Source organism: Panicum virgatum, chromosome 3K, assembly GCF_016808335.1.
Source record: "Panicum virgatum strain AP13 chromosome 3K, P.virgatum_v5, whole genome shotgun sequence".
NCBI lineage: Eukaryota > Viridiplantae > Streptophyta > Magnoliopsida > Poales > Poaceae > Panicum > Panicum virgatum.
The window spans coordinates 42,689,012-42,761,100 of NC_053138.1; the positions used below are offsets into that span (position 1 = coordinate 42,689,012).

General features: G+C 44.6%; 2 protein-coding genes, 1 long non-coding RNA gene and 2 pseudogenes across 4 annotated transcripts in view; 1 reads left to right on the forward strand and 4 right to left on the reverse strand.

Annotated features, from left to right (window-relative positions):
* Positions 1–19,251: 19,251 nt before the first annotated feature.
* Positions 19,252–32,293, reverse strand: LOC120701470 (annotated as a pseudogene).
* Positions 32,294–54,488: 22,195 nt separating this feature from the next.
* LOC120699224 (protein S-acyltransferase 18-like) lies at positions 54,489–57,402 on the reverse strand. Of its 2 annotated transcripts, none has more exons than XM_039983137.1 (9): positions 57,244–57,402; positions 57,032–57,145; positions 56,563–56,925; positions 56,184–56,252; positions 56,008–56,079; positions 55,775–55,903; positions 55,607–55,687; positions 55,303–55,461; positions 54,489–55,220 (listed from the first exon to the last, which is right to left on the reverse strand). In XM_039983137.1, the coding sequence occupies exons 1-9, from the start codon at positions 57,337–57,339 to the stop codon at positions 54,741–54,743; spliced, it is 1,563 nt and encodes a 520-aa protein (XP_039839071.1). In that variant the 5' UTR covers positions 57,340–57,402; the 3' UTR covers positions 54,489–54,740. The 2 variants fall into 2 exon arrangements, with proteins under 2 accessions (XP_039839071.1, XP_039839072.1); XM_039983138.1 differs by having other exon boundaries at positions 54,583–55,217; positions 57,244–57,373.
* Positions 57,403–58,958: 1,556 nt separating this feature from the next.
* On the forward strand, positions 58,959–63,094 carry LOC120699225. Its single transcript, XR_005685321.1, has 6 exons — positions 58,959–59,407; positions 59,917–60,020; positions 60,125–60,203; positions 60,962–61,051; positions 61,634–62,034; positions 62,841–63,094. It is a non-coding gene; the product is annotated as an uncharacterized LOC120699225 (long non-coding RNA).
* Positions 63,095–68,744: 5,650 nt separating this feature from the next.
* Positions 68,745–69,666, reverse strand: LOC120699227 (annotated as a pseudogene).
* Positions 69,667–70,780: 1,114 nt separating this feature from the next.
* Positions 70,781–72,089, reverse strand: part of LOC120699226 (isoflavone reductase homolog) — a 2,420-nt gene continuing 1,111 nt past the window's right edge. Inside the window, exons 3-4 of the mRNA XM_039983140.1 lie at positions 71,569–71,772; positions 70,781–71,128 (exon numbers count right to left, since the gene is read on the reverse strand). Of these exons, the coding sequence (XP_039839074.1) occupies positions 70,965–71,128; positions 71,569–71,772 (368 nt within the window). The 3' untranslated portion in view covers positions 70,781–70,964. The remainder of the gene's footprint in view (positions 71,129–71,568; positions 71,773–72,089) is intronic.

Here is a 72,089-nt window from a genome sequence, read left to right on the forward strand (position 1 = left end):
CCGCCGATAAATGACTTCCTACGGGATGACATGCTTCTCAAAGTAACAGCTTCGCACCCCTGGTATGTGAATATTGTGAACTTCCTGGTTTCGGGGTATATACCCCCAGGGGAGAGCAAAAAGAAGCTAGTTCAAGAGAGCAGACGCCACCTATGGGATGCACCATATTTGTACCGAGTTTGTGCAGATGGGTTACTCAAACGTTGTGTACCTACGGCAGAAGGACAAAAGATCATAGAAAAGTGCCATGCAGCACCATATGGAGGTCACTATGGTGTATTTTGCACCCAAGTGAAAATCTGGCAGAGCGGTTTCTATTGGCCATTTTATGTATGAAGATACAAAGAACTTCATCCGAAGATGCCCAAACTGCCAGAGGCATGGAGGGATCATAGCTCGCAATGCAATGCCCCTGAACTATAATCTTAAAGTCGAACTTTTTGACATTTGGGGCATTGACTACATGGGACCTTTTGTAAGATCCCAAGGATGCAAGTATATCTTGGTCGCCATAGAGTACGTCTCCAAATGGGTCGAAGCCATGCCATGCAGAGCCGCAGATGCCAAGCATGCCGGTAAGATGTTCCATGAGATTATCTTTCCAAGGTTTGGCACACCACGAATGGTAATCAGTGACGGAGGGTCACACATCATTAACTCAGCCTTTCAGAACTTTCTCAAGGAGCTAGGGACAAGGCACAACATCGCGACTCCGTATCACCCTCAGACCAGCGGTCAAACAGAAACATCCAACAAACAAATCAAGAACATTCTGTAGAAGACCGTGAATGAGATGGGGAGGGGATGGAAGCTGAGATTACCGGATGCACTTTGGGCATACCGTATGGCATACAGGACACCTATTGGAATGTCATCCTATCAGCTTGTCTTCGGGAAAACTTGCCACTTACCCATAGAGCTGGAGCATAGAGCACACTGGGCTATCCGGAAATAGAATATGGATCTTAAACTAGCTGGAGAGTACCGAAGGCATCAGATCTCGGAACTGGAGGAATGGAGAGACAAAGCTTATCATAGTGCCTCGATATACAAGGAAAGAACAAAGAGATGGCACGATAAGCGGTTGAAGCCTAAGAACTTCAACCCCGGAGACAAGGTATTGCTTTTCAATTCCATGGTCAAGTTGTTTGGTCATGGGAAGCTACGAAGCAAATGGCAAGGACCGTTCCACGTCATCGACACATCACCTCATGGAACCATCACGATATAAGATGACGATGGTAACGCCTATAAGGTAAATGGTCAATGACTTAAGCTTTTCCTAGACCATAATAAAGCTCTCGATGAATAGATAGACGTGATTAACTTAGTTGATCACGCTCTTATATCTAAATAAGAGCCTTATAGGCCAAAAGGGCAGGTGGGCCCATTACACCTCTCTTGCATCTAACCCCACCTGCTGACCAGCACAAGCTGGGGCCCACTGGGGCCTAGCCCTGGTCGGCCGAACCTGGGTCAGCCCCAATGTGGCCCAACTTCGGTGCGCGGCCTCCATGACCCATCTAGAGCCCAAATCAATGAGGGGTGACGGTGTTTGCGAAGAGAAGAAGGAGTTCTCGTACCTCTCCTCCTCTCTTAAGAAAACCTAAACCCTCCACCTTGTTTTCATCTATTCCTCAAAACCTCCACTACTGCCCACCAGCATCCCAAGAACCATCTGCCATGGCCAACAAGGAGATAGTTGTTGGTATTTCTTAACATTCAAAGAATAATCCGCAAGCGTACGGAGATACCGTTGTAGCACTTCACCAGTGAGTATTCAAGGGTATCGTATTTCCACGGGGAACGGAGGTACTAACCTTCTAACTAGTTCGTCCAAGGACAAACAAGCGGTAGGTAGGCGAGGATAGAGAGGATTCCTATGGCTTAGAGTTCTAGTAAGATAGGTTCTACCTCTACTTGCTTACTTCGGGCACCGGCTTACTCCTGGTCTGCCAAGAGTATCTGGCTATTAGCTCTACACCCAACCCTCACGTGGGGGGACTACAAGGGACGGACAGGGCTGTTACCACCTGCCGCCTACCCCGACAGACCGTGGAGAAGGTATGCAAACAACGATAACCTCTAGCCTAGACACCATGTCTACGCTACCGATTACTACTCTAGACCCGACTCCGTCCACGACTCGAGCCATCAGACTAGAGCACCCATCACGAGGACAGACAATGATCCCGCAAGCAAATAAAGAATAAAACTTACTTTACTGAAACACTAACTACCATAGGAGATCACAAACACTTACTTAAGAAAGAAGCATTCGTCGAGGTACAAGTTGGAAAAGAGCGCCGACAGGCCGGCGCCCCTCCGAACTCCCCCTCACTCTCTTCCTATTTTCTAAGTACTAGGCCTAAGACTTGGAGTGGAGCTCTTCCTCCACTCTTGTTGTGAGTTGAATTGGGGGCTCTCCTCCTCCTTATATAGCCCTCTAAGAGTGGAACATGGGGTGATATTTCGAGGTGGTACCACCCGGAGCTGGCGTAGGAAACACGGTGGGAAGTTGCAGGAGAAAGATGGGCCTCATTGGGCCCAGTAGAAGTTCGGGCGACCCAGGGGGTCGGCCAACCCCAAATGGCCCCCTCTCAGGCCCTCCTTCCTCTGGACAACTGATAGGTGGGCCCTGGTGTTGCTCCTTTGTGTTCCCCTGAAGTTATGTTGGTTTGGTATGTCATTTGGCCCTTGGATCCTTGTATCTTCCTTTGATTTGTCGGAAGTGTGTTTTCTCTTGGGCTTGAGCAGATTTGCTTCTGGATGTGGGCCCTCTAATTCCCATGTTCGTGTAGCATGCTTTGAAATGTACTTTTGTCTTCATTTGAGCATGGTTTCCCTCCTTATGCAGACACGGTCTCCTGAAATCAATGATTCACCAAAACTTATGGACATGATTAATATTAAACTCCTATCTCTAGTTTGTTGTTTGTTTTGGTATTGTTCTTTGCCAGAGTTGATGATCAGATATGACACATAAGGACCGTCAACAACAACCCCATACTTAGTCCTTTGTTCGTTCTCGAGTAAAGGTTGAAGGACTAAGGTGGATGCAACTCCTTTTTATGAAACCTGCATACAATTTATTCCAAGCTTCTTCCAAATTCTGTGAACTTTTGAGTGGCTACCATGCTTTCTTGGGTAATTGAAGAATAGAACAATGCAGAATTCAGGTTCCTACCTCTTCCTGCTTGGAAACTTGGGTTTATATTTTTGAAGTAAAAGAATAGACTTGCTCCCCAAATTATTCTCTCGAATCACTCTTTTTGTTTTGGATCCTCACCAAGGCAAAGTTGTTGCCTTCTTTTCACCTATCATCTAATCAGGCTTATGCGGAGCTCAGGGTAGGAGCAAAGAGGCATGTTTGCTTTGCTTATATTGTTAAGTCAAAAACAAGATCCAAGCATAAACGAGTCATACAATCTGATCAAGATGTGCAAGTGTGTGGATTTTTTTTTTGGTGAAGGGTGGATGAACTCCTTTGCATGATCCCTCTCTCTTCTTTGTTTTCCATGGATGTGGACTATCTTTGTCTATATTTTTTTCATTTTTTTTGACATGCCATGCGGGCATGTGGCATACCTTCTTTGGGTATGCATCTTTCTCTCTATTTTTTTATCATCATTTTTTTTACATGTCTTTTGAGCATGTGGCATACCTTCTTTGGGTATGCATCTTTTATTTCTTTTTTTCTTCTCTTTTTCTTCTTTTTTTTTACATAGTCCACATTCTTTATGGTCACTTTAGAGAGAAAGAGTCATGGTATGTCATGGAGTTTTATTTTGTGAGTGGATGACAATGTTTTGCTATCTTTCAGTGTAGAAGAATAGCACATTAGTGGATGTGTACGTGATCTTGATCATGAAAGTATGACAAGTCTCTATAAGGGTTATTGAATTTGACAGAACTCAAAGCAAAGTCAAACTGCATATGAAGGCTTGAGCATGAAAATCTAACATTGGCATTGGTAGGAATTTTCATTAATTTGAGGAGACAAGCTATTGTTGATTTTTTTTTGAAAAGAAATCTCAAGTACTTTGCAAGGAAGAGCATGGTTCCTTTCATCCAATCATATCACATTAGTCAATTGCTTAGATAGCATGGAGTCCCTATGAAGATATTTGTTCACAAGAACTAGAAAGAAAGCAAGGAATAAAGAGTATGCAAGTTTATTCATGGAAGCGCATGGAGTGCACGAGTGGTTTCGCTAGATTCATTGAGTTTAGTTATAGTGATAAAGATGCAATATGCTTAAACTCAAGAATCAGGGAGTTAGAGGCGTGTTGCACAAACTATCGTTTGTAGAGGAAGAAGAGGGAACTGTCTTGGTCTTCAGCGTGCTGGACCATCGATGGTGTACAACATGTTGGGAGAGAGATCTTGAACGAGTTTGCACTTGGTGATTTTGAGATATCTCCCCTACACTTATTCTTGTACCTGCTTTTATTCAAAAGAAAAACAATGGTGGAAACAAACAAGGACTCTACCAGTTTTGAACACTGGGGAGTCTAAACTTTATTGAATCAAAAAGAGAGTAGTGTTTTATTTTATTATTATTATTGTTTTTTGTATATAATTTTTTATTAAAGAGAGAGATTCATCTTTTTTTAACAAAGAGTTTTTTTTATTCATTGTTCACCAAAATTTCAGCAAAACTCAAACAAGACTGAGATAAAACTGCACGAACAAAACATAGGGGCATTTGGTAGAGTGCACAAAGTGCATTTTTTTTAAATGCGACTTATGTCCCCTTTGCACGTTGTGTAGATTTTATTATTCGAAGCGCACAGAGGGCCTTGCCTTATCTCCTGCATGAACTTGAGGACTTTACCCAACAAATTTGAAAAGTTTCCTGCAGGGGTTAGTCCACAAAAGATATGCATCCAAAGTTTATGGTAGTATTACTCCAAAGTTCATTAACCGAAATTCGACACCATGTCGAATTTGATTAAAGAAGGCTGTTTAACCTAAGCACCATGCTTAATTTAAAAAGCCTATGGAAGTATCTTGAAAATACTCCCAAACTAGAGCAACTGCACGTAAACAAAGGAAGCATGATTTTGCAAGCTCTATTCATCTGGAGACAAACATGAGTAAGGGATTGGTGAACCTTACCTTTGCTTACCCAAGTATACTTACTGCCAGCATATAGAATGGATGTCTGGGAATTGTTGCAGCCATGGCGTGTGATACTCATGCCTCGTGTGTGGGAATCATGTTTCTTGGAGGCATATTCTGTTGGCATAATGCTCTATGATTGGAGACGCAAGGCACGTCTCCCTTTTGGATGCAAGCATGTGTCAACCGGAGTGGAGCAGCAAAGGCCTGGAAAGGAAGAGGACCGTCCTCTTGATTGTATATGTGCATGAGCTGGTTGAGTGAAGTTGTGTGGAGCCAGGACCGAATGAAGTTCTATGTGAAGGTTGTCAGCTCGCTCTTCACTCTTTCCTTCTTCCTTTCTCTCTTTCTCTCTATTTTTTTTAATCTCTCTTTTTTTCTTTCTTTTTTTATTTTTTTTATCTCTCCCCTCTTTTTTTCCCTTTTTTTGACTTCGCATTTTTTTTTTCAAGCAAGCTAGGGCTGACACCTTCTTGAAATAAGGATAGTCTTTTGGATGGCCGGAACTTGCAGTGTGATGCTAAGCGATTTCCCCCACACTTGGACTTTTGTGTGAAAATTAAGTGTGCAATCGGGTCTCCTTTTGAGTGTGTTCCAACTCCAAAGAGCATTAAAGTGTTCAGCTGATGCAGTTCTCATGTTCTGGGGCATCGTATGTCCCCTGTTCTTCTTAATCGTCACCTGAAATGGTTAGGACCAAGAATACCCGAAGGTGCATACTATCCTTAAAAACATGTTCTTGCTTTTATTGTTTAGGAGAAAGATTTTCTTTTTTTTTAAGATTATCCGAGATATCTCCTGGTAGTGCTTTGTTTATGGTTGCAAGCTCGACCATGGGGGTTCATCCTACAACTATCAATGGTGATGTAGTTCCCAGCTTCACCACCATTTATTGATTTATCGTTGTTCGAGCTGCAAGGTTAGTGCACAAATACAACTACGAGCCCTACAAAGATATTATGATAAGCAAAACCAACTACAACCATGATAAAGGGTGTCTATGATTGGAAACCCTACGAAGATCATAAGACTCGTAGCGACTTGGTGCAAAGGACAAAAGATCTCGGAGATGTCAAGGACGAGCATGACTTTTGTGAAGAAACTTTATGCTCATGGAGTGAGTAGCTTGATCTCCGGATAGAGAAACTCAGGAATGTTCATGGCCCCATAGTGAAAGAGGATGTGTAACTCTGTGGGCCAAATGAACAATTCCGAGTTCGGGCATGAGGGAAATTAGTTTCTTTCAACTCATCCCCTCCTTAGGTTGAAAGCCTCACATTTCATCAAAGATGAATGTGGTGGCAAAGCAATCCATCCTAAGCTTCCAATAGAAGTTCATGAAGCATGAACATAACTACTATTGGGCATCAATCAAAATCAAGGAATAAGATGTGAACTTTGATTCACTTGATTTGATTGGCGTTGATCGATAATCGAGGATATGAATGTGAATTATTTCACTCGATTCGATCGGTAAGGCATGAGGGTGAATCTTGTAGCCGGACGAGGAGCTAAGTCTAGAAAGGATGGCTCTAACGACTCACCCCGAAGGGGCAGAAGGTGTGTACGAGGATTACCTTCTAAGGGTAGAGGGGGTAGAGGTAGAGATAAGAAAAGCAAAAAGATACGAGGCTTGAATGGGTAGCAGGGGTGAAGGTAGAGCTCAAGAAAAGGAAAATAGATTTTTTTTGTTTTTGAAAATATACGAGGGCCAACTAGGTTTGAAGTTAGAACAACAACCGTTTCCCGGCAACGGCACCAGAAATGCTTGTTGGTATTTCTTAACGTTCAAGAATAATCCGCAAGCGTACGGAGATACCGTTGTAGTACTTCACCCGTGAGTATTCAAGGGTATCATATTTCCACGGGGAACGGAGGTACTAGGCTTCTAACTAGTTCGTCCAAGGACAAACAAGAGGTAGGTAGGCAAGGATAGAGAGTATTCCTATGGCTTAGAGTTTTAGTAAGATAGGTTCTACCTCTACTTGCTTACTTCGGGCACCGGCATACTCCTGGTCTGCCAAGAGTATCCGGCTATTAGCTCTACACCCAACCCTCTCGTGGGGGACTACAAGGGACAGACAAGGCTGTCACCACCTGCCGTCTACCCCGACAGACCGTGGAGAATGTATGCAAACAACGGTAACCTCTAGCCTAAACACCACGTCTACGCTACCGATTACTACTCTAGACCCGACTCCGTCCACGACTCGAGCCATCAGACTAGAGCACCCGTCATGAGGACAGACGATGATCCCGCAAGTAAATAAAAAATAAAACTTACTTTACTGAAACACTAACTACCATAGAAGATCACAAACACTTACTTAAGAAAGAAGCATCCATCGAGGTACAAGTTGGACCGAACTCCCCTTCACTCTCTTCCTATTTTCTAAGTACTAGGCCTAAGCCTTGGAGTGGAGCTCTTCCTGCTCTCTTGTTGTGTGTTGAATTGTGGGCTCTCCTCCTCCTTATATAGCCCTCTAAGAGTGGAACATTGGGTGATCTCTCGAGGTGGTACCACTCGGAGCCGGCATAGGAAACACGGTGGGAAGTTGCAGGAGAAAGATGGGCCTCATTGGGCCCAGTAGGGGTTCGGGCGACCTAGGGGGTCGGCAGACCCCAAATGGGCCCCTCTCAGGCCCTCCTTCCTCTGGACAACTGATAGGTGGGCCCTTGTGTTGCTCCTCTGTGCTCCCCTGAAGTTATTTTGGTTTGGTATGTCATTTAGCCCTTGGATCCTTGTATCTGCATATGATTTGTCGGAAGTGTGGTTTCTCTTGGGCTTGAGCTGATTTGCTTCTGGATGTGGGCCCTCTAATTCCCATGCTCGTGTAGCATGCTCTGAAATGTACTTTTGGCTTCATTTGAGCATGGTTTCCCTCCTTATGTAGACACGATCTCCTGAAATCAATGATTCACCAAAACTTGTGGAAATGATTAGTATTAAACTCCTATCTCTAGTTTGGTGTTTGTTTTGGTATTGTTCTTTGCCAGAGTTGACAGTCAGATATGACACATAAGGACCGTCAACAATAGTCCCATACGTTGCGCCAGAATCCTGCCAGGATAATCCTCTCAACCCTATGGAGCAATACTTCACAGAAGCTCTGCAAGAAGAGATCTTCTCGGTGTCTACGACCTCGCCAGCAATGCCTCGAAGCACCCCCAGAAGGAGGGACCCGAGGGACGCCTGGGGTAGGTCGGCCGACCACCCTGGTCGGCCGACTTCCCCACGTGCTCGGTCGGCTCCCGGCTTCTCTGGTGGTTCTCCATCGCCGGGTGGAACACCTCTAGCGGAGGGACAGCGTCGCAAACCAAGGAACAGACCCTCAAAAGAGAAGCTAGAAGTCTTTGCAGTCAAGCTGTTTCAAGATGAGAATGCACCCGGGCCAAGGCTTAAGCCCGATGAGGAGTACGTGCATTCTTTGGTAACCAAAGAGGGACGAGTAATCAGTCACGACTACCAGCGCAATAAGATATCTCCTGACGAGCCACCACTTCAACCACGCCTCACAATCTTTGGAGTGAGACCACCAGCCAGGACAGAAGATCATCAGGACAAGACTGAGATGAGGACGCTTTTCAATGAGCTCACAAAAGCTCATATGGCCAATGTCAGACTAGACACATCTCAGCAAAGGTTGAGGACGGAAATCAGAGAGATGCAAGAAGACCTCAACCTTTATTTCAAGTTCCTTGATGAATGGATGGATCGCCTAGTAGAGGCACTAGGGATCCAAGACTTTGAGTAGGGATCTTAGATAAGACCCTTAGTTATCATTAGTTTAGTTTGGGCGCTATTCTTAGTCATTTCATTTAGGTTTAGTTCAGTTTAGTCGCGCCCTAGTGTTATTTTGATTCATTCAGGATTGTGAACTTTGGCTTCCTGATGTTAATGCCAGCAGAGCCCCGTTATCTTACATATTTTGTTTGTTCTGTCTATGATCGAAGAGCAGGTCGAAAACAAGTGTGGGGAGGAGACCCCATGATGCTACACATTCACGATCACATTCACACATCACGCGCACCTCCCCCTCTGACTTCTGAGTTTGCATTTCCTCACTTGTTTCCTCCCTTTAGCATTTCTAAACATGAGCACATCTTTTCAAATATTTGAATCTATTTAAGAATTTTGCTAACCGGAGTTCTTGATAGATGCCTTGCAAAAATGTTTTTCATGTTGCGCTTAAGTTTGTGAACCATATCTTATAGGATCCCATGATTCTTAGTTGTCGACTAACGTGATATGTCTGGTTTAAAGTTGTTCGTCTCTCTCATGTTGATCAGTTTGGGAATTTTATTTATAAAAACAAAACTGAGTTCATGGTCTTTCTCTTTACCCACTATCCTACCAGAGCCATATGCTATTTTCCACTTGAAAAAAAAATCCCATGATATGTCTCTTGGCTACATGTTGAGCTTGATCAAATTTTCAGACCCATTATGGTTTTATTTTGTTTACGCTCTTGATTAAATGTTTTATGTTCAGATGAACCTCATGCTCCTGAAATACTGTCTGACAATAGTATTCAAAAAAGAAAAGAAAAAGGAAAGATGGCATGCCAAAGAAGCATGATCCAAAAAAAAAGAGAAAAGATGGCATGTCAAAGAAGCATGACCCAGCAAATAAAGTCAGACATGAAAAGGAGCATGTATTTATTTGTGCACTAACCTAATCAGTTCATAAACATGAGTATCAACCTATGGATCCAATCTTTGACCTTGCAATAGATTTGAGTCAAGCAGATGCCATTCTACCCCATCCGTCAAAACTCCACATATACCATCAAAGCCGGTGAGGTAAAATAGGGGATAAGTTCTGGTGAGAAGCAATGAGCAATTCTGAGAGACCCATGGAAGAGAGTAAGACCATGAACATATTTTTCTATGAAAATTCTTTAAAAAATCCCCAAGTCTAGCAGCATGACAGGATGACACTTGAAGCCAAGATCATTCCGTTCTTCAACAACTCAAGGATATCATGGTAGACACATTCAAGTTCACAAGCAATAGCAAGGTATGGAATAATTTCTGTGTACGATATTCTATCAGGAAGTTGTCGTTTCACCTTAGTCCTGACCTTTACTCGGAATGAGCAAAGGGCCAAGTGTGGGGGATCTTGTTGACGGTCACTAACGACCAATTTTGACCGTCAATTCCTGCACAAAAAGGAACCAAAATGTGGAATAAATGCTAGGCTAGACTTATTTACTAACAAATTCCACAAATGATGTTCTAGAATGTGTGCAGGTGATTTTGAGCCAATTTTGTAGCATAATGGTTAGGAATGATCCAAGACATAACGTTCCAGTAAATCAGGACGCGACACGTGTCAAAACATGGATTAGAGGGCCCACCAGAGCAAGAAACCAACACAACAGAAGCCAATCCCCGTGCCATTGACAAGTGGGCCCAGGAAGTAACCCACAGACCAAAAGGGAAGGTCGGTGGGCCCACTGGGGGTTCGGCCGACCCACCTGGTCGGCCGAACAGCCCGTGGGCCCCACTGCCTTTAGGTTCCACGTGGAGGTTGCTGATTGGTTGTTGATGTCGGTTTGATGAGGCTTGGCTGCATCTCACCCCATGGCTCCCTCCTATAAATACAAAGGGGGGTAGAGAAATGGAACAAACACACAACACACCCTCTCAACTCACCTTTCTCCCTTGGAGCTTGAGGCCTTCATCCTAGATGCTTAGGTAGACTAGGAGGTGTAGAAGAAGAGGAGGAGAGAGAGGAGGAGTCGGGGAAGTGCCGGGTCTGTCGGCACTCTTCTCCGCTTGTACCTCGACGGATGCTTATTCGGTTGTAAGTATTCGAAAATTCCTTTGTTTATTTAGAATTAGAGTTTAGATCGCAAGTTATCATCTCTGTCTTATATTAGTTGATGTGTATGCTTAGCGATTAGCATTTGATCTTAGCTTAAGACCCCGGATAGAAAAGGTTAGTCTTGGCCAGGGCGATGGTTAGTAGGGAAAGGCGTAGACGTGGTGTCTAGAGTGGACTATACCACTCAGTTGTCCAATAGTCCCACGGTTTGTAGAGGTAGCCGGCAGGTGGTGACAGCCTTGTTTGAGCCCGAGTAATCCTCCACGTTCGGATATTGGATAGAGCACTATTACCGGAGCTATCGGCTTGTATAAGCCGGTGGAAACCGGTAGCTCGAAGTATAACGGCGATGTGATCTCTTCTTCTAGGCATAGATTCTAGATCTAGGAAGTCCTCTCTTCTATCTTCTCCACACCGGCGTGTGTGTCCTTGGATGAGCCTGAACCCGTAGATAGCGTACTCACATTCCTATGTGGATATGATACCCTGGAATACTCTTGGGTGAAAGCTACAGCGGTATCTGTGCGCTTGCGGATTTTATTCGTGACGTTGCAAAGTACCAACACTATGTGAGCTTCGCATCTAATCAAACAGGTTCATCCCATCTATGCTTAGTGCAAACCAAAAGACTCCTTGGGTCATCAGCAAATTTATATACTTCCAATCAATGAGGTGCCACTATGTTGAATCCACTGGTTGGTGTATATAATTATCTATCTTGCAGCCTTCCATGTGACAACACATGAGCTATGCATCCTTGCTTGATGCAAACAAATGCCTTAGGTGAGGAATTAATGGAAAATACCATGCCACCTTCTGAGGATCTCCATGCACCCTTCCCTTATCACCCCTGTCATTATTTCGTTTGTATCAAGGGGCTCCACACTCTGGGCATTCAGTGAAATTTGCATGGTCACCATGGAACAGGACGCAGTGAATCTTAAAGCATGGATTTTTTCAACTTCCATCTACAAGGGGCAAATAGTCTGCTTCGGCTCATAAGTGGTCATGGGTATCTCATTCCCCTCCGAAAGCATGTCCCTTACCAAATCTAACAATGCCTTGAAGCCGTGATCGGTCCATTGATGTGTGATCTTTAACTGTAGAAGCTTAAGTGATGTGAAGAGTTTTGTACACTTCTCCTAGCAGCCCGGATAATGTACCCATCCTTTTCAGTTTCTCAAACTCCCCAATAATGTACCCATCATAGGACATTGCATCATGCACCACCTCCTACATTTTGTCAGCTATGCTAGCATAATTGTCACCAATATAAACAATCTCATCCTCACTCATATCATGTCCTCTTGTCTGATTGTCACAGGCTTCATCATCCTAGTAGGTTGGACTGTCAGGGAGCCTTTTATCGCCATCTAGGCAAGCTATTTTCTGACTGGTAGATATTTCTTAACCCATAAGACCGCCCCGCAGGTCTCGTCATTAACACCCTCCTCTCCATGCTAGTTCCAACACAAGTAGTCACTCATGAATCTCTGGATGATCAGATAAGCGTGCGCATGCAACAAACTTGGGAACTTTCTCATGTTCTCACAATCAATGCAAGGACAACAAATGCAGACATGAGCCGATCCAACTTGTCTGCCTCTGTTGTGGCAATGAATGACTTTATACCACTTAAGTACTCTTCACTGGTACGGTTCTCGAGATACACCCACCTCTGGTTCGTCATCTGCATTGTTAAGCAAGAAAACTTTATCAATATCCAAGTAAAATGAACACAAGTCATGACAATATTGAAATACTTATAGCACCACTCAAACACATACAAGAACATAAAAATTAATGGGCCTAAAATTGTATTTGGACCTCAATTCACTACAAAAAAATTGTTGTAATCCATGATGATAAAATCACTACTACAAAAAAAAGATTTACCATGACCTTTTTGTAGCACCTCCGACATAGGCAGAATTTTCAACCGTCTTAGTTAGTGGTATCGATTAACCGAGGTGGCCGAAAAACGCCTCTCACAGTCAATTAACCTAGGCGGACACCATTACAATGACCATCTCGGTTAATATAGATTAACCGAGGTGGACACCCTATAAGGACCGCCTCGGAAAATATTGAAGCCCAGAAAGCCTGTTACCAGGTTCCATATATATACTTGTTAGGGTTTGGGACTTCATCTCAATCTCTTTTCTATCCCTGACCTCCCCTCCTTCCCCTCCTCTCTATCCCACCACTCCCCTCCCCACGTGCGGAAGGCGGCGTGGCTCCCCTCCCGTCTCTCCCTCCACTCCCCTCCCGCACGCGGACAGCTGCGTGGGTGTTGGCATTTCTTAAGTCGCTATCGGGTTTGCGAAGACCTCGGCAACGGCCTCAGAATTGCCTATTGGCAGTCCTTAGTGCAATCACTAGAAATGAGGGCGCCAACCCATCCTAGCAATTGCACCCAAGGGGTGCCACTCGCGTGGTATAATCTATATGATTACAGATGGGTCCGCAAGCGCACGGATATACCATTGTAGCATTTCACCCGGAGAGTAAGGGTATCATTATTTATTTGTTTCCCAAAGGATGGCAGTGGCAAAGGTATTGTACTTAACATTAACTATGACATTGTGCCTCAAGAAATAGGCAAAAACCTTAGCAGGGGTAAGTCCAGGTAAATAATAAGCAAGGGTAATGCGACACGGCACACAACCACACTCCAAGAGGAAGGAATAAAAGAGAGAAACGATGAAACAAAGGACTAATCTATCCTACGTTAAGTCAGCTGGAGCTTAGGCTAGGTTAGGTGTCCTAGTGCTTCTATCCAAAGCTGGGGTCATGTTAGGACATGGTTAGGACTACAAGTGCCAGGAAAATGGGATAGCGGGGAGAAGGTCCCGCACCGGAGTACATCCAGTCCCGTTACCTCTTTGCATGAACTCCTAGACCGAACCCGAACGTCGGGAAATATGCTAAACGCAACACAACTATTATGCCGGACGAACAGGGCTATCACCACCTGCCGTCTACCCCAGTCACACCGTGGAGCACGGTCATATCCGAAGGATCCCACATACCTGAGCACCACGCTCATGCATGAAGTCACTACCCTAGCGCCCCCGGGTCTCCCACCCTTCGGATGGACAAGTAAAACGCTAGAGCAAGCCCGTAAGCACAACGAACCTCTATCCGTACCCGGATCATCTAGCCTCACCAAGACCTTAGCATAACTCATGAACGAACTAAGCATGGATTGATAAACTATCAAGATAGTAAAGCAACCATGGCATATCTCTATATTATGAATAGAAGTCTGACAAGTCGGATACAAAGCCATACTGGGAGCTGAGGATTGCTCAACGACCCTAAGGACGACTTGCTCGCTAAAGAAGAACTAGCCTAGCTCCACTACCTAGCTAAGAGAGCAAGAGAGAGGATAGCCTTCTTGGAATGGTGGAATGAAGTGTGTGTGTGTGTTGAGGGGGGTGGACGAGATGCCTATTTATACTAGTGGAGGTCAGTTTCCCGCCAACACACATATGGAAGGTGATCAGGTGCCTTGGCAGCTACTCCTCCTCGAGATGCACCTGGATGGGAGGCAGGGCAGGTTCGGCCGACCCCCCCCCCCTGGCGCCCCTCGTCCTTATCCTCCTCTGGCAGGCTGACAGGTGCGCCCTTGTGACTTTCCTTATGTGCATTATGCGTGGCGTGCCCGTTTGCTCTGCCAGGTGGGCCCTCTTTGCAAGTGGGTGACGCCGGATGCGATCTTCTGTGTAGTTTTGTGGCGTCTGCTGCGTGTTTTCTTCTTATTCCGCTCTTGCTCATCTGAAATGTATAAAACTCGAATACAACTGTGGAGCAAGGTTAGTGATACAAATATGTGAGTAAGGCGTATAGTTTTCCTTTATTATGAGTCTAGTTGACGGTCATATTTGACACTTAAGGACCGTCAATAGCGGGCATGCTTGAGGCGGGCACATCAGCATAAGCACAGCCGAGGCGGCGGTGCGAGCACTGACCACGGCTCGGGTGCGGCCGAGGTGTGCATGACAGGCCTGGACGTCCTCACGGTGGAGGCGGGTCTGGATTCGGCGATCGGCGGTGTGGCCGAGGCCGAGCCAGCAGGGACGGCGACAACAAAATGGGAAAAGCGGGGCTGGGTCCGGTGAGCTGGCGAGCCGATCCAGCGACGGCCGGCCAGATCCCTGCGGTCAGTGTGACAATCCAGGTTTTAGGGGTCAAAAATAAAATTTTTGTGTTAATTTGAAAATTTAAACCATGATTTCCAGAGCAAGGGTATTTTTGTTATTTTGGAAAAATGCAAAGTCCTTTTTACAAAATAGTTTTGCAATAGGCAAAATTTCAAAATTTATGAGGGGTTAAAATGTATATTTTATTTTTCATTTTTTACACTCATAAAAAGATGTATTTATTCCCTTGCAATTTTTAAAAATAAGTTGTGTTCTTTTGCATTTAAAAGATTTAATAGATTTCAAAATATTTCAAAATCCTTTGATGTAGTGAAAATTTGCACAACATGAAAGTTGTAGATCTCAAAAAGTTACACAACTTTCATGTTGAACACTTTTTCATTTAAGTCATAGATCAACGGGAAATTTTAATTTTTAGTTTAGCCCCTAAAAATTTGGAAAATTACAAAAACCTCCCTGCCCATAGTTCCTTCTTCCTCCTCCGCTTGAAACAGGGGCATGCCGTCGTAGCTTCCTACCCCTAGGATGGCTGCGCCACCATGGAACGCCGCCTCACCGACTCCACACGTCGCCGAAGCCCCCAGCCACCACCTCTTTTCCTCCGCTGGCTCTTCCTCCCCACGCCACGCCGCCGCTCATGCCACGTCGTCGGCCCGCCCATGGAAAAGTGCCGCCGTCATCGAGTCTTGCCCCCAGCTTTGACGAGCCCATCCCCTGAGCCCTCCCTCTCACCTATCCTTCCTCGCTGGCTATAAATAGCCGGCCTCGCCCTTCTTCCCCGACATACACAACCGCCGCCCCTCCCCTCAAACTCCGGCGAGCACCTGCTCGTTGTGGAGCCGCTGCCTCTAGCTCCCAAGGTCCCCACCGAGCCCTTGAACTGCAACCTCTCTTCACCCTAAAGCTCATTTTTTTATTTGAAGATGTTTTGGTGTCCAAATTGTAGGTACAATGGATCACATGTAAGTGTTTGTGCAAACAAATTACGAAAGCATTTTGAATTTTAAAATTTACTCAATGATAAAGTTGTAGTTTTGAATTCTTAATCAAATTCTATGTTTAGCAACTTTTGGTTCTAACAAGTTTTGGTGTTCAAATTGTATATATAATGTTGCTCGTGTAGAAGGAATGGATGGAACAGATTGTGGTTTGATTTAATTAAAGCCGAGGGATTTTCTTAAAACAATCCTGAGAGAGGACCAGGATGTCAAGTTGATTTGAAACTTAAGGTTTTCGTTGCAAATTCTCTGATCCTGGATCGTTCCATTGCGGGTTGATTTGGGGAAAAGTTGAGAGTTTTTTGGCAAAAAAATCTAAAGAGAGGAGGCTGGACCACGGGTTAATTTCTCTAAAATTCTAGGGTTTTTTGCAAAGTGACTGGAAAACACACAGTCTAGACCGTCTGCCCGGTCGATCCGACGCCGGGAATTGCGGGCGACATGGCCTCACTCTCTAGCCTTCTTTTGGTGCAAGAATCGTAGTAAGAGCTATCCCAATGCAGAGAGTGATGCAGAGTTGTTCTTTTCACAATGTTTCAGTGCAGTCAGAAATTCAGAGTACACAGGCTGCAGATTGCAACATCCTATCCCATATGCGTTTACTCATTTCAGCGAACGTGGATTCATATCAACTGAACGAACCAGCAGTTTCCTCGGGTACTGACTGTCTCGATCCATATCCACCACTCTGCTCATATGAACTGAACGAACCAGCAGTTTCCTCATATCAGGTAGTGTCTGTCTCGATCCAAATCCACCACTTTACCGTTTATAACAAACAATCCTGCTTACAAGCAATGTATTAAATACAGGTGGATTAGTATTATAAATCTGATGCACTGGAGGTGGATATTTTGAAGGATAAATTGTGCAAGCTGCAGATTTTAATTTTCTAAAGGTTTGGTTTGTCCTACTACAAACTTATGAACAATATGAAACTACAAAATTTGAGGATATTATGCATCCAGGAAGCCCTTTTGTGTGCATAATGCTTGAATTTTAGATCTCTATGGGCTGGAAGCTAAATTAAACCCTTTAGGTTAAAACTAGCAAATTAATATGCTCGTGCATTGCTTTGTTACGGAAAGCCATATAAATATTTATATTACACTATATGCATTTTATAATAGCATAGCATGTGTCGGGCAAGGACTTCATCCTTTTTCTATTTTAACCGTGAAGTGCTTATTCTAAATGGTTTTGGATACTTAACATACAGTCACCTGAATTCCTATTATGACTCCGATTGATGGACCATCACTACCGGAAACGGCTAATATGTCGTGTGCCAAATAGTTTGCCGTGTGCTAAAAGACGGGCACACGGCAAACAGTCACTTTGTTGTGTGCCCAAAATAAAACACACGGCAAAGTTGCAACGCGACATTCAATGTCACCTACAACCCTGATGACCTGCCCTCGGCATATAGCAACCCGTCCGTCCACAGTCGTATCTAGGCGTACACAGATATGGGAAGACAAGTCCATGGGCCAGACTGGGATCCGAGGACCCAGCCCCTTGATGGAGAAGTCATTATGAGGGTGGGAAGAGGAAAGAAACATGGGCGCTACTACATTGGCGATGGCCTTGTAGACACGGCCAGCACTCCCACCCTCTCCCAGATTCGAGCGAGGAGCACGGCCAATAGCCCGGCCATACGCCCACGGCTGTCCGCGTCGCAGCTCCAAGTGCAGGAACTTCAGGTTATTTCTTATTTATTCATAGTTCTTTCGTTTTGTACATATATTTGCTTTGCATTGTAACATTGTCATGAACTATTGTAGCACCAAATGCAAGCGCAACAGGCGGCGTACGAGGCGGCACTGGCCGAAGAGAGGAGGATACGACAAGAGAATGAGCAGAAGCAGGCGCCCGAGATGGCCCAGATGTACAACTATATTCGAGGTCTTTCTGTCCAAATGGGTAATCCCATCCCAGCCATGCAATTCCATGTGTCTCCTGCTCCTACTACTCCTCCGGTGAGTATCTTGAAAACCCTTTAGTTTCTTTTGAAGTATTAGATACTTAGAGAACTTTAGACTTAGAGATTGTGACTTACATCGTTAACCAAGTTATATTCTTGGAAAAAGGCTGATTTCATTTTGGATCTAGTGTGTTACATGATCGACCCGTTTCCCTTTCGGATGAATTTGCTTGCTTGATCGTAGTGTGCTACTACCTCTCTACATCGTTGGATCTTTAAGCTCCTCTTATGAATTATAACTTGAGAATTTGCTTGTCTTAAATTTTTTGCAGAATCTATCGACGGCATCGAATACGCCAGAAATGTCGCCGGGCATCTTACCGACGATACCCCCACACCAGTTGTTCCCACCTCAGTTCGGCGTCCCACCACCGTTAGACGACCTACTGCAGCCACAAACTTGTTTATCTGTGCACTTATGGACTTGTAAACTTTTCATCAGACTTGTGGATTTGCATTGGACTTGTACTTTGTATTAAACTTGTGAATTAGCAGCTTTGTATTGCACTTATGATGTTTGTTGTCATATATAATGCCTTGCATGTTGTTTGTGATATATGTATTGATATATGTTGGAGTGTGGTCCTTTAAACCTAAAAAAACAAAAAAAAACAGGGTTCCTTCGGTCGCTTTGCCGTGTGCCGCGGCCATGGCACACGGCAAAGTAACCGTATGGGCCGGCCTGGAAGCATACTTTGCCGTGTGCCTGCCGCTCGGGCACACGGCGAAGCCTGAAGGTTTGCCGTGTGCCTGCCGCTCGGGCACACAGCGAAGCCTGAAGGTTTGCCGTGTGCCTGCCGCTCGGGCACACGGCGAATCCTATAGGTTTGCCGTGTGCCCACGGCGCAGGCACCCGGCGAAGAGCCGCCGACACCGTCAGCTGGCCGCGACGGCGTCTGCTCACTTTTTTCGCCGTGTGCCTATATATACACACGGTGAATAGGTTTGCCGTGTGCCCAACATTTGGCACACAGCGAACAAGGTCTTTGCCGTCCCCGTGGCTGCCGTCGGCCACCGTCGGCGAAGTCTTCGCCGTGTGCCTACGAGTCTTCGCCGTGTGCCTCGAGCACACGGCGAACTCGAGGTCTCCGGTAGTGCATGGAATCATTACTTATTTTGGAGATAAGGTATAGCCATCTATTTACCTTCTCATGTCAAGTAGATGCTATTTAGAAAAGCATATCCAGTGACCACACCACCTTCGTTTAGTGTAGCAGCCTTGGTTATCATCAAATAACCACACTGGTCATTTATTATGACCTGGTCTTTGTTCCTGGATCCAACAATCAAACTTTTAGTGGTTTTTTTTTGAGTATATGGAATACTAGAGCAGTTGACGACATATTACCGCAGATAGGCTCCAAATATCCCAAATTCAGAAACTGCATTTTCCTTAGCCCATGTTCCCTCGCGAACAAGATAGCAGGGTGATGCTGGAGGAAATATCCTTTGCATTAGGATGTATGCTGCAAGCTCACTGCCTCCATCATTCCATAGACGAACCAATGTTTCACGGAGATTATCACCATAAATATTGTTCCCTGCCAATGACTTCAAAATTACTCATTCACTGACCAATGTGGAAACTTTGACTCCTACACATTGTAGACAAAATGACATATATACCTCCACCCTCCCTTTGCGGTTTAAGGGCAAACAACTCTGGAGATTCAATTGCAGACATCATTATGCTGTCATTTTCCCAGCTCCACAGTCCCGCAAAGCATTGTCGAACTCTTTCGATATCACCTTTGTTGTCGAGGAACCTGGTAAGAGGTGCAGTTTTGATAGGGGAAAACATCATATGCGGAGTTAAATCTTAGACCGACATAAACATTAGTACACTACTACATATCCCGATAGCTGATGTCACAGAAATATAGAGGATTATGTCCCACCAAAGGCTCATTAGCTTCAATTTTCCATGTCTTAATTCATCGGCAAAAAGTGAACAGGTATGACTTTATCAGACCCAATCTGAGGAATGCTATGTCACAAAATCTAAGCTACCTTTCAAGAACGTTTTCCTTTGCCAGTTCCTGTTGAATTTTTTTTGTCCCAACAAGATGGTACGATATCGAAGGGCACTTTATTGCAGAAGAACGCTCAATTAAACTTCTTGCTCTCCATTCCTACATGCAAAGTACGTTTCGCATTATGACAAAAGCATTCAAGACATCCATTGGCCAACAAGTCAAATTCTATACTGTTTAATGGAATAGATATACTGAAACGTTTATACAGTTCATGGACAGAAATGATCAGAAAACATACTGCTTCTGAAGAGTAATCGTTCGGTGAGTAACCTGCTCTGAAGTAGACAAGGGCAACTGGCCACCCATTTCTATATGCAAAAATGTATTAACGTTCAATGTTAATTCAATTATCCAACCTTGCGTTCTATACAAATTGTCCCAAAATGAAATAGAACGTACACTATCAGTGTTCCATCAGAACGGAGCTCCCCTACTGCTTCTATTGCCGCCAGAGTTTTGCGGATAGTTCTCACCCCATACGTGAAACAGAGTTAAGACAGACATTTCGATTTAACTGCTTGGTAGAATAGATATAAATCATTAAACACTATTAATCTCCCTAAAATAATAAAGGTAGTTCCTCAAGATTTGTGCATGGTTTGCCAAATGAGAAGGATATCTTTCTTTCAGTGTAACTGTGATCCAATACTGATCATACATATACCTCTCTTCTTGTTGTACAACTACCAAAACTACTGCACTGGATGACAAAAGTTTCGTTAGTCAAGCCTTCAGAACTCGAGTGTTTTGAACAAGCTAGCCATCATGTCATGCATACACTACCTGGGATTGTTGTACTCAGCCCATGCTCTGGCTAACGCTTCAGCATGTTGGGTGATAGCTGTGTTTCCAACGATGCTTGATCCAAACCAAATTCCCTCTCATGCATTCTAATCAGGTTTCTGCACATTGCATCCAGAAGTTCATGTTATATATTTGTAACAGGCAGAAATAAAACAAACAATGTCCAATGAATATCCAAAAGGAAACTCGATGAAGCATGCTCGATATTGATTATTTTCATTCATGAATCAACCAAAAACTGTGGCATTTGTGCATATGAACCAAGAAATACGTATTCAGGCCTTCAGGGCAAGGAAGTTTCTTAGTAACTTTGACTTCTCATGTCACTTGTTGACCCGGTGCCGTATTCACAAGATTGTTGTGTATATTGTCTCAAAATGTATGATATGCAATCTGATAGGATTTCATATGCTATAATCTGACCTGTGAAGTTCAGATACACCGCAAGTAAGACCATTGGAAGATGTAGAAATTGTGTTGAGCTCCACTTGAAGAAGCATGTCAGTAGCTCGGTCCACCATATAGTCTGACCTGGTAAGGCCGAAACGAATTTCCTGAAAGGGATCCGTAATTAACCATTATTAAGTTACCAGGAATGTAGGAATATTATTTCTTCGTACTGATGAATAATTGAAAGGAGCTGTATGGTTACCTCTTTCTTATTCAGTTCCATCATCTCCAAGTGTATATTTAAAAGCTTTTTAGTGAACATATCAACCTGTTTCGTCCTGAAAGAGAAATATTGCAAGTGCTAAGTAATGAGAGTATATTAAACATTAGTTGCTAAGTTAAATGAACATTTCGTCCCAAGAGTAATCTGGTTAATGAAGTTTAGGGAATTTTGAGAATTTTCATGAAACTGAAATAGGCATGATAGGTTTTTTTGACTAATTAAGGATTATCAGTGTTCTCCTCGATCACAAAAATATAATGTTATATTTAACTGATAATTAAATACAGAAAAATACCGATGATTTTTACTTTTTCCAAAACTTGTGTCCAGCTTAGTGATTCTGGAAGTTTCAACCATGGCTGCCGAACTTTTTGATGCTGTTGGTAAATGCTTTACATGCCAGCTACTTAATTCTTGGATTAATTAATCCATGCCATTAGAAAATAACCTTGCCAAACTCTGTTGCAAGAACTCCCCATCCAAGCTAACACAATCAACAAGCTCATTGAACAGCGGAGCCAACTCAAGCGCCTGATCCCAATAAAATCTTGGAAATGACATTGGCAAAAGAGAAAATGGTGCATGTAGTAGACCTACCCCAGGTGCTTTTCCAGATCTCTGCAGCACACAGTTTACAGATTGTCAATTTGCCATTATCAAAATGATAAAATGATATCCAAACTTAAATTGTATAGTTGAAAAACACTATTTTGGGTGCCGAATTCCCTAGCGGTTATTGTTGAACACAGGGAAATGACACTTTTACCTTTCAAATATTTTTAAACAGATAGGGAAAAGATTTTCTTTTGTGGGTGGTCAGAAAACTGAAGAGCAAATTTACTATTCCCTGACGGTAGTCAAGAAACGAACAGAAATTGTCCAAGCGCCGAAACTAATCTTGTATATTTTGGCATGCTTCCTTTCGTGCGTGTTGTATACATATTTCTGCATATGGACTTACCTACACAATGGTAGTAGCTAGAATCAAACAGATAGGGTGCAAATTAAATATGTTGTTGTTTGTTCTTGTCATGATAAAATTGGGTAAGACATTGCATATCATTTTGGTTTGTGAACTTCAATGATGCCTTTACATCCAAATCTACGGTAGTCCTTATATATTTGCCTGGCATGTTATATGCATGCATGTGACGCCATTTTAAAAAGGACTGATGTCATATGAACTAAGCTGCACAATAGAGGACTGATTCATTATTAAATTAATGTGAGCCGCTATTTAGTTGCTTCAATCATCAATTTTTCTTAAATTCAACTATATATCAAAAATTTTGTTGAGGAAGCAATTACTTAGTTTGGGGATCGGAGGTGTCATATTAAATCAGTTTTCACATTAGTTTGGGGGAGCAAAAGTGTGTTTGAAAATACAACTTACCGAAGTAATATAAGTATCTAATAAACCCTTACCGAGATCACTTCGCTAAGTTCATTGTATGAAACGCATCATAATAAATGGAGTGCAAAATTGGCACTAAATAAGGAGATGCTCCGATCCCTTTGTTATTTTATTTGGCTACCTTCTTTTGGCTTATTCTCACGATCTCCACGATGGGACCGTAACCCCCTGCTTTGATATAGTTATAGTTTGATAGATACTTATAGAAACTATAAAACATCATTCCAATTATAGGCAAATCTAGTAATACAACTTTTACAAACTACTAGAAAACACGCAATTAGTCCATTCAAAAATACTGGTAGCAAGAAGACCCGATACTAATGCTATGCTACCGATATTTTTAGGATCGATGGAAGCCTACAAAGACCTTTATTAAATACCGGGTGGTAGCATCACCCGGTACTAATAAGGATCTTTAAGTAACAGTTGATGTTACCATCTTGTACTAATTTAAGGGTCTCCCATATTAATACTAGGTGGTAACACCATTTAGTATACTAACATAACCTTTTAGTACTGGTTGCTTACCACCGGACACTAAAGAGTTCTTTATGGGTTCCTTCTATAGGAAAGCATCACCCCCCTAACCATAATTGTTGTGTCGGTGAGATGGAAGGGGAGGTATGTGCAAGGAAAGAGGTCTTGTGTTTGAATCTCATCTGCTACGCACATGCATATTTCACATGACAAAAATTGCGTATTTCACATGCGCACGTGCAAGCCTCTTCCTAGGTTTAAAATATTTTTTTACATAAAATGCTTTAGTACCAGGTGGAAGCATCACCAGGTACTAAAAAGATTCATTTTATTACCGAGTCATCCACCCGATGCTAATGCCCCAGACTTCTAATCCCAGATGCTTTTTCACAGGTGCTGATCAAGGTTTTTTAGCAGTGATATTAGCAATTTTAATTAAATTTTTAATGATCAATGTTTAGAAAGTTTGATAGCTCAAATTAAAGTTTAGCATGCCAAATAAAGAAGAATGCAGTATGATTGTTTAAAGCTGACTAAACAAAGTATTATTAGATCAAATCAACCCATCTGTATTATTGTGGTCCCACTACCACCCTTCAACATATTCTCATGACATAGTGTAGGTACAATTCATAATTTTGTTTCAATTATAGCCACGTCACACAAAGTTTGTAAAATTAATTGTACTATATATATGCTTATCATGCTTCGCTGCAAGTGGATCATTTGTGACTTAATTAATCATATCGGTTGTTAGAGCGAGCCTAGTGTCAGTATCTTGCCTAACCACAGCTGGTATAATAAGGAGCAGGGAGAAGAAAGTAGGCCTTTGTAAGGTACAACGGGCCCAAGAGGAGTATAAAAATGTTTCCTTCGTCAGCACCAATTGTGCTCTGTTGGAGAGAGAAGATGAGAGATTGAGAACGAGAGATTTAATCATTTTTCATTCTTACCGCCCCACACCATAACGGCAATTAGGTTCCTATATGTGGGTTGCCTTAATATATTGTCTCTTATAACTCTACATAGGAATTTTGCAGATGTAGAGAAGAGAGAGCGAGGTGAGAGAACAAAGATCATTGTTTGAACGAGACAACAAACTTATAAGCCAAACTCTAGACTACCAGGCAACTTCACCACCATTTGTCGTTCCAATGCACTCATACTATACATACCTACATTAAGGGATTCTAAAGTACATACGAGATAAGTTACAAGATAATCAATTATACAGGTTGTCTGTTATGTCGTCCCAAGATTACGTGTCAGTGCACGAGATTATTTATTAGATGGCACCAATAATGTACTTCCTTGCCTCAAGATTACTGTCAGACACCCCCTCCGTCCTAAAATAAATGTAGTTTTAGCCTGCAATGTGACTACGCGGACAGGCTCCTATTTGCGGCCTGCATGCAAATCACAATTGGCAATGGAAAGAAGACAAGCTTCTGGAGCTCAAGATGGATAAATGGTCTCCAGCCAAAGGACGTAGCACCAAATCTCTTCAACTTATCTAAGTTCAAAAAGAGAACAGTGGCAGAAGCTTTAGCGGGAGAGGCGTGAATATATCAGGGATATACGATGGATTAACCACTACCCCCACATTTTGGAGTACGTTAGGCTCTGGGAGCACATGCAGAATGTCCGGTTAGCACCTGATCAAGAAGATCAAATTGGCTCGAAATTCACAGCTCCAGGAACTTATACAGCTGCATCGGCTTACAAAGTATAATTTTTAGGACGCACTAAGGCTGCGCATGCGGACGGACTCTAGACGACATGGGAACTGCCAAAATGCAACTTTTTCGTTTGGCTAATCACCCAAGCCGTGTCGGGATGTCGGATAAACTGTTCCGGAGGGGGGTGGCCGCACACGCCTTGGTGCCCCCTCTGCAGCGGAGCTAGGGAATCTGTTATTGGGATGCAGATACACAAGAAAGATTTGGCAACTTGCTGCGGAATGCGTCGCCTGTCTGGAACTTAATCCGAACGAATGGAGACCGAGTGATTGTGCACTCACCTGGTGGTTAAACACCGGCAGAACGCCAGGTGTGCCGAAAAAGGCCGTGTGGAGCCTCGCCCTGCTGATCATCTGGGAGGTCGCCAGAGTTGTCGATATAAAAGATATGTCACGAACCATGCTTATGCAAAAAATCAAAGCGAAGGCCAGCACTTGCATAACAGCAGGAGTAAAGAACCTGGCGTCATGGTTAACCAAACCGGTGGGAACCGGTCCGGTTTGACCGGTTACTGATCAAACCGGTCCGGCCCGGTTTCGGTTTGGGCCGGTATCAAACCGGCTCAAATTCAAAATTCAAATTTGAATTCAAAAAAATGAAAAAAATCCCAAAAAATTTCTAAAAATACTTTAAGGTGCGACGAAACTAATGGTGTCAAATTTTCTCAAAAATTCGTTCATTTAGTATAGTTTGCGGAATTTTGAAATTAAATCAAAAAAAAGAAAAAGAAAAAAACCGACGACCCATTAAGGCCCACGGCGCTTTGCATGCATAGATAGGGTTCTGGACAGAGGTCCCCCCCCCCTCGCGCGACCCCCAGAAGCCGTCCGCCCCCCACCCGCTCCCTGTCCGCCGCCCCCCAAGAGGCAACCGGCGCCTGCAGCCGGGAAGCCGCCCGCCGCTCCCGGCTAGCCGCCCGGTTAGTCGTACTAGCTGGCCAGGCCTCGGATCTGGTCGCTGACTGGCGCGCAGAGGCGGCTAGCCGGTAGCGCCGGTAAGCCGGTGCAACCGGGAGATAAGGTATGAAGTGGAATTTTTTTAATAGAATGATTGGTTAGGTGTATGATTTAGAATATTAGATGATTTGTTTTAGGATTTAGGTTAGAGTTAGGTGTATGGCTGATATGTTTTAGGTTTTAGGTAAGATTTAGGTGTAGGAATTAGGATTTAGGTAAGCTTTTGGTGTAGGATTTAGGATTTTATTTATGTGATTGATATGTTTTTGTTGTCCATGTATGCAGATAGACAATGGCAGGCAGAGATGTTGTATGGGAACACGGTGAAAATCTTTATCTCGGATGGCGATGCAACTATTGTCGTACACAGAAAGGAGGAGGTGGTGCGACTAGATTGAAACAACATTTGGCTGGGCGCGGGGCAGAGGTGGTCCATTGCAGGAATGTGCCACCTGATGTGCGGGACTTCTTTCAGCGTGACATTAATAGGGCAAAGAAGGCAACTGCTGACCGGGCTCGAGAGAGGTTGAGACGGGAGAAGTCTGTAGTGGAGGGAAACTATCCCAGTTATGAAGAAGATGAGGAGGCTCAGGTGCAGCGTGCCATGGATCTATCGAGAGTGGAAGCAGAGTTCCGACGGGGGGTGGAACAGAGAGGAGGTGCATACGAGCGTGGAGGGGGTAGTGGTTCGACGAGGGGGAATACTATGCAAAGGATGTTTCAAAGGGCCACTTCGCAGAGGGAGAGTCCTGTGGTGGATGGCTATATTTGGCAGCTGGTGGGAGAAGAGGAATGACGCAATCAAGGATTGATACAGGCTCGTGGACGCAGAAGCGTAAGAATTCAAAGGAAGCTATTGGTAAAGCTTGGTCAAAAATTTTCCATATTGCAGGAGTACCTGGGAGTTAGGCTGACGGTCCATACTTTGTCAGCGCGGTCAGGGAGACACAGAAGTGTGGTAAGTTTCCTATCATTGGAATGACACCTATGAGCTTACATTCTTGTATCTCATGATTTTCATATGGTTGCAGGTGAAGGTATCGCATCACCCACTGGACAGGATATTGATGGCAAGTACCTTGATCAGAACGAGCAAAACTTGAAGATGAGGTACATAAAGTTTCAGAAAGACTGGCCCTTATTTGGCATCACGTTGATGTGTGATTCATGGACTGGCCCGACGAGGATGAGTGTCATCAACTTTTTGATATATTGCAATATGGTCATGTGGTTCCATAAGTCTATTGATGCGAGTGGAAGAACTCAAGATGCTGCATATTTACTCAAGATAGCCCCTAAACATATTTCATTCACATTGAGTATGTTTTGACATGTTACTAAACAATCTGTTTTTGTTTGCAGGAGATTCGAAAGGTGGTGGAAGAGATTGGACCGGAGAATGTCGTGCACGTAGTCACCGACAACGGCTCGAACTACAAGAAAGCATGCAAGGAACTACTAAGTGGGGTGTATGAACACATAGCTTGGACACCTTGTCTAGCACACACCGTCAATTTGATGTTGAAGGATATAGCTCGAAGGCCTAAACATGGTGTTATGATCAAGCAGTGCAAGCGAATTTCAAATTGGTTACACAATCATGGTCAGTTGAATACAATGATGACGCAATCGGTGGTGAGTTGGTCAAGTAGAATGCCACTCGATTTGGAACCAACTACATGTTCCTAGAGAGCATCTATCGAAAACGTGACCGTTTCATGCAGTGGATGGCATCTACTGAGTTCCAACGTAGGAAATGGGTGAATACCGAAGATGGTAGATTTACTCATGCAAGTTTTGCAAGTATGGAGTGGTGGGATACATTGAAATATATCATCGACACGGTTCAACCAATATACCAGTTCCTCGCTTCGCTGATCAGGACAGGAAGCCGAACATGTGTGAAGTCGTGATGGCCTACCAGACTATGAAACAGGAGCTGCGGTCTTTTTTTGGAACAAATGTTTCCACACTGAAGAAGTATATTCAGGTGGTGGACGAGAGGTTGGGTGACGTGTTCATAGGCACGTATGTGGGTCCAGGTAAGCACACACGAGTCATCTATTTTTAAGCTCTATTGACCTTATGCTTATTTGAAGTGATTTATATTTTGCAGCTGCTGTCCTAAATCCGAGGTATGCATATACGATGGATCCAACTCAAGAAATGTTTCGTGGACTTAAGGATACATTTCAGCGCATGACGGATCTCCAAAGCGCCGTGCAGGCATTGCAGGAGTTTGACGTGTTTCGGCATAAGGTTGGCGAGTATGGCAGTGAAATGACAATGCGGATGGCGATGGATCTAAAGACATCCCCATGTAAGAGTTACTCTATACGACATTGTTGTTTTCTCTATTCGAATATATTGCTTACATACTCGGTTGCGCATGCAGCGTCCTAGTGGATGATGTTCGGATCAAGCACTCCAAAGCTGCAGTACCTTGCCATGAGGCTTATTTCACAATGTTGTTCGTCCAGTGGATGCGAGCGGAACTGGAGTACTTTTGCCTTGCTGCATACAAAGGTTCGCAATCGGTTGTCGCACAAGAAACTTAACAAGCTTGTCTATGTCAATTACAACCTTCGTCTCCGACTTGAGGAGGTCTCCGGCCCACCGATGCGTGAAAAAGGTGATTTCATTGACCAACTGGCCCATCTTTCTTTCTATGATGAGAATAATCCTGTGCGGGAATGGATGGAATATGGTAGATCTAACCAGGCACCAGTTCTGGACGAGGATGATGCTGACGGCGACATTCCTCTCCTGTCCCATCATGTCAGAGATCAAATAAATGTGTTAGATCTACGTGAGGCTACGGGGGATGATTCCATCAGTGATTGGGCACGTAAAAATGTGGGTGACACTCACCTAGAGAAGAGGAAGTTGCAGAAGGGGCCTACGAAGGGTGACCCGAAGCGTCGAAAAGGCAAAGGAACAGCAAAACCAGTGAGCAGCGACACCGAGACTGATGATGACGAAGGTGAGCGTAGTCCTCCGTATCAGGAGTCCAAGGATAGCACCTCGGCCGATGATAGTGACGGTACTGATGCTGATGCTGATGCTGGTGGTGGTGGTGGTGGTGGTGGTGGTGGTGCTGGTGGTGCTACTAGTGGTAGTGGTGGTGCTCGTGGTGTTCGTTTCATAGGTATACATTGCACATACAAATGCACATATATTTCTGACTATGAGTATTGACTACTAATTATGATATATGGTTGAATGCAGGGGAGACTCAGTTCACACATGCTACTTAGGACACCTACCATGGAGCACCGCAATCGCAGAGGAGAATAGGTGGACCGACGGACTATGACACTCCACAGTACTCTTCTTTCTCCTACAGCGATTACAGGCACTCTTTTCACTACCCCATTACTGACATCAGCATGCAGCCACCGACGAGATGGGTGTACGAATGGGAAGACCCACATTTTTACACTATATTAGTTCAGGAATGACAGACAACATCGGCGTGGACGGGCCAAACTTGGCAACACTACAAGACTGAGCTGCTTAGAGTGCGAGGTATCGCTTTGATGTCCACTGCCGAATACCAAACCGCGTCCCAAATGGGGGTTTTCCCATTCCTACGTTGAACTTTTATTTGATGTGTATAAGTGTATGACTCGGTATTTGTATGCACGCTTATTAATATTGTATTTGTATGCATGATTATAAATTGTTCCTTTGGTGTTGTCATTTACATTAATATGTGCATAGCTCATGTCGATTTTTTTTTATTTCACATCGGGGAACCACTTTTAATCGTCGGAAAATATCATTAAATCAACGGTAAACCGGCCAAACCGGCCGGTCTAACCGGCCGGTATACCGGTACGAACTGGTTGCACAGAGGTTTTTAAATTCAAATTTGACTTTAACCGGTTTGGACCGGTTTCCGGCCAAACGGGTCCGGTATACCGGAACCGGATCACGCCGGTTTGACCGGACCGGTCGGTAATGTAAACCCTGCCTAGCATATGTAACTACGAGTTGTAATTTATTGTTACCGGTTAGCTGGTTTGTACTCTTCTTCTATATCAATAAAATAGGCACAATCTCGTGCCCGTTCGTTCAAAAAAAGACAATACCAACTACCAAGAAATCATTGTATATGAAAACACATAGAGCTAATCAAATATTTATTAGTAGATATTAATTTTCTAGTTGCAATGTATATGCATTCATTGTATATGCATTCATTGAGGATCCGGAAAACTAAATAAATAATACGGTTTTCAATCACAATTGCTAAAAGTAACTGGAGGTAACAAAGTGATTTCTTCATATGAATAATGTGTCTGAAATTTTCTAAAACAGCACTTATTTTGAGATGGTGGGAGTATTTCTTATTATCTAGTTCCGCAATACTTATTACTAATTCCTATGGCTGCAACTAATGCTTTCTTTAGAACATTCTGGATGCCCTAAATGGCCTAACTAATAACTCGGGTATTAGCCACTATATACAATCGAGGTTAACACCTAATGTTGCATTAGGACTCTTCTTGTGGCTTTGCATAGCTTATGCTTTAACTTAGCTCCTTTTTACAGGAAAAAAGCTCAAGAGCCAGACGAGAAAATACCACAACAAACTCAGAAGGGCGCAACTCAAAAGCCGAAATCGATAGCGAGAAGAACATGCCACTTTGGTAGAGTTCTCAATAGTTTATTCCCCATCAGGTTTGGAGACGCTAGGTCTCCCCAAGAGTGCATTATTCCCCCACAGGCCACAGCTAAACTTTCTCTTTATGAATTAAGGAATAAAATTTAATTATTCTCGCTGCTGATGTGTCGCTCTTCGTGTCACCGTCGAATGTGTCACTCCTCATCTGTCTTTAGAAGCTATCCATTGCAACTTGCAACTACATTTATCTCCACTGACATGTGAAACAAAAACAGAAACGAGATCGAGCCGACCCCGTGGAGCGCGTGCAACTTTCTTTATACTATGTCTTCCCGGAGGCATATAATTATTAAGGGCCTCCACTGAAGCTCTATTTTTTTCCAACCAAATTCCAGACAAATTTGCATGGAAGCGCTGACTCACGTTACTAGTTTGATTAATCCTGGATTTGAGAAGGATTTGGAGCGTCCTTACTGACTTGAAAGGGAAATAAAGCAATCCTCAAATACCCTTCAATTGGGAAAAGGGGACAACCCGAAAAGTGGGGGGAGCAACCGAAATAAAAATCTCAGCCTAATTTATATCTATATCTATATTTCTATTACTAAAGCAAGTAAGGTTTCCACTCAAGTTTTTTGATTTGGTACGTTATTTGGTCCACCTATGATATTGACATGTGAGCCTTAGTCCATCTCGTATGTGAGTCGGACCAACCCCTCCGTCCACGAGTCGATAACGTAGATCCCTACAAATTTACACAGAGCACCAATACGTATCTGATACTTATACCAAATTTCTCCGTAGCAAAGCATGGGCATAATTGCCTAGTAAACCTAAAACATAATGTCAAATCTAACGGAACGCTAGCTAAACCATGTGAAAATTACGTTGCGTCTACATCTAGCATACACTCCACTTTTATATACTCTAGCTCATCAATCCATGGCTTCCTTGGGCTGGCATAACAGTGGCATGGCCAATAATATGTAAAGTTACGTGTCATAACAACGGAAGGGATCGGATCAACAAGCTAAGCTAGAAGCACCCATCATAGATTGTTAGGAACAGATTATACAAGGACGCAGAAGTGAATTTGGGATAAGCTGAAACAAAGCTCGTGGCGAGCCTAGCTCGGTTCGGAGTCTTGTGAATTTTATTAGCGAGTTTAGCTACTAATTAATATATCTACACCCTTTTCATCTCGATTACGGTGCGACTCGAGCCAGCCAAGCAAAGGCCGGCGGGTTATCATTTACGTACCAAAAGCTACTAATAAATTGGCACTTACTTTCTGTATTGGAAATATATAGTTTTTTTTCTGCCGATTTGGCTTTCCTCACTCATGACGTACCGGGTGGTTCTTGTCCCCGACGACGAGGCCGTGCTGCGAGCACCAGACCAGCGCCTCCTCGACAAGCTCGTCCACCATGGCCGGCGGCACGGCCAGCTGCTCCGACATCCGCCCGCGTCCCTCCCCCGGCACGGGCTCCGGTGCCGTGGTAGACCTGGCCACGGCGCACCTCGCCCAAGTTGTCTTGGTGGACGACTGCAGCCGCACTGTCGGCCACGGGTGCACGACGAGGAAGCGGCCTCCGTGGCTCGCTCCTTGCGGAATGTCCGTTGCTACTACGCTGCCGGGGAGCATGCGGCGGCCATTGCCGTTGGTGGTGAGCGGCTTTCGGGCTCGGGAGCCTGAGAGTGAAGGTCTACTGGGGGATGGCCGGGAATGAAACAGGTGCGGGACTGCGGAGACCAAGCAGGAGCGCGATGCGGCTACATATAAACGCGGGCAAGCGGTGTTATCGGGGCCGTCCGATCAGTGTGGGCAGTTATCGACCCCCTCGATCCTGGGACGACGACCGGACGGGTGTCATCGTCTGTGTTAGACATACCACAAACAGAGTGGTAACGGATCATGTCCCTAGTGATATCTTTATTATTCTATTTGACCTTTATAAATTTTTAGCTTAAAATTGTCACTACAAGAAAAGCGAACTTTCGTCCCTTTGGCTAATACCGGACACAATTTGGTCCAGTACTAAAGTTGTCAGTTTAATACCGGGTCCAAATTTGAAAGCCCTTGAATCCATTTTTGTACTGGACCAAACCACCGGCCGGTACTAAATGTTACTTTTTAGTATCAGTTGGTGTTTTGGCCAGGTACTAAATAGTCCTCCACGAGTTATTTCAAAAAAAAAACATCTCCTATCTAGTCACATATGATGCATAGGTCGAATGGTAAGGAAGTTACACGCTAGGCTAAAAGTCATGGGTTCGAATCCTCATAACTGTGCATGCGCATTTACATGTGAAAATTTTTGAGAGTTTGTAATATTTTTTTCATTTTTTTGGATGGCGGGTTTAGTACCGGTCACTGCGACAGGTACTAAACTGTCCTCCACTTAGTATCTGTTGACGCTCGCTACGGACTATTTTTCAGCATCAATTTGATCAAAATAAATGGATGAACTTGCATTTCTCACACTCATGACACTTTAGCAAAAATATTCATCTATAAATGTTGGCTTCCTCTCTCTTTTATCATCCCTTATTCTCTTCTTCTTCTCTTTTTTCAGACCTGGCTACCCCCTTTCTTTTTTTTCTTCTCTCTTCTTTTTCTTGGTCATGCTTCTTTGGCATGCCATCTTTTCTCTTTTGGAGCTACCATAGTCTAATAGTACTTTTATTTCAGGGATGTTACCGAGAGAGTTTTGCCATCATAGCAAGGATCATTTATTTGGTGGATGGTGGTGGTGCTAATTCCCAGTGTAGGAATGTCGCAAGTGGATGTGGATGTGTACGTGTACGTAATCTTCATCGAGAAAGCATGAAAAGTTTCTCACTAGAGTCACAAAAATTGACAAAACTTAACAGAATGACAAGCAGTATATGTATAAGGTTTCTTATGGTGTATGACTTATGGCTTTGGTAGGACATTGCTTATCACTCAGGAACTTGCCTTTATTTAAGATTTTTGGAAAACAAAAACTCCATATTTCAACTATCACATAGAACAAGATTGCACGGCTCTAATTACCATATATATTCTCACAACAACTTAGACATGGATCAAGCATTTGTAACCCACAAAACTTTCAAGTTTATGGCAAAGATTTTAGATAGCCGACAAACTCAAACTTAAGAAAAACACTAAGCCATGAACTCGGCATATCAGGTGAGGCATAACAAATAAAGTCAAATTCACCCTTTTAACTTCAAGAGAAGTTAAAACATTCTTACCGCGTATATAAAAAGTGAAATAAAGCAATAAATATTTATTTTGTTTTTAAAAGTTTTTATCATATTTTATTCGAATGAAAATAAAATATATAGTTGACTTAGGGGAGGGAACCTCCCCCAATCTAGATCTTGGTTTAGGGTCCAAACAGTAGGACCTTTCTCCATACTTGGTCAGGTCGAGGTTGTTTCGTCCACACTCGGAGAAGTAGTAGCGGATGTCGATGTCGTCTTCTTCTGGCACCACACCTCTTGGTCTTTGACGGAGCTAGATCTAGGTACCTTCCTCCTGAGTGGGGTCCCTGAGTTCAGGTGCCTACTCTGATCGGCTACTCTTCTTAGACTACTTGGCGGACAGGCAATCGGCTGGACAATGAAAGGGTCCTTAGCGGATTAGGATGAAGGCTCAACATAGATGCTCGGATATCTAGGGATCTTAACCGACTGACTTCCTTCTAAACAACTAGAGTAGATCTTTTCCCTTACTTGCAACCCACGACTCCTAGACTGCGGGGGGGTCCATAGAAAACACGATACAATAGCAACACAACCAAGCTCATTCATTCATCCTGCAAACCCTAATACAACAACCAACAGAACGTAGGGTATTATGCAATCCCACTTGGCTAGATTCTAATGCTATTAGGAAAGGTGCTAAATTGCGGACCCTTGGTCAGTTTTGGTGATGAGTGATTGGTCAACACATGTGCTTTCGGTGGTTTGGTTGGTGCATAACAAGTCTACATATCATGTATGCATGATTATATTGACTAACTGTGGAAGAAGGTGGTGGTGGAAATAAAGTGTTCATGTTGTCTCTTGGCTATGGATTGCAGGTGTAGGATGCGGCATGACTTGCGACAGCAAGAGGTGAAGGCGAGCGGTGGTGTCGGCTGAAGGACCTCGAGAGCTGGGTGGAGTCAATGTGCGGTCTAGAGGGATGCGGTCCAGAGAGATGCGGCATGGCAGCCAATGGCTTTGGTGAAGGCGAACACCAGCTTAGGGGCGAGGGACCTAGAGACCGTGCGGAGTAAATGTGCGGTACACACCATGCATGAAGAGTCAAGATGATGAGGTAATTGAGACGGTGGTGGATCCCAAGTCAAGGTGAAGTCTTCGGATGAGGGACACGCGTCGATCGGTTAGTCACGCCCGGTGGGGTGTGCCACGTCCAGATGGGGCGTGTCGAGGGTTTTCCGGTTTGGGCCTCAAAACCGGGGGGCATGTCTCTTAGTTTGTTGCATAGGTGTGGAGGTCAGAGACGGTGGTTGACAGCAAAGGTGGAGGTCATGTGGATCCTTGCCGAGAGACTGGAAGCAGTGAAGGACGAATGCTGGGCTTGGACCGAGGGACCAGAAGGCCGGGTGACTAGCTGCGATGATTGACACCTGGGGACATCGACAAGCGCAAGAGTACATGGGTGACGGTGTTGACCAAGTCAAGACGACAGTCGAGCAAGTCGAGCATATCATTGCTATATCTTACAAGAATATTACAACATCATATGAGTTATTGCCACACCTGCATATCATTGCAATAAATGCTATTGCAACCGAAATCTTCCATTACACTAGTGCTTGATTGCATCTAACCTATGTGGTTGCAAAACAACTATAGCAACCCTCGCTCTAGTTATCGCTACGACCATGGTTGTTGCTTCAACAACACATTGCAATGCTGAACGTCATTACAACAAGCCTGCTTTATCCCAACGGAATACAATCTGATGCGATAGGCTATTGCCACTCACGTACATGCAACGCCTAGAATCCTTTCCCAACTACCGCATTTTTGTTGCATTTCCTTGATATTGCAATGAAAATGGGCTTATTGCAATGATTTTGGGGTGTTGCATAACGTGCATTTCCTAGTAGTGAGAGGCTCAAGAAGATTTGGCTCCCGGGCGGTCGAGGACGAAGGTGACACGTGTCGAGGAGGTTGGAGGACAGGGGGCGGGATCGTGAAGCTTGCGTCGAGGCGAAGCGAAGTCGTGAAGACGCTGTGTCCGTCTGATTCTCCGAGAAAAAGCTGGACAAATTGCCCTTGCGTGGATGTGTACCTTAATTATAATTACAGGGGTATTTTAGTCCTTAGGAGAGTCTCCAAGAAAAAGAAGAAGAGGTGGGGGCACGGGAAACAGTGACCCATCCCCTTTTTTCTTTCTCTCCCGTCGCCCACTTCTCCCTATCTGTGACTTCTTCCCCCTTTTCTTCTCCTCTTCTAGGGCTAGAAATTGAAGATGGATCATTGAAAAATTGTATCACAAATTTATGGGAAAGGAGGCTCTTCCCTCCTAGTGCCATCCGGGGTGTTTATTTGATTCATTCTGGTGTTTCCTATGATTTCTATTTGATTTTCCCCTTTTGTGCTTCTTGTTCTGGGCGCCGTGAGCCATGAGCAGCAGCAGCAAGTAGGGCCCGGTCGCGCATGGCTCTGTGACCAGCGGGGCGTGCGGCGAGTAGGCTCCCAGCAGCAGGTGGTGCAGGGGGCACGTGCACTGAGCGGTGCTGCAGCACACGGTGGAGGGTCACCCACTCGCCCAAGCACATCAAGCTACGGCGGCGGGTGGAGTTATAGATGGCCAACAGGTCGGGCCGGCCCGGCACGGCACAGGCACGGGCTAGGCACGGGCCGAAGGAGGTCGGGCGGCACGGCACGTCTTGCCACCCGGGCCGTGCCTCTCTGGCCCACGGGCTCAGCCAACGGCCCAAGCCTGGCACGTTGTGTCATCGGGCTAGCCCAAAAGCACGACAGGCCAATGGGCCGCAAGAGGTACGAAGTGGCCCGCGTGCCGTCTGCTAGCTCGCCGCCACCGTAATCTGCTCGTTGGAGCTGTCGCCCTTCCGTTGAACTCTACCGCCTACCTTGCTGACGCAGCCCTTGCGTGCCACGACGTGACCTACTTGTCCACCAGCCCTTGCCGCACGGAGGATGCGCCCACGCCGGCGAGCCGCCAAGGCGTCGATATCGTCATGACAGAAGGGAGGTGGGGACGGGGGCACTGACTGCCAGCAGGAAAAGGAAAGGAAGGGTGTGGGAGGGGGCGGGGCGGAGGACAGAACTCGGAGAGGAGGGGAGGATCGAGCCGATGAGGTGCCCCCAAGCACCATCACTGCTTGTTATCAAGGGGAATCGACGGAGGTGGAGGTTGATGGAGGCGGAGGTTGGGATGCGGGAGAAAAAAGATATAGGGTAGGGGTGCACGGCTGGGCCGCCTTGCTGCTCTGGCTGGGCCGCTATCGAGCCGGGCGTTGGAGTTCGGGTTGTGCCGGGCTGGCACATCATGCCTGGGGTCAGGCCCAGGCACGGCCTGCTACTCCGTGCCGGGCCAGCACGGGCCCGTTTGCTACCGGGCCGGGCCGTGCTCGAACCGGGCCAAAAAAGCGGTCTTCATGTCGGGCCGCCGGGCTTCGGGCTGCATGGCCATCTATAGGGTGGAGCAAGGCTGGCTCGGCGCTTGGGAGTGCGCGGCAGAAGGCTTGGCAGGCACACAAGGCAGGGTGCAGTAGCTGGTCAGCAGTAGTCGGTGTTGGCGGCACACGCTGGCAGCACGGCCGGCGGGAGCAACCAGCGGCGGCGTCGGCTGGCAGGCACGCCAGGCGCAGCAGCCACCGGCGGCAGCAACCTGGTGCTCGCTAGCTCATGTGGGGCGCGCGTGCGTGGGGCACGCGCAGCAGCGCAGCGTGGCCAGCAGCGTCTGGCCCAGCTTGCTCCACGCTATTAGAATAATAGCACGGAAGCGATAACCCAAGAACGCAGAACTAAATCACAAGATCACAGAAATGAGAACAACACCGAGTCACGATGTTTTTTAACGAGGTTCGGTGATGTGCCTACATCCTCGAGGCATGACTACGGGCACTCCTCCCCATAAACAGTAGCTACACTGGCATACGGGCACCACCGAGGCCACGCCGCCGCCCACACCAGCCGCCAAGTCGTCTCATGGTTACACGGTAGTGCCCTCATATTTATGGGCCCTAGGGATACAAAGTACGACCCGAACTCTATTGCTAACCTACCAAATTACAACTCAAGTACAATTGTAACCAAACTGTACACATATTTGACACATATCTAACAAACTCCACATTGGGGAGTATGCATGCCATCTTGAAGTCGTCCATGCTCGAACCTCCGTGTACCGGACTTGACTCGTCTCCCTTTGCTGCTCACTTGGAATAGCCCGACGAGGCCGATCCCGCCGCCTTGTCGACCTTCAGACAGAATACCGCCACTGTTGCATTGCCATCCATGACTCCACCTTCAACAACGCTTCCCATCAGCTTGTATTGGTGTGCACTTGACTTCTCACCAACCATGACTGTCTTGCTTTCCCACATGACTCTCAAGGTCTTCTTATCAGATGCCGCCTAATACAGCCATCCTTCATCATGCAATAACCCAAGTGAAATCAGATTCCTCCGTAGCCCCGGCACATGCTTCACACGCTTAAGTAGCATCTCACATTCATCACACATCTTGAATTTGATATATGATAACCCAAATCATCTCCAAGTGAGCAAGACCATCATACTCCTCGATGTATGACAACAACCACTCCTTTGGTGTTGCATGAAATGAGCTAGCTGAATCCAACAACCACGCTTCACAAGACTTTTCATCGATACTGTGAGAAAGTCACATCACTATCCGAGTCATCCTGCTTGTTGGCAATCATCACACTTGCGGTTCCTTCGCCCTTCTTCAGTTCCGGACACTCAGCCTTTTTTATGTCCCCATCCCTTGCACTTATAGCACTGCAGCCCTTTCTTCTTCCTGTAACCCTTTTTATCTTCAGCATTGTGATCACCCATGACTACAAAAGCACTCCCAGAAGAATCTTCAGATAAATTGTTCTTCCTCCTTTGCTCATGATCGAGTAAAGCAGTAACAATTTCATCCACCTTAACATCCTCCTTGCCATATGTCAGTGTAGTAACCAAGTGCTCATAAGATTCTGGCAACGAACATAGAAGAATAATAGCCCTGTCTTCCTCATCAATCTTCACTTCGACGTTCCCAAAATCAGCAATTAATTGATTGAAGACATTAATATGCTCAGCAAGATCTGACCCCTCCTGCATCTTCAGCCCATACAATTTCTGCTTCAGGTACAGCTTCCAGGTCAATGTCTTGGACATAAACTGCTCTTCCAACTTATCCCAAATTTTCTTCGGCGATATTTCATCCATGACATGGTACATGATCTGATCTGTGAGACACAAACTTATTGTAGCACACGCTTGCGCCTGCATCTCCTCCCACTTATCATCATCCACCTTCGCCGGCTTCTTCTCGTTGAGGGCCCTCGAGATACCCTATTGAGCCAACAGGTCATTTACTCTCGTCTGCCACAACCCGAAGTTTCCGGTGCCATCAAACCTTGCCACCTCAAATTTGGAAGCCATCGACGCCATCTGTCTGTTGCCACATATCGTCAAAAAAATCTTCACACACGTGAACTACACGTCTCCTACGTGCCCGCTGCCTTCACGTGTTGAAGCCTCGTGCCTCCTGCACGATGCTTGCACCCTCGCCGAGCGCACCTTGCTGCCTGCACACATGTCGCCCAGTGCACACGCCGACCGCGCGTGCCTCTGCCTGTGTGCTGCTGCCGCCGTACACCGCCTGTGCACTGCCACGTCACTCGCAAACCCCGTCGACTTCCTCCGTTCCTCGCCGTCGCACACGACGATGCCAACCGTCCGAGAACGTTGCCTGTTGTTTCCCTTCAATCGCGCAAGCCTTGACTAGCAAACAACACGATTGCCTCGATGCAATCTCGTGTAGACTCTTGAGTTATATGGAGGAAAATCTCGACAGCACTAGTCCACATCGGACTCCCTGTCCTTCTATTTCCTTGTTCTGTAGGAATTCGCATCCTGATCGGAGTCATTTTTTCTTTTGCCAAAATCTGGTCGGACTTCCTGGCTTCCTCCACTAGTGGGCCCACCCTATATCCAATAGCACCACATGACGAGAAACAAATCCCATGCAAGGCAGATTGTCCGAGCAAAAATTAATCCACATGCATGCATGATGCATGTACGTATGCACTCTCCAACTCCAACCCGCCATCGCCTCCTGAGTCCTGATCCTCACCGTGTACATGCTCACCGTGGCCCACCTACAGTCCTGCACGTCCAAGTCCCAGGCACCAACGCCTGTGCCGTAGCCGAGCCAAGTGTCGCAGACGGTGCCGGTTTTCAACCTCCGCGTAATCTGCCCTGCAGCTCGCCATCGCCGGCACATATTGCTCCAGATCTTCAAGAATCCACTCGAACAAGCCACCTCCATCAACACATCGAGTCAACCGTGGCTTTCGCCACCATCGTCGCTGCTCCACTTTGAGTCTGCAACGACCACCCCAATCATGACCAACCACCCGTCAGTCTGACTACGAGTCGAAGCCGCCGTCTTCATCCACAACGTCTTCCAGCCGCACCGTGCCGCCGTCTTCATCCACGACGTCTTCCAGCCGCACCGTCGAACCTGACCGTCACGTCTGACCGATCCCTATCGAACGGCAGCCACCAGCCGCTATCAACCCGATCTCCATATCTGGACGCATCCCTGTTGATTGCAGCTCATTGGACGGTTCGAGCCACCCGCCTAAAGTGTCCAACACCACCGATCAAGTCGTCGATTGCCGCCATGCTCCACCTTCCGCCCTGTCCCTCTCCTGACAGCTTGTGCGACTTTGCACAGTGTGGAACATGCCTATCGCGCCGCCACATGGATCTTCTTCCTGAATCTGGCTCTGGCACCACTTGTTAGAATAATAGCGCAGAAGCGATAACCCAAGAACGCAGAACCAAATCACAAGATAACACAAACGAGAACGACACCGAGGCACGATGTTTTTAACGAGGTTCGGCGATGTGCCTACATCCTCGAGGCATGACTACGGGAACACCTCCCCATAAACAACAGCTACACCGGCATACGGGCACCACCGCGGTCACGCCGCCGCCCACACCAACCGCCAAGTCGTCTCATGGTTATACGGTAGTGCCCTCATATTTATGTGCCCTAGGGATACAAAGTACGACCCGAATTCTATTCTAAACCTACCAAATTACAACTCAATTACAATTATAACCAAATTTTACACATATTTAACACATATCTAACACACGGCCCACGGTGGAGTCCAGGCCGGCGCCGCCGGGAGACAGCAGGCCACCAGCACGTGGCCGAGTAGGTCCATTGGAGTGGTAGCTTTTTTTTTTGATAACGTGCTCATTCTTTATTAACCGGAACGGGGATCGGCCAGTTCACTATCCAACATGAAACTTACAAACGCTGGGAGGGCATCAGACCAAATGGCTGGCTGATCCGGGTCCCTACAAAAACCAACCTGAGCAAGTTCATGAGCACAACTATTACAAGTACGAGGGACATGTGAAAAACTCAAAAGTAACAAAGTGCATGGACAAGAGCACACGCAGTTCTTTGAAAAACACTCCGCCGGGCGCCCGAACAAACTCGTCCGACATAACAGCTTTCACTAGGTTTGCAGAATCAGTTTCAATAGTTATACGAGAGATGCCCAACTTCATCGCCGCCTTCAAGGCCGCCAGACAGCCTTCTCCTTCAGCAGCCAGTGCATCGTGCACTGCTCTCAAGCGGCCTGCACCCACCAGAACACCATGACCATTACAGTCACGGATCAGAAAACCCCAGGCACCACTTTTATCTATGTCTCGAAAAGCTCCATCAATGTTGATTTTCAGGAAATCAGGCGGAGGTGGACGCCAATGCTCCCTTCCCCTTCTGTCCTGATTGACGGTTTTTGCGATGATTTGTACCTTATCTCATCTGTGCTACTTGCAAAGATCATAGCTTTCCGAGCGACTTCATCAACCGATGCTGAATCCTCCCCTGCATTCACCTTGTTTCAGTTGATCCACCCTGCCCACAGCAGACAGATAACTAACCGTCTTCTTTCCGTCTTCAAAAGCAAAATCGCAGCCGCCACCTCACGTGCCGAGCCGTGGGTAAGTAGCTGCAATCTGATATCCTCTAGGTTCAGAGCCTGCCAGCACTGTTTCATCTTCTTACACTTTAAGAAGCAATGACCTCCGTCCTCGTCCGGCCGTCTACAAACTGGACATCTTGTATCTATGTCCATTCCTTTCCTTGCGATATTCATCCGAAGAGGAAGGCTGTTATGAGCGAACCTCCAAAAGAATTCTCTTATCTTGGGGACACAGTCTAATTTCCATAATCTTCCCCACATATCACTTTCATCTACCACACCTCCCGTGTTGAGGGGTCAGTCTGAAAGTGATCGGGTGCTCTAGCCTAAGAGGGGGAGGGGGTGAATTAGGCACTCGAAAACCTTAACATATGGCTCCAACTAGTTTGCACAAAAACTTAAACTAAAACAAACTATCTAGATGTGCAACTATAGTTCTTCTAGTGTGAAACCCTCATCCCAAACCGAGTTTTGCAACCTATAGCCGATCCTAGCAAGATACTACACTAAGAAAGCAAAAGCACACAAGTTGCAATATAAAATGCGGAAGCTTAAAGAGGAGGGATGAGAGGAAGCAAACTCTCGACACGATGATTTATCCCGTGGTTCGGATTGCCACAAAGGCGCACCTACATCCACGTTGTTGAAGTACTCACGAAAAGTATCGCTTCCCGGCAATCAAATCTCTTTCGTGAACACAATCACAATCATCTTGATCTCGCTTTCCACTAAGGGAGCTTTTCCCACGAAGGAGGGGTCTCCGTCCCCCGCACAATGTTGTTGACGCCGCTCCACACCAAACCGGAGGGTCGTTGACGTGCCGGCGAGCCACCAATGCTCCAAGGGGCCGGCGCACCGAGATACAATGGTTGGTCCACTACTCAAGAACCGCAGCACAAGGATCTCAACCTTGCTTACTCACTAACTCAAGAGATAATCTAGCACTTACACTCACAAAGCTAGTGCTAAACCTAAGGATTTGATCAATATGCACTTGGGTTGGCTTGGAGGTGTTCTTCAATGTCTATGAGGTCTCTCTAGTCTCCAGCAACAACAAAATGGCCAGGGTGAGGCATATATATAGGCCACCAAGTCTTGGAGTCGTTGCTCCAACGGATAGTTGAAATCAGCAAACCATCGGTTGAACCGATGCCTATGCATGGGGTGGCGTCGGTTCAACCGGTCACTCTCAGACCTGAAGTAGCCGTTGAGCTTTTGACGCACTGTCTGCGGAACCATCGGTTTAACCGATGACTGAGTGTCGGTTAAACCGGTCACTCACAGCACCAGGACTAGCCGTTGGACCTCCCTCTTCAGTTGACGTCATTGCACCGATGGGATGCTCCGATGCACCACCGGTTCAACCGGTGTTGAAGGCGTGGCTCTTGCGCATTTTACATCGTCTCTGGAACATAGTATGTTGAATGTACCGATGCGCGTCTTGACTTCATCGGTTCAACCAGTGCTATTGAGATTTCCTCACTTGGCTCAGTTGGCACACTAAATTGCGCCGATGCATAGGGCGTCGGATCTTCTGACAACCATCGGATGCACCGATGCTTAGGCATCGGTTAAACCAGTGCTACAGATTTCAGTAGAACTCGTCCAATTCAGCGTTTCTTTGAGTTCTTTCTTCGTGTTTTGCTTTGTATGGCCTTTTTACTTCATCCCTGGGATCTAGAAATGTTCACTCAACAAAACTATTAGTCCCATTGATTGCGTTGTCATACGATCACCGAAATCACTCGAAATGGCATAAATGGTGCCATGTTCATTACACAGTCTGCCTCACTTTCTCCTGTTCTCGTTTGTCCTCCAACACATGATAACCTGATTTAACCGAGAAAACACCTCTAGGGTCGAAGTGCCATGCCACTGAGTCCTCATAACCGGGTTTAAACGGGATAGATAAGATGTGTTTTGCTAAGCTTTTCATAAGTATGTGCACAAAATGATAATGTGGAAATCAAGTGCACAACTAGATGTTTGAATCAAGAAGACTTAGACCATATCATGCTCGGAGGTAGCTCTAAAATAATAAGGAATTGATAATGATACCAATTGAATGAGTTTAGAACCTTGCATACCTCCAGGGGAACTTGTTTACCTTGCATGTACCAATTGAAAGTGACTTGCAACAATTTGAAGTCTTTAAAAGATGAGTACTTGGTACACCAAGGTTAAGCAAATGTATGAGAACATAACCTATGAACTTAGATATGAGCACTTAAGTTCAATAGAGCGTGGCTCAATATGCATGGAAGCACAATTTATCTAATCACTCTTATAGAGTTATTTGTTCACATTAATCGTGAATAACATTCTCTTAGAGTGTTAACTCCATTGTGAGACTACAAAAGATAAACTTGCAGACATGTTAGTCTCAAAATCACAAACCATGTTAGTCTCAAAATCACAAACCATAGGATGAACTCCCCTTAAATGTGTGAATTTAGTGTTTGAATCCCCAAGCAAATGTATGCACATCATTTTTTACAACAATGGAAAGTTTACCCTATAGCTTGTGTTCATGGTACACATATGAAATACATACATCATGAAGTCCATGTACCATAAATGGTAACCTTGTGTAGCTTTCTACATATTTATCAAACCAAGTAAGTTGCTCAAGGGTTAGACATGACACAAGCAACCTACCATATATAACACTAGAAGATGCAAAACATGCAAACATCCTAGCAAGAGCAATGGAGCTATATGATGCTTGAATTTGAAATCTAGCTACCATTACCTTATGGGGGACTTGGACAACAAATGTCCAAATTTTGATCTTAGCTTCTTTGGCTTAAATATTCACTTCAACTTGTGAGCTAAGCACCCAAATGGAGCGGTTCCAACTCCTTTCTTTCTTCACAATCTTGTGAGCAACCACCTTGCCATTGGTCTTTTTGATCACATAGGAGGTGCTATTGCTTTTGTTCCTCCGGTTGGGCTTGGTGTAGATGAGAGAACTCTTGATTGTGAGCTTCTTCTTGTTTCTCTCATCCGGAAGCTTCTTTCTTGGTTGAGGGAACTTGTTGGACTTGTGGCCTTCTTTGTGGCACTTGGAGCAAGTCACGGTGGGCCCCTTCTCAAGCTTCTTCACCATGTCTTCACGGTTATTTTGAGAAGGTTGAACTTTGCTTTCCATGCTTTACCCTTCAATCTATATAAGTTCTTCATGAGCCTTTCCACTTCTTGCTTGAGCTCATCATTCTCCTTGGCAATGAGATCATCACATGTTTCTACAACAACATTCTCATTGCAAGAGTTAGAGCAAGATTCATCAATTAAATTAATGTAAGAAATTGAAGCATCTACCCTAGAGATTGGAATTGCACAAGGGATAATTTGCTTCATTTCCAAAGAGTCATTAGTATCATTAATGCTTTCAAATTTTAATTTGAGCTCTTCATGCTCCTTGCTAAGCAATTTGAATTTGCACATCAAATCTTCAAAATTTGTAGCAAGAGAAGCATTTAGTTCATTGGGAGCACTAAGTTTTTTATTTCCTTTGATTGCTTCTTAATGACTTTTTGGTGCTCAAGAACTAAGTCTAGAAGTTCATCAATTGAAGGAGAGTCGAAGTCATCATCACTTACATCGCTTTCCATACCTTTAGCCATGAAACAAGTGTTGGATGATGAACCCATGCGAGTAGTGAATTTCTTGTTTGATTCATCACTTGAACTTGCACTTGATTCTTCACCACCGCTTACCCATTCACCAAATGTGGCAAATGATTCATGCTTGAGCTTCTTCTCCTTCTTTTGCTTGTTCTTATTGAACTTCTTCTCAACCTTCATGAGTTGATGGTGAGGTCCATCTTTGAGGAAGACCCTATACCCCATTGAGTTGATTTTCTTTAAGCATTTGTTCATATTCTTCACTTGCTTGTAGAGGTTGGTGTTCATTGGTTCTTTTTCATTATTTGAGGAGCTTCATGCATCCTCTTATTCCTCATTACTTGAGCTACCCTTGATGGCCATCTTCTTCAACTTCTTGAGTTGTTTGCATGCAAGTGCGCTATACGTTGGTGAAGAAGACGGCGCTTTGGTCTTGATGTCATTTCGTAGCTCATGGGCGATCACCTTATTGAGGACTTGATTTGGTGTTAAGGTGGTGAGATTTTTCTCATATAGAATTGTGGTCACCAAATCATAGTCCGGTCTTCGGAGTAAGTGAAGGATCTTACGAATGAGTTCCATATCTTCAATTTGCTTTACACCTAGGGAATTAATCTCATTCATAAGGGTATTTAATCGTGAGTACATAGATTCGGCATTCTCATCATCAAGTTGCTTAAAACTACTAAGCTTATCAATGAGAACATGATATCTTTTATTGGCAACATCCTCCGTGTCCTCATGGTTCTCAATGATAGTCTTCCATAGCTCTTTAGCATTTTTACAAGAATAAATATGATTTAACACATTATCACTAAGAGAAGACAAGATTATGCCTTTTGCGGTGACATTATGTTGCTTCTCTTGGTGACCATTATTTTTTATACCCTCACTCACAACTCTCCAAACGTTTAGTCCTGTCGCTTGGAGATGGGCTTGCATTAAAATCTTCCATCGTTGGAAGCCCGTGCCGTCGAACCGTGGAGTGGGTCTAAAAGGATCCATCTCTTCCCCAAAGAGCTAACTCACTGGGTGGTGAAAGCCTACCGATCTAATGAGCCGGTTTTCACAAATTGCCAATCGAATTGGCTTTCTTTGTGAGAGAAGTGAGTCCCGGCTCTGATACCAATTGAAAGTGATCGGGTGCTCTAGCCTATAAGGGGAAGGGGGTGAATTAGGCACTCAAAAACCTTAACCTATGGCTCCAACTAGTTTGCACAAAAACTAAACTAAAACAAACTATCTAGATGTGCAACTATGGATCTTCTAGTGTGAAACCCTCATCCCAAAATGAGTTTTGCAACCTATAGCCGATCCTAGCAAGGTACTACACTAAGAAAGCAAAAGCACACAAGTTGCAATATGAAATGCGGAAGCTTAAAGAGGAGGGATGAGAGGAAGCAAACTCTCGACACGAGGATTTATCCCGTGGTTCGGATTGCCACAAAAGCGCCCCTACATCCATGTTGTTGAAGCACTCATGAAGAGTATCGCTTCCCGGCAATCAAGTCTCTTCCGGTCACCTTGATTCCGCTTTCCACTAAGGGAGCTTGCCCATGAAGGAGGGGTCTCCGTCCCCCGCACAATGTTGTCGACGCTGCTCCACACCAAGCCGGAGGGTCGTTGACGTGCCGGCGAGCCACCAATGCTCCAAGGGGCCAGCACACCGAGATAAAATGGTTGGTTCACTCAATAACCGCAGCACAAGGATCTCAACCTTGTTTACTCACTCACTCAAGAGCTAATCTAGCACTTACACTCACAAAGCTAGTGCTAAACCTAAGGATTTGATCAATATGCACTTGGGTTGGCTTGGAGGTGTTCTTCAATGTCTATGAGGTCTCTCTAGTCTCCAGCAACAACAAAATGGCCAGGGTGAGGCATATATATAGGCCACCAAGTCTTGGAGTCGTTGCTCCAACGGATAGTTGAAATCAGCAAACCATTGGTTGAACCGATGCCTATGCATGGGGTGGCGTCGGTTCAACCGGTCACTCTCAGACCTGAAGTAGCCGTTGAGCTTTTGACGCACTGTCTGCAGAACCATCGGTTTAACCGATGACTGAGTGTCGGTTAAACCGGTCACTCACAGCACCAGGACTAGCCGTTGGACCTCCCTCTTCAGTTGACGCCATTGCACCGATGGGATGCTCCGATGCACCACCGGTTCAACCGGTGTTGAAGGCGTGGCTCTTGCGCATTTTACATCGTCTCTGGAACATAGTATGTTGAATGTACCGATGCGCGTCTTGACTTCATCGGTTCAACCAGTGCTATTGAGATTTCCTCACTTGGCTCAGTTGGCACACTAAATTGCGCCGATGCATAGGGCGTCGGATCTTCCGACAACCATCGGATGCACCGATGCTTAGGCATCGGTTAAACCAGTGCTACAGATTTCAGTAGAACTCGTCCAATTCAGCGTTTCTTTGAGTTCTTTCTTCGTGTTTTGCTTTGTATGGCCTTTTTACTTCATCCCTGGGATCTAGAAATGTTCACTCAACAAAACTATTAGTCTCATTGATTGCGTTGTCATACGATCACCAAAATCACTCGAAATAGCATAAATGGTGCCATGTTCATTACACAGTCTGCCTCACTTTCTCCTGTTCTCGTTTGTCCTCCAACACATGATAACCTGATTTAACCGAGAAAACACCTCTAGGGTCGAAGTGCCATGCCACTGAGTCCTCATAACCCGGTTTAAACGGGATAGATAAGATGTGTTTTGCTTCCTCTGGCCAGAAAACATCAGCAATGAGTTCCTTGTCCCATGTACCAGTGAGAGGGGATATGAGATCAGACACTTTGCTTAGAACTGTTCTTCCTCTTGGTGTAATTGGTCATCTCGTAGCCTTGTTTGGAATCCAAGGGTTACTCCAAATGTTAATTCTACTACCATCTCCCACACGCCATATCAAACCATTCTTCAGGGCCCCCAAACCTCGCAGAATGCTCCGCCACAAGTAAGAGATACTGGGCTTTTTTTCCACCAAGAGAGGATCTCCCTCAGGATAATACTTTGCCCGAAGCACTTGAGCACACAACGATTTAGGTTCCATAATCAGCCTCCAACCTTGCCTAGCAAGCATTGCTAGGTTAAATAAGTGAAGGTCACGATACCCCATACCTCCTTTCTTTTTTCGACTGCACAAATGCTCCCATGAGAGCCAATGCATTTTGTTTTCTTTCTCCTGTTGAACCCACCAAAAACGACAGATTTGCATCCCAATATCATCACACAAGGACTTGGTCAGATCAAAGCATGACATGGCATAAGTTGGAATTGCCTGAGCGACAGCCTTTATGAGAACATCCTTCCCTGCTCCAGAGAGTAGCTTCTCCTTCCATCCCTGGATCCTTTTCCATACCCTATCTTTTAAATAAGCAAAGGTCCAAGATCTTGACTTACCCATGTACACGGGCAGTCCTAGATACTTCTCATTTCTAGCTTCTGAGTTGATCTCAAGCGCATCCATAAGACCCCTTCTTGTGTCTACTTGCATGTTTCGGCTGAACATAATCGACGACTTATCTTTGTTGATGGTTTGACCTGAGCAATCCTCATACAATGAAAGTATATTTCGCAGGTGTTCTACACTTCCATGATCAATTTTAAATAGAAGTAAAGAATCATCTGCAAACAAGATATGGTTAATACTCGGTGCACATTGGCATACTCAAACTCCAATTGTCTCTCCTCTCCTTTCAGCAGCATTCAAAAGACATCAGAAAGCCTCCGCACATACTAGGAAGAGATAGGGAGATAAATAAAGGATCTCCCTGCCCCAATCCTCGATGAGGCACAATTTCATCGGTAAGTTCACCATTCACCCGAATGCGATACCGGACAGTTGTCACAAAGTTCATCATAATCTCCACCCAGCCATGATTGAAACCCAACTTGCACAGCATCCTCCGCAAGAACTCCCACTCAACATGGTTGTACGCTTTGCTCATGTCAAGTTTGAGCGCAGCAAAACTCTCCACCCCTCTTTTCTTAGTCTGCATGTAGTGTGTGAGTTCGTAGGCAAGTAATACATTATTTGTGATCATACGCCTCGGGACGAAAGCACTCTGATTGAGGGAAATAATATCTGGGAGGATCTTTTTGAGCCAATTTGCAAGTACTTTGGAGGCGATTTTGTACATCACATTACATAAACTGATAGGTCTAAGATCTTTTAGCTTCTCCGGGCTGTTTACCTTGGGTATTAGCACAACGACAGTATCATTCCAACCCTTAGCCATCGCTCCTGCATTCAGCAGCGCTAGCACCTCCCTCGAAACATCCTTTTTCCAACTGTATCCCAATATTTCTTATAGAATAAGGCCGACATGCCATCCGGTACAGGGGCCTTCAGGTCCCCCATGCTGTCCAGGGCATACTTAATTTCCTCCTCAGACTAGGCCTTCAACAATTCATCATTCATGGCAGCGGTAACCCGTGAAGGCACACACTACAGTAGTTCATCATATCGTGAGCCTGCATTGGACTGGAAGAGCAAGGTGTAAAAATTAGTCACCAAAGCATGGATGCCCTCCGCATCCTCCACTACACTGCCATCCTCCTGCACCAGACAGGAGATTTTATTCCCTCTTCTTCTCTCCGAGGCAAACTTATGGAAGTAATTTGTGTTCCTGTCCCCATGCTTCAGCCAGTGGACTGTTGCTCGCTGCTTCCAATACAGTTCCCGTTGGTTTTCCAATTTCTCCAACTGGTACTTTAGTATCTCCTCCCTCCCAACACTATCTCGAGTGATCGCTCCCCTTCTACAGGCCTCCAACTCCCTTCGTGCATGCTTTATGCATTTCTCCAGGTCACCCAAGGTGTTTCGACTCCAATCGTGCAATTCAGCCGCCCCCTCTCTCACTGCATCCGCCACCTTCCTTTCCCTCGCCTCCATAGTTTCCAAGCATTTTCCACCACCATCTCGCACTCTTCCTCATGGATCCACCCTGCCTCAAAGCGGAAAGTAGGTCTAGCACTGCTCCTCACAGGCACTTGCTGATCCTCCAGAGAAACAATAACCGGCCGATGGTCAGAATGCCGTGGCTCCCTATTTCGGACATTGAAACTTGGAAAGCAAGAACACCAAGCTTCATCTGCTACTGCGCGATCAAGCCTCTCCCGAATATAGTGATCATTTGTGTGGCTTTGATTTCGCCACGTGAAAATATCACCAGTAAACCCCAGATCAACTAAACCGCAAGCCTCTAGTGCCTCACGAAATCTGTCCATGCACACCTGTCTAGGTAGGCCCCCTTCTTTCTCATGACTGAGCAGGATCTCATTGAAGTCGCCCAAACAAAGCCATGGGCGTCTCACCACTGCACTCGCCGCATTCAACGTTCTCATCGCACTCCAAGACAGCTCTTTCCGATCTGACTTTGGTTTGCCATAGAACCCCGTCAGCCGCCAGAAAGAGCCATCATCATCCTCAACTTCGCCATCGATGTACAGCCGAGACGCTGCATGCAGATGGAACTTCACTCCTTTCCTCCAAAAGATTGCAAGTCCGCCACTCCTCCCCTCACAATCTTTGACCGCCAAGTTCGTCAAACCCAAATGCCATCGCAAACCTTCAATTCACCTCCTGTCCATTTTAGTCTCGGACAGAAAAAGAATGTCGGGATCCTCCTCCTTCTGAATGTTCAGAAGGCCGCGAACTGCCGGGCCATTCCTAACTCCTAAGCCCCCGGCAGTTCCAGGCAATGATCTTCATTGATCCTTGCAGGGCTGATCCTGCAGCCCCGCTTCAGATGAAGAAGTGTTTATTCTCCTCTTCTTCTCCCCCCTACCGCTTCCTCCTCAACTTGTAAGGCCCTCTTCTTTTCCAACCCTGGTAGCACAACAACATTATCTTTCTGTTCACCAGCCCGAGGCCGCTTTTTGTACGTGCCAACTTTTGAATCCCTCGCCAGCACCTCCCCCTCCTTTCGCCCTTCCTCCAGACCCAGCAACATCCCATTCTCATCAACGTGCAACATCCCATTCTCATCAACGTGCATGGCACTGTTCACGTCTCCTTTGCCCTCAATCACCCCAATTACTCCTGCCCCGGCCTCCTCACCATTCTTCTCAATGATCTCTAAATTTTTTGGAAAATCGCGTCCCACCACCTCATTTGCCACTGGTTTATTTCCCATTCCTTCAACTACAAAACGTACCTTCTTTGATTTTGCCTCATGATCCTCTCTCTGCTTTTCTTTTAGGGGGCTTTGGACCTCAGCTTCCTCTCCCCCCTTCTCATTTTGAATTGCCTTCCTCCCCTCATCCTTCCACCATGATGGCCCATCACTTCCCGTCCTGCCTGACAAGCTGCGACCATCCAAACCAGAAGAAAAGCTCCTCCCGCCATACCCGGCCAATCTCTAGTGCTGGGAGAAGCGACTGCTCCCAAACCTGTCACCTCCTCCATCATCCATCCTCCTTCTCTCAAGCATGCAACATAGCTTCTTTGAAAACTGTTGCACCTCTCCTTTTCCAAGCTTCATGCCACAAGCCTTATCAGTATGGCCAATGATTCCACAAGTATAACAAAAATCCGGCAAATATTCATATTCCACCGGACACCAAATAGATCTATTCTTTTCTCCCACACACAAGGTCACTCCCCTCATCAACGGCTTCCTGATATCAAGTTTCACCTTGATCCGGAGGAACCGACCAACTGCTGAATCATCATAATCGTGATCCATCGCCATGAATTCCCCTATCTCCTCCCCCAATCATCTCCCCCGTCGCTCTATTCATCATACCAAGTGGTAACTTCAACACACGAATCCAGATAGGGATGAACGAGAAGTCCATCTCCTCAATTGTTTTTTCTTCCTCATAATCCACCATCACCACCAGATCCTTCCCAAACATCCATGGTCCCTCCTCTAGGGCACGTTTCTTCCCTGCTGCTTGTAAGAAGTGAACAGAAAATGATTTCCCCCAAATCCTTGCACTGAACGCCCCTTGATGGGGCACCAGATCCTCCCTAGGGTTTGCTTGAAGCCCTCATCGCGGACCAGTTTTTCAGCCAAAACTTTCCCGATCGCCTGCGCCTCCTTCGAACTGGCCGAAGTCGGGGTAGGTTTACCCACCCTGATGCCTTTCCTCTCTGCCGCCAACAGCTGCAACTTCTCCATCAAGCCTTCCACCGCCTCCATGCTACCCGACTACTCTCTCCCCCAGATCGGGGAGGAAAACACCAGAAACAGCGACGACAAGACTAGCAGATTTGGGCTAGGCTTCGAAAGGAGATCTCAACGTGGACACAGACGTGGGATGGGATGTGGACTCGTGGCTAGATCACCAACGTGATTATCAGAAACCAGGAACTAGATCAAAGGGAGGATGAAGATGGACGGAACCCTAGTCGCCCGACGGAAACCCTGAGTCTCCTAGGCGACAGGGACTAGTGAGAACATGAATTCTTGGAGTGGCAGCTTAGCTAGGAGCAGCCCGGTCAGCAGGCTTCCGCAGGCAGCAGACCGGCAAGCCCAACAGGAGCTGCACGAGCCCAAGGAGGCATTGAGCACCAGCACAACTTGGTTGCTTGCACTGTGAGCTATTATTTCCACTCTCTTTTATTCAATTCCTGCTCTCGTGCTTGAGTTAATTAATCAGAGTTTGTTTTAGTCTATCCTTTTGTCAATCTTGTCCTTTAGTTTAATGATCTAATATTTGTTTAGCTCGTGTAGCAGATTTTCTTATTAGCTCTGTTTGTTCAAGTAGTGTTTAGTGCTCTGTGTTAATTAGCTTTTGTTAAGGGTAAGTTAAAAGGAAAATCAAAACAAAAATTAGTTCTCCTGTGTTAGTGCTAGTTAGTTTTATTTTTCGCTTTTTTAGCTATTTGTTTTATCTGTGCACTAACCCTTATTTCACGAGTTCTTGAGGTGTTTTGCTTTCTGGCAGCAAGTGCATTTGTGTGAGCTTTTCACTGCTTTGCTTCTGCGTGTGTGTTTTGACTTCTGTGCGTGGGTATTCCTAGTGCCGATAGCCGTCCTGAGCTATGCGGTGATGATACTCACTATTTGAAGTGTGTTGGATGCAATAGGGACTTTTTCTCTCCGGTTTTTCGAATCGGATTTGAGGCTCCCATTCACCCCCTCTGGCGGTCGCCTGTTCGGTTCTTCATAAATCTTACCAAAAACCATGGGTTTAGGGTATACTCCATTGGTCGCCTTGTATGCAAACAATGTAAGTAATAAGTAGGTATAAAGGTGGGTAGACATTTGTGCTTGGTGTAAAAAAATATGGGTTTTGTGTGAAAATATTTTACTTCTATCAATTTCGTGGGTCTACACTTTCTTTCGTCAAACCTTTGGGCTGGCAAGTGTGATCTCTGTGAGGACTAAGTTAGGCCTAATCTTGATGAAAAAGGAATTTAGTTGTTCCAACTTTTATAGTATAGAAGATAGATAGATATAGATATACGACTAATAATGTGATCAGATCAACTGGAGTTACATATGAGCATTATATCTGCCTACACAAACGTATATAGCGTGAACCTCATCAGACAAATACTAACTGATGCGTTACTAGCAACAAGAACCAAAATTGATGACCTTCTATATATCACCTGTCGATCATCAAGATGCTTTTCTAGTTTCTACTGAATTGTAGCTGGACATGCGACCCCTATTCTCCTTCTCCAGGCGGGACGGATTCTGTCTACAGGCTACAGCGCCAAGCAGATCCCAACACATCATGTGATAATATCATTCCTCGCAAAGAAAAAGTGACAATGTCATATACTTGTTTCTATTTGGCCGAAATGCTCAAGCTAACGGGAGTGAACAACCACAGGACAGACCATGCTCGCTGAAATTCATTTACCTCATGGAAAAGAAAGACCACATTGCTTCCTGTACTCAGATGTTCAGAGATCGACGCAGAGCAAAGCAGCAAGATATAACTTTGTATACACCACTGGCTTCAACGAATAAACGAATCTGAGAAAAGTGTGTGCAATGGGCTAAGCAAGCGCATAGCACACTATTCTCAGAGACCATGAACCAAAAAATTTCAACGAATGTAAACATACAGTATGCTACGTAAATTATGACGAAGAGCCTTCGTCCTCAACACCCTTCATGACAACGGAGCACAGCACCTGCTTCGAGATGTGGGTCTCCAGCTCCCTTGATACCTCGGCCAGCCTCAGGTCGAAGTTGCTGCGGTACCGCTGGGGCTTCGGAGATGATGACCCCGAGAACCGCCTTCTGGGGCTTGAGATCCTCACAGCTGTTGGCGATCCTGACAGCCAGCTCTTGGTGAAGGCCGGCACGATCTCCTTCCCAGTTGTAATGTGTTTTCTCTCTGGATTCAAAGGGCCACGCTTGATCTCCACTGGCAGTGGTTTCATCGGTGAGGTGGGCAGCTTCTGTCTGATCCGCTCGCGTGCATGCTCAGCTGCTGCCATTGCCTTCTCCTTGCTCATCTTAATCAACGTCCATGGGTTGATTTGGATGTTATCTTTCCTTCTGGATGCATCCATTTTGTTGCTCTCGATCCTGATCGACAACTTTCGAGCACTCTGCTTTAGATTTGAAATGAACTTTGTTATCAAAGGATCACTGAATAATACCAGCACAACAGTCAAGTAATTCATTGTTTCTTACTTCATTCCCTTCATCCTTTCTGCAAAAGACCCTTGACAGGAAAGATGGCTTCTCTGGTGAGTCAAAGTCGATGCTCTCATCAGAATCTGAGTCTTCAAATGGATCAAATGCAGCTCCTCCTTCTCTCATTGCAAGAATGTAGTCATAGGTCCTCATGCCCTGCAGTGAGGATATTCAATTGCTTTCAATTTCACTTTGCAAAAAGGATATACAGCAATTCTGAACCTGGCATCTAATACAGCTATTGAACTATCGATATGAATGTCTGTTGCTGAACATTATACTAGCAATACCAGTTACACACCTTTTTGATAAGGACCATGTGGAAGAAGAAGAGCTGACCCAGAGCTGCGATACTGTATAATGTGAAGATAACAAAAGCCATCTATGGAAAAATTTGCAATTCAAATGTTAATCTTAGAACTTAATACTGAAATGACGTCTAGTTGCATGTTGCATCCTGATTACTTACCGATAATGCTGCATGAGCTCCTTTTGTGAGTCTAATGTGTAGCCTGTGCTCCATTTCCATTTTGACTCCTCTGCTGTCAACAAAGCAGCGAACGAAGACTGCAATTGCCGTTCCTCCCTCAATAACAAGCTGATCACAGTGTAGGTCGGTGTAGCTAATTATTAGTTAACAAACCCAAGAAAACTTGGATATGAATAGTTGAATAGAAGCTCCTATAAATTATTGGCACCTACCATCAACAGGACAAAGAACATGAGCAGAATAAATGTTGCATAGTTCCTTCTTCCAATGCAATTGTTCAGCCACTACGTGAAACAATCCATAAAAGGTTAATTCATTTGGAAGTCTAGGAGTTGGGATCAAGTCAAGATTTGGGGATTATAAATGAAATGCTAGTTCTAGCAGTTACCCTGCAGTGGTGATCAAATCCATCAACACAACGCTCACAAGTCTTGCAGTGCTTGCTGCGCAATTTAACCTGTAGAATATTTTCAGTCCCGTTTAGATTGTTGGGCCATTGCTCCAAATGTCCAAACTTCAGCATTTTACAGGCATTGCAAGGGTTGAATTCACTTTAGCATAGTAAGAAAACTACAAACTTTTGGAATTTTCACACAAAGATCATTTCAAACTTGATAACAAAATTCCCAACCATGGTATTTAACAAACAGTGTCGGGATTCAATTCATTTGGAACTAGTCCATCCACATCGGACTAAATGAGGGCATTTGCTGCAATCAGAGCGATATCACTAGCAATGCGCAGAGGGGAACAACGGAAGCCAATACCTCGCAGTCGCAGATGGGGCAGAAGGAGATGTCGTGACCGTCCGTGGTGGCGCAAGGCGAGACGATGTCGTCGAGGCTGGTGAAGGCGAAGGGAAGCATGGGGTCGAGCTGCACGCTGGTGTTCCACTGCTCAAGGTAGCTCCTCCGCACCCAGCGGTTGGTGACCCACGTCTCAACCCGCCGCAGCAACCGCACCGCGTACCGCCACAGGATGTAGCCGTACCGCAGCCGCGGCAGCCTCCCCGCGCCACCATGGCCGCCGCCCCGCGCGAGCTGCCGCTTCCGCTTGTCCTTCTTCGCTTCCGTCCAGTCGGACGGGTCCACTGCCGTGCAGCGCACGTAGAGCGCCGCCGCCGCAATGGCCTGTAGATGGAACAGATCGGGAATTCCGCACCAGAAACACGAAGGGGCGCATAGAAAGGCAAAACAATTGTGATGATGCCATCACGGCTGGGAGAGATGTGCGAACCGAGAAGGAGAAGGCGCCGAGGAGGATGTTCCCGGCGAGGGTGTTGCCGATGTAGGGTCCCAGGACGACGTAGAACGCGGCGACGAGGAGCGCGAACACTGCCGCGCCCACTAGCTGCACACGAACGCGAGAAAAACAGAGGCGACGGTGAGCTTCTCAGGACGGCACGGGGATGAAGGGGGCAGAGAGCTCTCCGCGGAGGCGGGGCGGACCTGGAGCGGGTGTAGGGGGAGCTGCCATCCGTGGCGGCGGCGCCAGGGCTGCCGCTCCATCGCCGCCGTCACGACGTCCCTGTCGCCGCAGCCCATCGGTGAGATCTATCCAGCGCCGCAACTGAGAGCTGCTCTGCGCTCCGCCCTCGGTCGGGTCAAGTCAAGTGGCGTGCGAGTGGGCGGTGTGTGACTGGCGCGTGGGCCCGGGCCGCCGCCCGCAGCAACGGTCGGCTGCGTCCGTCCAACGTCTTTCGGCGTTTTGTTTTGCCCTGGCCCGTGCGCGTTGGTTTCGAAATTCGAATCCCCCTACGCGGGGCTTGGGGCTACGCGAGGGGCATCCAAAGCTCGTTCTTTTTTTTTTTTTGTCCTCCGCGGCTCCACCCCTATCCGTAGTCTTTCCGTTCTCCCGTTCTCCTCTTCCCACTGAACTCACACTAGGGTCCTGTTTAGTTTCCACCCCATAAACCTCTAAACAAAAAAATGTCACATTAAATATTTCGACAAATGCATAGAGTACTGAATGAAGTCTATTTACAAAACTTTTTACATGGATGAGCTGTAAATCGCGAGACGAATCTAATGAGCCTACTTAATCCATGATTTGCAACAGTGATGCTACAGTAATCATCCGCTAATTATTAATTAATCATGGATTAATTAGCATCGTTAGATTCATCTCGCGATTTATAACCCATCTGTGCAAAAAGTTTTGTAAATAGACTTCATTTAATACTTCAAATTAGAAAGATTCCATCGCAAAATTTTTTTGCAAAACATCTAAACACGGGCTAGCTAGCGGTGCCGACACAAGCGCCGGCGTCGATTCCTCTGTGAGGCGGATCTGGAGGGGGCATGTCATCGGGTGGGCGAGGCAGCCAGAGGCACGCACTTCAGCGCCGTTGTCCCGGAAGAAGATTGGGCATCACTAGTACAAAAATAATTTGTATTAACGTCTCGATTTTTTTTAAGGCGGATCAAAAAGACACTCGTTCTTATATATATGGGGGCGCTGGTATTGTAACAATTGAGCCGCCTCTAAAAATAGTATTTATAGGGGCGGCTCTCCCCACCCGCACACATTTTCAGAGGTGGCTGAGGGAGTGAGCTCAAAATTTTATGGTAAGGGCAGTTCCAATCCAAACTCTACCATGGAGTCTAAGCCTCCTACTTATTGTGTTTTGCTGATGTGGCAGTATGTTTATGGAAGAGAGAGGGAGAGAAATCAAGACTCCAAGTCTTATTTAGACTCCAAGTCTTCACGCAAATTAAGAATGAATGTGAGAGATACAAGTGGGCCATATAAACCAAAGTCACCCTGTTTGCTGCGCTGGTGCTGGTGGCTGGTGTTGCAGTGGTGTGAGAGAAAAATACTGTTGGCTGGCTGGTGGCTGGATACTAGTGCTGGAGTGGTGTGAGAGAAAAATATTGTTGGCTGGCTGGAGAAGTAGCCAAGCGAACAGGGTGAATAACACACTTTGCATTAGAAAGTATAATTTCTTATGATGGAGTCTTTGAGGTTTAGAGTATGCGAACTTCTCATGTGTCCGCCATGCCTTAATTTGGTTCAACTTTACGCCCACATCAATATCCTGTGGGGGTGGAGAGATTTTTTTCCACTTTGCACCGCCAACTCAAATTAAATCTCTTGACCCATTCACGTGCGTGGTCCCTAGGCAACCTTATCTCCCTCTCCTCGTTTCCCACGCCCTCACATGGTTACTGTCCACAGTATGTCTACAGTGTCAAGCAGTAGACATGCTCGTCCACATGGTGGCTGGATTCTCCGTTCTCCTCATCGTCTCTCTCTCTCTCCGATCAGCAGCGCAGCTTGGTGACGGCGGCGCGGACGGGTCTCTGCCTGGCTGATTTGCTCCCCACGTTAATACCTTGCCTGGCTCATCAGCGTCGGGGTACCAGGAAGCCGCGGGCACCGACGGGAGCGGCGTCGGCGGGAGCAGTAGCGGCAACGGCGGCGCCGGGAACTGGCTCCGGCTCGGCCTCGTCCCGACGTCCCTCGGTGCTGGCGCCGCGGGCTCGCCGGTCGGCACCTTCACGGACCGTGCAGCGAGGCCGCTTCCCCTGCCGTCACAGCCGCGGACGACGATGGCGGAGGCGCTGCCGCGGCCATCGGAATATGGTTCGTGCTCCGGACCGCACCGCACCGGTAAGCACACTAGCTTACACTACTACTACACGATGCGAAACATTTCGTGTGTTGCTCTTCTCTCACTCTAATTTTCCCCCAATTTGATTTGGTCCCTATTCTAGGGTTTGGCTTGGGGTTGATTGTCGTTCCTGGTTTTGATTAAGGATTATTAATTAGGCAATAATGTTATTATGGAATTAGCCAATTAGTGTATTTTTCTCATCTTCTGTTAATGGGCCATTTTGGGTTGGTGGTCTACTGATTTAGTTCCTGCTTGGTTAGTGTTAGAATAGGCTCAGACAAACCAATATTAGTGATTTAGTTCCTGTTTGGTACTAAGTATTGTAGATTGGGGATAAGAAGCAAAGGCCTTCTGTTAAAATGGTGGTTAGACAATGCCCTATTCATGTCTATTCATGTCATGTAACTTATAACTTGTACACATGATATATTAATTCTGATTTAGCATTTGCACACTATTGGTAATGAACTTTTTAGAGCCTATGCACTGAAGCAGACTTTGACAGGTCTTTGGATTTTCTGAGGGAACATGTCAAGAATATTGAGAAGAAATCTGCTACTACTCTACAAGATCCTCTAGAGATATTGTGTTTCTAAGAATCATAATCAGGTAGAACATGCAACTGAATCATGTTTTTAGTTGTTTTCCCAGACATTTATATTACATTTTCATTCATTTGTTTTAACTTGGTGGTGGTGGCTGCATATCAACAGTGGACAGAGCACGGCAACCATGACCTCTCTAATGTTCTCCCAATCCTCTCAGTCTGGGTCTTATGAGTTATGACGTCATGTTAGCATTCTTGTTTTCAGAATTCAGATATATTAGCACATTAGAACAGAGGATACTGAACTCGCGAAATGCTTAACTGATATCATTAAAATACCTAGGGAACATTAATCAAAATACTTATGATGTTAAAGAGCATTCAAAAGTACTAACCCATCCATTTTCTTTGGTGTGTAATTTACCTTGCACTTATTCATCTATTTAAAATTGCTAGTGGGGCTAGGCCTCAACGGCATCCGGACCACAAATTTCATCTTTGTAGGCAATATTTGCTAAATCAACTAGCAAATTATTCATTTTAGTTTCGCATTTTTGCACGAATTTAAACATTTTTAATGTTAGTTATTTTTGTTTTCTATTGATCAATTTTCACGCTTGGTGCTATTGTGCTATAGACTTGTGATGTTTTTAGAAGCATTGTTATTAATTTTGTAGTGTAGATGATACTGATCGGTTAAGCAATAGTTCATTCAAATATTGCTACATTAAATATTTTTCTGATCTAGGCAATAACACTTTTTTGATCTAGGCAACTCAATTCATCAGATTGGGCAACTTTTCATTCAGATATTGCTACATTAAATGTTTTCAGATGTAGGCAATAATACTTTTCTGATCTAGGTAATAATACTATTCTGATCTAGGCAAATTCATTTATCAAATTAGGCAACTTTTTCATTCAAATGTTTTTTCATATGAGTTGTAGAACTCTCTTGCCTCTTGCTTACTTGAAAACTTCTGATCTGTGTATGGTACTGTAGGTGCTATCCAAACGTCTTCTAGAACCTTTTCTGCCACATCTTCCAACACCCCTTCTACAAGTTGCTCAACAACACCATCAATAACAGTAGGTCAGTAGCAGCTTCTTAGATGTTAACAGCACAAGCATCAACATTTTGGGTACCACTCCCAGCAACTAGGCTGCCTCCAACATGTTGTTGTCCTCCATGGTTTTCTCTTGTAAAGTCGGTGGTTGGGTGGAATAGGAAGGATTTGCATTAACTCCATCTAGAAAATCGTAATCAAATTCTGGGGAGGCTCATCAAGTCCATGGTGCTTGAAAGCCACGTTTTGTTACCAAGCAGATTTGTATCTATTTTCTATCACACATTGCAGGCAATAATATGTACAATTTACAGGCAATAATATGTATACTTATAGGCAACATAGTGTATATTACATGCCAAAAAAGAATACTTTTTTATCCAAGTATTTTTTCCTGATTATCAAGCAGATTAGCATATTCTTCTACTCCCATTTTGTTATCAAGCATTTTAAAACACACTCCATTTGTAGCAAAAGTTAACATGCTAATCTGCTTGAGTACATTAAGGACAAAATTGAGTTGCAATCGCATTTTTTCCCCAATGAGTAAGCTAGTCTACTGTAACAAAGCTAACATACTGATGTTCTCAATTTCCTTTTTCTTGTAGTCAATTCTACTGTAAACACAAAGCTAACTTGCTGGATTGGGGAGGAAAGTAATTGCAAATGATCAGGGCACTTGACAACAACATCAAGCAGATTGGAAACACGGGGCAACTGAAGTAAATTCTTGCAGTAAACTTGCAGCAAATTTTCAGTGCATACAGATTTATGTAGATGTACCAAGATCAATGCATGAACCATAAACCCATACAACAACTTAAGTAAATCTGTGCATATGTACCCTTTTCTTGGTTTTTGTTTTTCTTCTCTTTGTTTGCCGATCAATCTTTGTTACTGCTGTTCATATCTGGTTGGGCAATTTTGGTTTTGTCGCCGTCATTTTCGTCAGGCATTGATGAGCAGTGGAGAGGATCTACTTTTTGGTGTCTGGAGGTGGCGCGTGGGGGTAAGCAACTTTAAACGGGGTGAAGAAACAGGGCACAAGGAAAGTGGACTCCAGAAATTGTTTTTTATTTGAAGGAGGGGACCACTGGTGGATGGCGCCAAAAGCACGTGGGAGGGAATTTGGAATTGCTAGATTAGGTAGAAATTGCCAGATTAGGTAGGGATGTATGGGTGGCTAAACTTACGGCCGACCGTAACAACACCATCAATAACAGTAGGTCAGTAGCAGCTTTCTTAGATGTTAACAGCACAAGCATCAACATTTTGGTTACCACTCCCAGCAATTAGGGTGCCTCCAACATGCTGTTGTCTTGTCCTCCATGATTTTCTCTTGTAAAGTTGGTGGTTCGGTGGAATAGGAAGGATTTGCATTAACTCCATCTAGAAAATCATAATCAAATTCTGGGGAGGCTCATTCAAGTCCATGGTGCCTGCAAGCCACGTTTTGTTACCAAGCAGATTAGTATCTATTTTCTATCACACATTGCAGGCAATAATATGTACAATTTTGAGGCAATAATATGTATATTTATAGGCAACATAGTGTACATTACATGTCAAAATAGAATACTTTATTATCCAAGCATTTTTTTCTGATTATCAAGCAGATTAGCATATTCTTCTACTCCCATTTTGTTATCAAGCATTTTAAAACACACTCCATCTGTAGCAAAAGTTAACATGCTAATCTGCTTGAGTACATTAAGGACAAAATTGAGTTGCAATCGCATTTTTTCCACAATGAGTAAGCTAATCTACTATAACAAAGCTAACATGATGATGTTCTCAATTTTCTTTTTCTTGCAGTCAATTCTATTGTAAACACAAAGCTAACTTGCTGGGTTGGGGAAGAAAGTAATTGCAAATGATCACGGCACTTGGCAACAACATCAAGCAGATTGGAAACACGGGGCAACTGAAGTAAATTCTTGCAGTAAACTTGCAGCAAATTTTCAGTGCATACATATTTACGCAGATGTACCAAGATCTATGCATGAACCCTAAACCTAAGATACAATAACTTAAATAAATCTGTGCATATGTACCCTTTTCATTGTTTCTGTTTTTCTTCTCTTTGTTTGCCGATCAATCTTTGTTACTGCTGTTCATATTTGGTTGGACAATTTTGGTTTTGTCGCCATCATTTTCGTCAGGCATGGATGAGCAGTGGAGAGAATCTACTTTTTGGTGTCTGGAGGTGGCGTGTGGGGGTAAGCAACTTTAAACGGGGTGAAGACATGTGGCACAAGGAAAGTGGACTCCAGAAATTGTTTTTTTATTTGAAGGAGGGGACCACTGGTGGATGGCGCCAAAAGCACGTGGGAGAGAATCTGGAATTGCTAGATTAGGTAGAAATTGCCAGATTAGGTAGGGCCGTACGGGGGCTAAACTTACGGCCGGCCGTAAGTTAGCCGGGTCCAATTTATATATATATTTTTAGAGGCGGGTGGGAGTTGAGCTGCCCCTAAAAATAGCTCACCCCCGTCCGCTCTTAAAAATATAAATAAAAATTTGAACTTTTTTTTCCTTCCAACCCTCCATTATTGGCTCGAGAGTGGAGCTCCCCAATATCTAAAAAAAGGGGAATGTTTTCAACTTGATTTCCTTGAAGTTTGGACCTCTAGGAGGTAAGTTGACGCTAATTCTTTGTCAATCCTAAGCTCTTTTGTTAGATTTGTGGCTCAAATGGAGCTCTATCTGTAACTAGCTCTAGATCTCCATGGTGTGGATTTGCCATTTGAAACACGATTTGGCTCAAACTTTTGGAAGAAGTTGTGCTATTTTAGTAGGAGATCGATATTATCTAATCATTTGGACTAGATCTATATGTTTTAGCTCATTTCTAAGTAAATTACTTACTAGATCTATGGAGACAAAAGAAGATTTGTTTTTTTCTTCCTATTTTTATAACATGCATGATAGATTTTTTCCAAGATATTGTGGTACAATAATAGGTTTGATTTTCACTTTCTTATTTAGTAATATTCAAAATACCTTTTTTCAATATCTACACTTATAGAGAAATATATTTTTAATGGTATTTATGGTTATTATCCTTTGAGAAAAAAATTTTATATTTTCCTAACTAATAGTTGCTTGTTTTAATCCATTTAAACTATTTGTTATTGTTCTGAGATGGATAGAACGTGGACGTACAATGCAAAAATGATAGACTCCTATTTCTGTGGAGAGCTTAATAAATTCATTGATGTTGCGGAGAACCACACAAGAAATGAGAAGACACAGTTCATATGTTTCCCATGCAATGCCTTTAAGAATTTGAGAGTATTTAGAGATTGTTGATGACCATTATTTTCCATTTTGACCGTCAACTTTTCGGGAATAACATGAGCTTTACACCATGTTCTATCCATATTTTACTTATTTCTAACAAGTACAACAAATTTTGGATGAGCTGTGGTTGCAAGAACTTATATACAAAAAATGAGCCAAAACCGAGAAAAACTCAGGCTGACCGACCTTACCTAGGCCGGCCGGCCTGGCACCTCAACATACCATGCCACGAAACTTTGCCAAAGTGATCATGAGCACAAATCCAAGCCAATTCAATTTGGTTCTGTCCAAAATTCACAAACAAAGACCGAAAGGCTTGAGCAATGGAAGGTTGGGTTCACTTTTAGTGTCCAAACGCACTTTCAAGACCTAAACTGCCTTGAGAAAGAATGTGCAACTGTTGATTGATGTGTCGGTGAAACGGAGGACCGAGATGAGCCAAATCTAGGCCGACCGGCCTATCAATCATGTGTTTTGGACCCAGTCTTTTTCCACCGACCTCCAGAATCCAATACAAGCTGTCCACAAAAAGTCGGTAGCCAAGTGGTGGAATCCCTGGGCCGGCCAGGCTAGGGGAGGCCGGCTGGCCCCACATTTCAGCGTCTCGAGCTCATCTTCGTGTGGAAGTTACGTCAACCAACCTTTCTTGCTTACAAGTGATGCCCCGGCCAAATACTGACCTCTAGCACCTATAAATAGCACCCCCATCCTCACTTGTACACGCACACCAAGGAGTTCTCTCTTCTCACCTTATAGATTTCTTTTATGGTTTAATGTAAATCTTCTGATAGATGTATCTTTTCAACTATAGCTCTGTTTTAAATGTTTCTTGTATTCTCGCGATTGTAGCCCCGAGCCCTCTCCTTTAGTGCGTTCTTATAATGCTTTTCTTATGTTTAGTGCTATGTTCTTAGTTGTATGTTGCTTGTTTCTTATATGTTTGTGCCGATGCTTGTTGTGAGTAGAAGGTGTGCAGTTTGAGAGCTGTGAAGATGAAGAGTTTTAAAAGCAAGTGTTGAAGACTCTGAGAAGATATTATTGTCCTTGAATAGTTGGGTTACTTTTATAAAATCTTTTGGTAGTTTTCTTAGTTGTTGAACCAGGATTGTGGGTGCTTTACAACAATGGTACTTGAGACATGATGCTATACTTGATATCTTTTGGAACAATATGATAACTTTGGGAAGTTAATTAAAATCAACCATGGAGCAACCACCCCAAAAAACAGTGCAATCACAAAAACAATATGGCTCAGCTCTTGGCTAATTAATTAGATTTCTCTAGCTTGTTAGTAGCTTATCGAAAGGCACAAGTGGGGGGACTAGATTTAAGAGGGGTATCCTGCCTGCCAAGGGTGTATGCATTTATCTGATTTTCGTCACGCTTTGGGGGAGGTGCACTCGTCTAGCGACTAAAACCTCAGTGGACTACTACTTGTTAGTGAGTCTTTGTAAAGGCCTCGTAGTGAATCCCTACCACTCACCTAGGAAGTGTTTAAGAGCCTTGCAAACTCGAGCTTCAAGAGAGACACACTTATGGTGGAAGTATGCAACCTCTGCAAAATGAAAACTGATATATCAGCCGTGCTCGCAGTCAAGAGCGGCTCGGACCCTCACATGTCTACTTAGTTAAAATTATTGTTTTAGTTCAGTTATTTTATGTTCCAAGACAATTATTTATTCAAATATCTATTTCTTTTTTATAATTGTAGGATGGTTTCATACATGAATAGTAAATAGTTGCTAATGTTCAACTGTTAATTAAAGTATTTACCATTTTATTCCGCCGGCCTTTATCCTTGATTAAGCCTTGCATGTCATTTATTTTTGTAATGATTTGCTTAGTATCAACCATTAGTGCACTCACACTTGCTAAAACCTACTTAGAAGATGAAGTTGATGTGAAGTTTTCTAAAAATGTTGCTGAATTCTAGGCGTATGCAACCCCTGGTCGATCACCTGTGAAGTGTGAAGCCGTTGTTTTCAGGATAAGTTGTTTATCTTCGATAGACCTTTTAGTTGTTCTAAGTCTCTTTTACGTGATATTATTGCTTATTTTTCTATTATGACGTCAATATATGTATGAAACTTGATTCTGGCATATATATAGTTATGCGAGCTCTTTTACAATGATCGTAAAATACCAATGGATACTTTCAAGTACTTTTACCTTAATTTTTTTCTAGCCGTTGATCTATAAAAAGTATATATAAAAATTAAATTAGTATTCGGTCCCACTTTTTGATATTTGGTCCCATATTTTGGAAGTAACAAGTACTTTATCTTAACCATTTTAGGGTACTTCATACATTAACCACTGTAGGATCTTATTAGATGAATGGCTTCTATTTTTTTTTCAATCATTGTACGGTTTTATTTTAAAAACTGAGTGTGATAGTCCACTTGGCTCGCAATGATGAAGCCAGGCTGGTGTGGCGTTCCAGCGATGCCTCCACAAGCCTCTGCAGCTTGTTGACATCAAGGCCGATCTCCGGCCGCTTTAGGACGTAGGTTGTGTGGCCCTGCACCAGGCTCTCCCTCGTGGTCTGTCTTCTGATGAAGCCTGTGCCACCCTTGACAAGAACGATGCACGCGTGACTTGTCCATGTCTACTACTCGATGTATTTCGGTGACTTTGGCGGTTTCAAGTGGTTGCCAAAGCCCAAATTCAGTGTTGCTCCTCGGTCGCCCAGTCGTCATGTCCGGACAACATCTAAAATTTCAGGCATAGCAAAGTGTCGGCTTTAATTTCCACTAGAACATAATGCGCGCTATCATTAGTTTCTTCATTCGAAATAAAATAGATTTATATTTATGAGTAAATATAGCATAAGATAGAAAGTGGAAACTAAAGGAACCGAACATAGTAGCAACAGAGATTACATACATATTATTGTAAGTAGAAAATAAGACCTAGCCATGTAGAAATTAGGTTTGAACAACAGGCAAACTCATAGCAATTGTCTCATGCAAATATATATCTTAACAGCAGCAGTAGTACTACTAATTGAATGGCATACGCAGCTCATAGGTTTTGTCAAGCCATATATATTACAATTGAGGCATTTTAGTAGGTAGCTCGGAATATTAATTCAAATAAAAGTGAGTAGATGAAGTACGAAATAACATAATTTGCCGCAGCCATAGAAGTATCCCAAAGAAAGTTAATTGATGTTGAGAGTATAAGCAAGGATCATATCTACGGTATAAGCACGAGGACATCTAAACATGGTAATGGTAGGATTACCTAAACTAATTTTTTTGCAAGGTTAAGTACAGAAATATAGGCAGTTTTATTCTATGAGAAATAATATAACAGTTGTTTCAACCAAAAGCAATTTATCGACTTCCTGTTGAATAATTAGGCAATTGTCCGATTAAATTCCGAAATAAATAGATCATGAACTTGATTAGAACTAGCATGAACAACCCTATCATACTAGTAACAAGATGCAGTAAAAACATGATTAAACACTGAACTAAATAACAATGTACGTACTGAGCGTTTGCCGTCGGGAAGACTAACGACGCTGACGGGATGACGGCGGTTGTGCGAACGGAGCACAACAGACGGCGTAATCAGATTAGACCTTCCATATCTTGCAAACCCAACAGCCAAGCAACCAAAAAATAAAACAGCAAAAGGAAGCCGGATTTCGGCGGACCATTCACGCGGACATCGCGTGCCCGCGTATGTCGCCCCGGCGAGGCGAGGCGAGCGAGCGCACGCGTGTGGAGTTTCCTTTCTATCCCCACACACATAGCTTAAATAGGCAAGGATGGCCTCACTATTTAAGTTAGCCATCCTTAACTTCCTCAAGCAAGGCGGGATTAAAGGTTTGCACCACTACTTAACTTTCTCATTCTTATATGGGCCTTTGAGATTTATTTGGAATAGCTGAAATAATTAATGGGCCAAGCCCAAAATTCCAACACTTCCCACCATTTATCTGTGTAAATGGAGAGAAAGCTACAAAACACTTATATACATTTTTGAATTTTGAATCATCCAGTAACAGTTATGGGGAAGAGTAATTGCAGGACAAGGAGTCAAAGGACACATTGAAAGAAGAAAACATAAAAATAGAGAGTAACCAGCAAAATGGAGAATCAGTATTTCAAACGACACTAAACGTACATATACTTGACACAAGTAGTCTAGTTGCATTAATCAGTCTCTTTCCTTTTTTCCAAAAATATGGTTACTGTCATTTTATAATACCAGAACTATGAAGCTAAACTAAACAGAACTTCCTCGATGAACATTATATTAATCACTGACTTGTTAAGGTGGGATATACAGAAAACTATGCTATAGACAGAAAACTATCTCGCAGGAAGCAACGCATATCAGATGGGAAAGAAGAAAAGATATATACCCTGGATCACCAAAGAAAATATAATACAGGGCTAGTGGCTAAACAAGCAGTATTATTCCCCTTCAAAAAAATAAGCAGTATATCAGTCAAGGACTGCAGCATCTGGATGAAAAAAAATGAATCAAGGAAGATGAGATGAACCTACTCGAAAAGGTTTAACTCCTACTGTTGCCATTCAGCCCTGACCCTCTCGGGTCAGCTGACACCATCGCCATCACCCCCATCAAAAACTCACAGATTATGCCAAGGCAAAAATGGAATCAAAAAAGACATCACAAACAGGAGAGGAGGAAGGGAAGCACAACAAAGATGCGGAGCTCACAAATCTACACGTTGTCGTGCAGGAAGGCGGAGGAACCAGAGGGAAGAAGAGAGCAAATCAAAGTTGTCGCTAGTTTGGGGTTGCGGTGGGCCGGCTCGCTGATTTGGTTCCCTCACGCGGATGGGAGCACCTTCTTGACGATCTCGTCGCTGAGCGAAGCGATCTGCGCGTCCAGCGCCTTGATGGCCTCCTCCTTCTGGGACTCGAGGTTGGCGAGCGCCTCGACGAGCTCGGCCTCCACGCGGCGCCGGCGGCGGCCCTCGTCCAGAGCTTGACCTCCAGCTCCGCGGTGCTCTCCTTCTTCATCTTGTTGAGCACTGCGGCGATCTCGGCGCGCAGCGCCTTCATGATGGCGGCGGCATGCTCGTCCAGCTGCTTCACCTCCTCGGAGGCGTCCTTGACGTCACCGAGCTCGCCGCGGATCTTAGCATCCCGCTCGTCCATGAACTTGCCGAACGGCGTGAAGTAGAGCTTGTCCAGCGCGACCGTGAGCAGCAGGCACTCGATCGCGATCGCCGGGAGCGTTCGGTTGAAGTCGAAGAGTGCCGACTGAGGATGACGACCGATTGCCTATTGCTGGAGAGCTCCGTGACCCTATGCAGCGTCCTGTTTGTTTCTTTTTTTTTAATTTCTCACGCACATGCTCCAGCACCATTCTGGTCACTGACCTATGGGGCTACACTCATTGGAGGTCCACCGTTCATACAGGATAGGAAGCGGGGAGCCGGCACTGAGGAAATCGCGGACGGGGGAAGCTCGCGCGGCGGCCGCCTTTCGGAAGACCCAGCAGGCCAGCACATGGCAACTGTTTCTTGAGACCAGTATCCCAAGGTCCACCGGCCAGTAGCTCCTTTTAGCCTCTGCAGAGTACACGGCATCCTTTCCCCTCTCCTCTTTTATTACGCTCTCGCTCTTGACCAGACAAGCGAATCTGGGGGCAGGGGCCGAGCAGCGAGTCAGCCTTTTCGGCGTGCCGCAACGTGAGCGGCTGGTCCACTCACGTTCGCGGACGAGCAGCAGCACATTCTAGACGACGTGGCGTGTGCTGGGATTACAGTCGTACGCGTGAATCCCTCCAGTGCGAGGAGAAGGAACCTATTTTAAGAAACCCGATGTTATGACATGATACAGTCGACCAAATGCCCTTCTGTTTTCTCTGTCGAATGGCCGGGTTCATATATTTCTATGCGATGAACTGTATTGCTTTGTTATCTAGCAATGCGTGGGAACAAATTATCAGATCAAACATGGTGTCACGATTCCCATCTTATTGCAAGTCTAATCATAGGTATTATACTTATGTGCTACTTGATTTACATCTTGTTTAAAATACCGTTTGCAACAAATTGACTTGCTCCCTAGAGTTTTCTATTTTGCAGTACTATCAGTTCACGAAACAACGAGTGTACTAGAGCAAATTGCAATTGGTTGCCGTGGGGTGAAATTGATACTATACACCAGCTCCTGGACTATGTAACTTAATTGATCCTTCAAAATTATGTTTCAATGTTGTTCTTCATATTTATTTTGTTCACATTTTCCGTTAAGGTATGAAATTTGCAGAAGGCCATCGATGGATAGCCCATATTGCAATTCCATCAGCAACTTTAATTTCTGATTAGTGGCACGCACGGATGCACCAGGGCATGATGCAGGAATAATATCCAGAGCAAGGTACAAACCTGAACTTCTCTGTGCCAAATTTAGGTCATGAAAATAAAAAAAGTTTTTGGAATGCAGAACGAGGACTACTGGACTAGAAACCAAATTTTTTTATTGAAGTGTCTACATGCCCAATATATGCACGTTCTTTATGAAAGCTTGATTACAAACCAAAGTATAGTATGTGCCACTGTGCAATGTAACACCTTATAATTCCAGACACAGTGTCTACGGATTCTGATATGATAAGATACGTCACCAAAAACATTAAAAGTTACACATATCTTTTCATATAATCATCCATGCGGGTGTACTCAACCTCCGGGTACAGAAGAGTTGCTTCTGCTCCGTCCTCCCCAATGTCAAAGTTTGTCCGGCAACCTTCGTAAAAAATGTGGTAGATGTGTCCCATTACGAATTGATTGCCAAAATCCTTATCTGCATCAACATGCAAATAAAAGCACACAAATGTAAATAAGAAATAAGAAAAGAGGTAAGAATGACACTTTCTTGCAAGTATTACGTGACAGATAGAAAGCCAACACACACATATTTTTATAGTATGAAAAGTGGCCGGCCGTGCTACACATATACCAAGCTTGGTCTTCTAAAATTATAGTGATATCTGGTCATCAATCTAAAGTTTCGTGGCCGTAACCAGACTAGGTTACTATATTTCAGAGGGTATATATTACACATGCTTTTAAACGACATTATTTTGAAGATTGAAGAGAAATTTTATAATAATTGAAAAAAATGAAAATACCTTAATCTTTTCTCTCCATAATTATATTTCGATGTACCATTTTTGTTGTTATTGCACACAGAAGATGCTTCATCCTTGACAATGACTGGAAGCACACACATTTGTTTCTTACCTTTCATTGAAGCCAAGAACTCATCAGCTGGAATGTAGATTTTCTCAAGAACATTTCCAGAGAGGTTTTCCCATTTCACGATCAGGTCACTCTGAGAAAGGATGTTTTCCGATGGCCTTAGGTATATTGACTTGTTCAAGGTGCGAGGGTCATCTAGGGTCTTGATTATATATGTTGCCGCATCATCTTCATCCACAAAAATGACTGCAGGGTAATTAGGATCATATAGTTTTTTTAGAAACAGGAATAGTTCCGAACTCTGCGACCCACATTGCCTCATTAGGATCATATAGTTAGAAGTGGGCAACTAATAGCAGGATTCAAACACAGTTAGTACTCCCTCCATTCATAGATGATAATCATATTTGGGATGTGCACAATGACCAAGGTAAAAACTTTATTTGTCAATCCTACTTATCTTGGCATTATTTACGCAGTGCTTAAACCTCGAGAAAACAAATAGTCTTTAATATGCCCCTCCTGCATGTGTTGGTCGGCATAGGTTTATACTGACTATTACC

Excerpts from the sequence above, each read along its gene's own strand:
- LOC120699224 (XM_039983137.1), bottom strand. The coding sequence starts at position 57,339 with ATGGGCTGCGGCGACAGGGACGTCGTGACGGCGGCGATGGAGCGGCAG. Across the intron at positions 57,146-57,243 it reads TCCCCCTACACCCGCTCCAG|CTAGTGGGCGCGGCAGTGTT; the intron begins GTCCGCCCCGCC and ends GTTCGTGTGCAG. Across the intron at positions 56,926-57,031 it reads TCGGCGCCTTCTCCTTCTCG|GCCATTGCGGCGGCGGCGCT; the intron begins GTTCGCACATCT and ends TTCCATCTACAG.